The 72089-nt window shown below is 36.7% G+C and overlaps 2 protein-coding genes across 3 annotated transcripts; both read right to left on the bottom strand.

The window, feature by feature from the left end:
• Positions 1-1468: 1468 nt before the first annotated feature.
• On the bottom strand, positions 1469-38547 carry slco4a1 (solute carrier organic anion transporter family, member 4A1). Of its 2 annotated transcripts, none has more exons than XM_079801785.1 (12): positions 38283-38547; positions 15381-15973; positions 13968-14340; positions 13034-13124; positions 11389-11510; positions 11178-11289; positions 8462-8616; positions 8088-8340; positions 5898-6060; positions 5405-5580; positions 4506-4719; positions 1469-3436 (listed from the first exon to the last, which is right to left on the bottom strand). In XM_079801785.1, the coding sequence occupies exons 2-12, from the start codon at positions 15786-15788 to the stop codon at positions 3257-3259; spliced, it is 2247 nt and encodes a 748-aa protein (XP_079657911.1). In that variant the 5' UTR covers positions 15789-15973; positions 38283-38547; the 3' UTR covers positions 1469-3256. The 2 variants fall into 2 exon arrangements, with proteins under 2 accessions (XP_079657911.1, XP_079657912.1); XM_079801786.1 differs by lacking the exon at positions 38283-38547 and adding an exon at positions 18544-18612.
• A 12354-nt stretch (positions 38548-50901) lies between these two features.
• LOC307117398 (uncharacterized protein) lies at positions 50902-54910 on the bottom strand. The gene is made up of 11 exons (XM_079802220.1): positions 54609-54910; positions 53816-53987; positions 53458-53698; positions 53098-53371; positions 52810-52987; positions 52619-52695; positions 52342-52522; positions 51998-52246; positions 51675-51846; positions 51460-51608; positions 50902-51303 (listed from the first exon to the last, which is right to left on the bottom strand). The coding sequence occupies exons 1-11, from the start codon at positions 54882-54884 to the stop codon at positions 51014-51016; spliced, it is 2259 nt and encodes a 752-aa protein (XP_079658346.1). The 5' UTR covers positions 54885-54910; the 3' UTR covers positions 50902-51013.
• Between the last annotated feature and the right edge of the window lie 17179 nt (positions 54911-72089).

The raw sequence follows: 72089 nt of genomic DNA on the forward strand, positions 1-72089 counted from the left end.
ACACTGTTTATTTGTGAATAAAAGCCTAAATTCAATCTGTTCATCATACAAAGCGATTGTGACTAAACAGCTCAATTCATATGGATTGGTTTTACTATCTCGTTATGAACTTTTTGAAGTGTCAAAGTGGTAGCGTTGCTGTCAATGGAGGGAGAGAAATCGCTGAATTTTTTTAATAATTTGTTCCGAAGATGAATGAAAGTCTTACGGTAAAGGATGATCTTTTTTTTTTTTTTTGGATGAACTAACCGAATCTGTCTTATTTGTGAATGAATCATTCACGTCATGTTTTGTGTAGACCTACCAGTTCAATTGATTAATTGACTCATAATATGCGTATATTGATATATTCAAAATAAGTACAGGATGTGACACCCCTTCTACAAAAGGTCTCGGTGTTTGGCATTTTGGCTTTTGTTTGATTTCTCATGATCTCTAGTGTGTGCTTTATCTTTAACATTTTGATTTATGTTTTATAACTCAAATTAAGATATAAATTGTAGATTTGCTAATCTAATAAGATAATTCCAGACACATCCTGTGACCTTTCAAAATGACATTTTCCTGCAGAAATCCTTTCGTTTTGAACATAACTTAAAGAGTATAATATTAAAGTGTCTTTATCAGTGTGTTCAGACACTGCATGCCGCTGAACTAACCATATCTTGTATTATCTCTTTTTTTTTCTTCTAAGAATAGCCTCTGTCATTTCAGTTGGCGAGACAAATTTACAACAATGTATAGCCAGTGACATCTAGTGGCACCAACAAATAATACAATGAACAGACGCTCAAGTGATTTTTGCTGTTTGTTTAAAATTAGCAAAAACAACACAATTCTTGAGCATTTTGTATTTTCATTATGTTCAAGCCACTTTATGTAAACTTTTCAAATGTATCAATTTGAGTTGGGACAACATGAATCATTTTTATTATCATACCTCCACAGCTTTTACTAGCCTACGTTTTCATACCGAATAGGGAGAGTAAATATTAAAAAGCTGTAGGAATCAAATTAAAATTTCTTTGTTTTTCTTCAGATTTTAAAAACAGTATTTTAAAGCATTTGTTTTGGGATTTTTAAAACAAAGGTTATGATGATTGAGCATTTTAGGTCACTAGTGAAATAAGCACATTTGTGTCAGTGAATGAGACTCTTTGCATAGAAAGTGTGCGTGTGTGTACATGTTTTGCTATCCCAGTGGGGACTTCAACCTGAATGCACACAGACTTATGGGGACTTGTGTCACCGTGGGGATCTAAATTGAGGTCCCCATGAGGAAACAAGCTTATAAATCATACAGAATTAGTTTTTTTGTGTGAAAAAATGTAAAAATGCAGAAAGTTTTGTGATGGATAGAATATACAGTTTGTACAGTATAAAAACCATTACGTCTATGGAGAGTCCCCACAAAGATGTGTGTGTGTGTGTACATAGAGGTATAGACAGGAAGAAAACATGACAGTTTGGGTTACTCAAAACTTTTATCGAAACTTCAGCATAAAAAATTACTTGACAAAGAAAGTACCAAAACTAATTACATTGCAAGTGATTAGAAACACAGTGGTAAAAAAATCACTAATAAATATCAATGAAGACAAAAACAGGCCCACTCACAAACTCCTTTTGTGACACAAGACATGCTTCTTTCTGTCGTTGGGATAAAAAATACATAAACCAACATAAATTCAATACAAACATCATGTTACTCTTTGTTGTTGCATGTCTAGTTTCATTGTGCAAATCTTCAATTTCTGAGTGCATCGTTGTCATTCAGGGTTTGCCATCAGAGAGTCGATGTAATCCATCAAAATCCATCACATCAGGGAAAAACATAATAATAATACAAATAATAATAGAATTTGAGAGTTCTGATAAAACATGATAAATTAGTCCTACAAATGCATTTAATAATAAATAAAAACCTCAACGTAAAGTATCATTGGTGAGATGTCTTTAATAGCACTTGATATATGCAAATTAGGTTTATGAAGTAGATATTAGTTAGGCTTCTTATATTTGGATTTAAGCAGATTGTGGTACTTCAATGTTCAACCAGAAAAAACAAACAAACTCCTGCTTGACACAAAAAGAAAAAAGAAAGGGGGTGAAAATGCTGCTTGCTGTTATTTTATGAACAAGAAATTGTCTTGACAATATGTCAGCCTAAATGTAGCTGAAAATCAGTGCAAGAATAATTGTCAGTGTAATCTCAAAGTGAAGTGCTTTTCAGGAATATCTCATCTCGGGTGGTATTTCGCAACATTGCATATACATTTGCGAAAGGTTCATTTTGTAAACCTGCTCCCTCTTCATCTCTCACTTGCATCTCTACGCGACCTCACACCTTGAAGCCTCCCTGTCTTGAGCTTCAGTACTTTTGGGCACATTTTTAAATGTTAAAAAGAATCAGAATTTATGAATACAAGAATCACAAGTCTTACATGCTTTAGATGGTATCAGACTGTGGACTAGAACGGCGTAATATGGCATTGCATGACAAAACTTGGCTTAATGGCACATAGTTCACGAATATAAATGGTCTGCATGTATATTTCCATCAGTGAAATGAGTTTTAAAGTGCAATTTAGAGAGATTTAAGGGTTTGTGAGAAGGATATTTCAATGGATGTTGTTTTTTTTCTGCAATATCTCTTTCTAACTGTGCTGAATTATGCAAAACTCTTTAAAGGCACAGTTTGTAACTAATTGTCAGTTTTTCTTTATGTATAACTGAGCAGCATTTGAATACACTTTTCTTTAATACATATAAAAGCTTAACACTTTGTCATAATTTCTCCACAGTTATATTACTGTATTTCTCTCTTACCATTACATTTATATTTAGTGCTCTTTTTATATATCGTCTATGGCTTTTTCCTTGCAAGAAAGCTCTAATTTTAACATTTAAATTATATGTTTCAGTTTTTATGCATAATCTATTCTCAATTTAAGATTATGTTTGCTTTTGGTAGGTTTTGTTTATGGAACTCATAGTGTATGTTCTGATTTCACCTCTGACCTTTGGTCGTTCATTGTAACATAGATGCTTTCAGTTCTCGGGGGTTTTAGGCTGGTGGGCAATGAGAGTATATGAGGATATATCACAGATGCATGTTGGGAACAATGTACAGCCGGAGGGATGGGGCACAGTGATGGTGTAGACCTTATACACACACACATACACACACACACACACACACAGACGCATACACGCACCATTTGAGGTGAGGTGTCAGCGTATTTGTAGACTGAGGTCACAATTTGGCGTGCGGGTTGGAGATGATCTCAGGTGGGAGATCTTTGATTGGCAGGTTTTTCTTCTCCCCCCTACTGTTATGCCCTCCCACATCTGTGCTCTCACAGCTGCTCTGAGGAGACTCAGGGGGCGGCTTGTAGAGCATGGTGGCCAGTAAGAAGAATAGAGTCCCTAAAACCTGAGAAAGAAAGAGAGAGAAATTAGATAACTGAAACAAAATTGAAGGAAATTGCCCTCAGTTTATGTGGTTGATGTGAACGTGATCTGAAAGTGAACTGCTATTGATTTTAAACAAACGGGCTTCAAAAGTGTGGTTTAAACAGGGCAATAAAAATATTGATGCAACATTTATAATGACACAAAGATTTCTATTTCAAATAAATTCTGTTCTTTTGAAGTTTCTATTCATCAAAGAACCCTGAAAAAAATGTATCTCGTTTTCACAATTGTTTTCAACATTGATGACAATCAGAAATGCTTCTTGAGCAGCAAATCAGCATATTAGAATGATTTCCAAAGGATCATGTGACACTCTGAAGACTGGAGTAATGATGTTGAAAATTGAGCTTTGACCTCACAGGAATAAATTGCATTTTTTTTTATTTAAATTGTAATAAATGTATTTATTTTGCTGTATGTTTGATTAAATAAATGCACTGGTGAGAATAAGACACTTTGTTCAAAAAAAAAATTTAAAAATCCCCAAACTTTTGAACAGTAGTTTACTGCATATATATTTTATATTATTAAAAAATTATTATTATTTTTTTTTAGATCACTTCCATGTCAAAAATGGTGACAAATCAAATAAAGACATTATGGCATTTATGTTAATTTGTCAATTCAACCTTCCACTCAAACTGTTAAGATGATAATATAAATTGTAACGATTTAAAAACTTGAGAAAAATGCAAAATGGAAGCATTTTCACTAGTGGTCTCAGACTATATGGCCTCCGGTGGTACATTGAAGAGACCAAGAGATTTGTACAAACTAAAAGTATAACGCATCAAGTGGGGACCACCTGATGTGTTATACTTTAGCTTTTATAAAACTATTTGTCTTGTCAATGTACCACTGGTGGCCATTTAGTGCTGCAAAATAAATGGCCTCTGGTACACTGAAAGGTCAGTTTCAAGAGTTGCATACAAACTAAAGTGTATTTAATGTGGAATGAGTCAGTATTGGTGTCTCAGGAAACCTTATTTGAATCATTTCCACATATTTTTAAATGTGTCTTTCTCTACCTTGTAGATGATGCCTGCAATGAGCGAGTACTGGCTCATGGCTGAGTTGTGGTACAGGTAACAGGAGCCGTATTCCCCGCACTGCTCCTCCCACAGCAGACAGGAGATGTCAATCACTGAGCCGAACGCTATGGGGCCTGGGATCCCTCCGAGAGTCCTTACTACGATCCACTGGATTCCAAGTCCAAACGATCTCTGACTGTCAGGAACACACCTGCAGGAGAAGGATGGTTACTTTAGGCTATAATGACAAACATCTGGATAATAAGGTATCCTAAGAGATCCTACTGTCTATTTGGAATGAAATACTAGCTTACTACTAACTAGGTATTACTTATAATTTTTTTTTTTCAAAGAGTAGGTATTATTGCACAATACATTTGAAACAGTAGTATGCTGCATTGTCACATGACCAATTATGCAGTTTTAATCTATACTACCATTCAGAAATTTGCGGCCCAATAGAATTCATATATTTGAAAAGTTTATGCTCACCAAGGTAGCATTTATTTGATCAAAAATAAGGTAAAAACAGTAATATTCTGAAATATTATTACATTTCAATATAACTGTTTGTATGTGAATATACTTTAAAATCTAATTTATTCATGTGATGGCAAAGCTGTTTTCAGCATCATTACTCCAGTCTTCAGAGTCACATGATCCTTCAGAAATCATTCTAATATGCTGCTCAAGAAACATTTCTTATTATTAGCAATGTTGAAAACATTCGTAGTTGTGATTCTTAATATTTTTGTAGCTATCTTTTTTCAGGATTGTTTGATGAATAGAAATATAAATATTTTGTAAACATTCAAAGGAACCTTGCTGAATATTTCTCACAAAAAATCTTGCTGACCCCAAACATTTGAACAGTAGTATATATGCAGTGGTCATACCTGAGTGTGGCAGTAAGTGCAGGGATGCTGCAGAGGAAAGTGAAGAAGATGATGACGAAGAGGAAGGTGAGGAAGGCTGGCATGTGATTGCAGGATGACACGCATCTCCCTTCTTCAGCAAAACCTTGTTCTCCCCATGATATATTCCCTACCACACAGCTGCAGCTGGAGAACACCTATAAATGTGTAAACGCATAAATTCATAATCAAGAAAAATACTTTAAGTGAACATTTTTGTGCTAGTTAACATGACAAATTTTTACTCATGAGTAAAAAAACATTTTTGCAGCTTAGTTTTATTACTTCAATTTCGAATTATGTTCTGAAACTTACAGTATGCCTTCATAGTATAAAGTCATATTTGGGAGTATATGACAGCTTTAATACAATTACCTGACAAAATGTATGCAGTTATGTCGTGTTAATTGACTGATCGCATTGTTAAATGCATGTACGTGACACAGAGAGAGTGTAGAACGTGAGGTTTGTGTACCTGTCTGCCTCTGGGACTGTACGTGTGGTTGATGGAACTGCAACCAGCGTGGCAGGGAGAGAAATACATCACTCCATTCGCACCACACACAGGGTTAAACAACTCCTTAACACAGTGACATCCAATGTTACAGCTTGCGGTGAGATTGCCCAGATCTGAGAAGCTGAAGGGAGAGAGAATATTTTAGCTTTAAATTCGGTTTCACCTCAACCAATCAATAAAACACTGCCAGCCAATCCCCTTGTTCCTGCTCTGGATATTAATTTAGACCATTATCTGTGTAATAAATCACTCTCGCGACATATCAAGACTTGATTGGATAAGATTAATCCCTACAGACAGGACTGCATGATAATAGTAAAACTGACAATCATGATTATTGTCATTGTAGACATTTAGAAGATTTTTGCACTCACATTAGCACAAATCAAGAGAATGTCCCTTGGCATAGTTGATTTTAGCTTATCTAGTTTCATATTGTATTATATTTTTCATATAATTAACACTCTTTACTGTACATTAATAAAAACCGGTAGAACAAGAAGCTTTTCTCAAAAGCTAATCCAGTGAAATTCCTAATACTAACTGTTCGATTATTCAATGATTTATTACAGTTAATTACTGAGGTTTGATCACAGATTTAAATCACAGCAAACAGCACAAACGACCATGTTTCTTGGTCGACTGAGAAAGCAGACTGGCTGTGTTACACTTTCATTTGAGCAAAATATCATCCCTTTCAGAAGGAGGGACTTTTGCCGCCATACTGCACGTTGCACTTTCTCCTATTCATAGTAAGATGAGTGCAAATTCTTGGAATATCTTAAGTCTTTAAGCTTTATTGCCAATGCAAGATCATGCAAATTTCAACGTCTTCAGGAAAAATAACCAGTGTATATCACAGATGATTATGCTTAATTAATCTAGAGATGCAGAAATCGTAAATCACGATTAAAATATGATTTATCATGCAGCCCTACCTATAGGTGACTAAAAAGTAAATTAATTTTCAATTGTTTAGTCATTATTAATATATTTTTAGTATTATTAATCTGACATTTACAGACTTGAGTCAACAAATCAAAATCTGTCAAGCCCCTTTATCTTTATTGTTAAAAACTGAATAAATCATGACAAAAACCTCCTGAAGAGAAAAGGTAGGTCTCTGTAGCATTTCCCGATATTGAGGGAGAAAAAAATAAAATAAAACATGTTTATTCACATTAGTTCATTAATTTATTTTTCCCCTCTTCCCTTTTAAGGACAGTAGACCGCAAACAGGAAAGCAGGACTAAGGAGGAACAGGACAGGGTGCACTTTTATATTAAATAATAAACATGCAAAATTAGCATGAAGTCGTTTTGTTGACGCATTTCTTTTAAAGCTACACTATGTAACTTTTCCGTCCACTAGAGGTCGCCTGTTCAAAACAAAGGCGTAGTTTGATGACGCCACGTTTGAGCGCAGAATCTCGGGACATGTGGTCTTCAGCTCACAGCCGGTGGGAAACAGTCAGGATAGGACTCGGGCAGAAATCATGTTCATGAATGCGATTATTAACATTACTGTAGTCTGAAGCAGAGCAGGGCCGAGTGTTGTGGAGCTGAGCAAGGCCGCAGGAGCAATTGAAGAGCGGGACTGTTATTATGGCATAGTCGCTGGCGGGACTTTTATTATGACACGGTTGCCTGCGCCACTTCCTCTTCTCCAGTGCTGAGTGTGAGGTAACGCAGCTCTGTTTATGGTATTAGATATATCTGAGTGTGTTGAAAAGGAAGTTATGACGTTCGCTCGGCGGCTGCTATGACACTTGTTCACACTGCAGTGAGAGTAAAGTGTTTCACTGAATAAAACCGGAGACCGAGGGTGACGCAGATATGACGCAATCGACAGGCGACTCCCTCACACGCATAGCTCACACGTCCCGGCTCCTTGGTTAAAATAGCAATTTTCTCACGATTTACAAATAGTTGAAAACATTTGGGATATTCTAAGTACTCAACTGAACAAAATATATAACACTGGCCTAGTGGTTTCTGGATGTTTTACTGCAAAAATCCTACTTAGTTCACCTTTAAATCAATAATCTCAAACTGATGAGGAATGGTTTTGACCTCTTGCTGTAATGAATACAAATATTGAGGGTCTTTAAGTTTTTTATTGCAGTTTATATTGTTTGCAGTTCAGTACCTGCTGTTGTGGATTTCTCTCTGCAGGTAGGGGGCGCTGTAGTGTTTATGTGTGAAGTTGCTGTAGTATGGGGCAGTTACTCCTGCCATTGGCACATTTGGACAGTGTACCAAAAATATAAAGATAGCCATTAAGCTGACCAGCGCACACAGCGTGCAGAAACGGATGATCCCACGGCAACGAAGGTTCAGCTTCTTTACAATGAAGCCACCCAGGAAGGTGCCACCTCCACCAGCTGGTACCACCATATATCCTGGAATGAGAATTTGGAGTTAAACACAACTCAATGTACTGTGTGTAGTTGTTTGTTATATTCTAAGAGTAATTTGAGCAAGAGGGTATAGCATTGAGTTTGATTGACATGCGGTTTTTACCAAACCAGGTTGCTGCCTCTGAAGCACTCAGACTAAACTGAGACTCTAGAAATTTTGGGCCAAACGTGGACATCCCAGCTATGAGCGTGGCCTCTGTGGCACCAGCAAGACACAGAAAGATGAAGGTAGGGTTCTTCAAAAGAAGCAGCATTGACCTATACACAAAAGAGAGAAAAATTACTCCTCTACTCAGTTTGCCAGTTACCATGGTATTACAATGCTCTCTACTCTTTATAAATGGATTTTATAGGTAGAGCAAAGGGGAATGGGATAGAAACGTGGCACAAGTGGACATCAGAGAGACGAATATTGAAATCCCCAAAAGATTTTTGTGTTGTCTGCATAACATTGAAAAGAGATGCTGTGTTTCTTATAAATAGACCCTCAAGGAAGCACACAAAAGGAGAATAAAATTGGAGCAAGACCAGAGCATTGAGGAGCTGCACCCAAAGAGAATTCATCAATACTAACAGACTGAAACCATTTAAGAGAATTCCCCTTAATGACCACACTATTCTCCAAACATGAGATAAGAACAGCGTTGTCAACGGTGTCAAATGCTGCACTCAAATCTAACAGCACTAGCACATTAGACTTGCCAGAATCAACGGTCAATAGTATGACGTTTGAAACTTTTGCCAATGCTGATTCCGTGGAGTGGTATTTTCTAAAACCTGATTGGAAAACTTTGAAAAACCTTGTTTTCGTTCAGAAAGCTCTGTAGTTGATAAAACACTATTTTCTCCAAAATCTTGGACAAAAAAGAAAGGCTGGAAACTGCCCTAAAGTTTGACAGAACGGTAACGTGCAATTAGGTGTCTAAAATATTATACTTAAGTGCAAACTGAATGTAATGTTTTCAAAGTATATTATTTCCATAATAAGTACCCTATTATTTTTAAAGTATGCTGAAGTGTACTTTTTCATTAGGGACCAAAGCTGGCCAAAAATTAATTGTTTTACATAGTTTGCTTTGCTGTGGACCCTATGTAAAACATGCATTTTTAATTATTCTATCTAGCATTTTATAGTTACAGGGTTTCTGCAGGTTTTATGAAGGTGAATTGAAGACCTTTTTAAGACCAATTAAAGAAAATTTTAAGAATAATTTGAAGGGAACAACACATCAATATGTTCTCTAAATGTAAATGTCTAAGCATACAATGAGTTGTATTAGTGACACTTCAAAGTTTGAAAATACAATTACCAACAAATCTCCAAAACCTTTTTATAAATTTTACAGTTTAATACTAAAAGTTTGAAATAAATCTTGTGAAAGTGATTTTATGATTAAAACAAGAACAAATATCTGCCAATGGTTTCCTAAAAATCAACTCAATTCCAATGAAAGTAATTTTCATACCCAATGATTTTTGATCTTGTTTTAAGCATAAATTCACTTAAAAGTCGTTCAGTTTATGCCTTTTTACATGTCAAGTAAATGCATCTTGATTTAAGGATGTTTTGAATTTGTAATGGAAAACAAAAATCCTGAGGAACATATTCATTTTTTGCAGTACATGAAATATATTTTTGCAATTAAATGTAGGGCCCTATGAAATCTGTTTTACTTATTTCTTTTTGTTTTATAGTTTATTCTGCTTAATTTTTTATGGACTCTACTTTACATTTTATTGACTTTCATTCATCTTCACAACACAAATTAAGAAATTTTTAATGAAATCTGAGAGATTTCTGTCCCTCCATTAACAGTCCAAGCAACTACCACTTTGATGCTTCAAAAAAGTTCATAAAGAGATCCAAAAACGAATCCATTTGAATCATGCGGTTTATGCCATCAGACTCAATCACTTTATATGATGAACGAAAGTCATACGGCTTTGGAACGACATTAGTAATCTGTAATTAGTGAGTAAATGACAGAATGTTCATTTTTGGGTGAACTAAGCCTTTAAGTGTACTGACCCGTCCTACTTTTGATTTATTCATCCAAAATTTGAAAAATTCTGTGACATTCTGCATTATACAGTACATTCCATTTTTATGAATGGATTTTGCAGAAAACATGGACAGAATTGCATTGCAGAAATCTTTGGGCCCTGATTTAATGCCATGATATCGAATTGAAGACATTCTTAAATTGTGAAAGGTCAAATTAAGACTAAAACTTTTTTAAGACCAGCGAAACCTGTGTTAAAATGTCACAATGTGCATGAAGTTCAGATGACATCTCTTGGTCATATAATATTACATAATTTCAAATATATGGATGACCATTTATGGATAACATACAACAGCGTCAATTGACAGCATCGATTTGTGCTTTTTTCTTTCAATGGCCCTTGAAAACTGGATGGAGGAAGGAAAAAAACTGAAGGCGGGTGTAATGATATCTAGTGGAAACTTGTGGCCAAGTAAAAACTAGCAAACCAAGTGAAAAACATCAACCCAATAACTTGTCTGTGGCAGTTTGTTGGATCTTTAAGAGTAAAGTGACAGTGAAAAGTGCTAATTTCAACAATCAATCTTAAGAAAATTATCTAGGGACCCATCGCCCATCTGAATTCGCTGAACTCGGCAAACTAGAAAACTACAGCCTCAGCTCCTTCCCATCAACCGCGTTTCTAAATATAAACATGGCAGTATGTGCATGTTAAAAGGTGGTGGAATTTGGTATGGCTTTCAATACGATTGAAAAACCACCAGGGGAAACCACTTTTTAGCTCACTTCCTCTTTCTGGTCATATGTTCATACCTGGGCATGTCCTTTACTGTTTTTCCAAACTGAGGATCAGTTGCAGTGACCTGACTGCCATCCTTAAGCTGGTGGGCCTCTGAGACACGCATGGCCACATATCGCTGAGAGCCTGCAAGATAAAGAAAGTGAGACAGTTATCCACATTAATACTATACTGTACTGTACTGGAGTCAATTGACTTCTTTTGAATTACGCTTGTGGGTAGCACCTGGTAACTGCCGTGGGTAACCCAGTATAGGCAGAGCGATAACCAGAGCTGCCGCCCCTCCTGCCAAGAAACCAATCCACCAAGCTCCCACCCACAGTGGGTTTTCAGGAGTCAGCTCTGTCCTAAGGGAGAGAGAGAGAGAGAGAGAGAGAGAGAGAGAGAGAGAGAGAGAGAGAGAGAGAGAGAGAGAGAGATTTTAAAATTTGAAAGTTTTACTGCTAATGAAACTGTTGGGAAATAGTAGTTTTTAAATCAAAATATCAAATTTTGTTATTTTCATGCCAGATTTCAGTCATCATGGAAGTCATAGGGTCCAAATCAATCTTAGGGCGTTTTCACACCTGAAAGTCCGCACCAAGGTCCGAACCGAAGTTCATGTTTTGATACATTCTATACATTTGGTTAGTTTTGGTTTGGTTTCACATTGCAATTATGCGAGCACACTAAAGAACTTTATATGACACACTTGCGTCCACTCGTCATCCTCTATGTGGACTGCATCTGGACATTGATTGATTTGTAAACGGACGTGCGTCTGACGTCAGCGTCTTTGACAAGAATGAATGAACGGACGCATATCGTTGCCACTATTGAACAGTGCGCATTGCTTGACTATTTTCTTTTCGTTACGTTTAAAAGTGGACATTTCAAGCTTTATATAGGCTACACATATTTCTCATGTTTGTGAGGCAAGTAGCCTGCTGAGCTTCGGTTTATTTGAGACACGCTCCAGTTCATGTACAAAGCATGTGATCGCTCAAGCGATTATGGTCTGCTATAGATTATTTGCTTCTTATTTATTAAATCCAGGCAATTATCTGATTAAACGTTGATTAAAACTAAGATACAATTTATACAAAACGAAATTAACATTAAAGAAAGGCTTTCTAAGCAAAATCATACAAAATTTATTTCAAAATAATTTCTGACCTTCTGTCTTCTGACATATTGCGCATTTTTTCACTTTTCGTAATCAATGTAGCCTAGATGAAATTTAAAAGTAACATTATAATATTTAAACACAAACAGGAACTTCTGGTCTGAAAGTACGAACCATTCAGAAAATACTTTCACACTAGAAACGAACCGAACCTTTGTTCAGTTTGATCCGGACCGAGACTACCTCTTTTCGTCGGACCAAATTTCGTCTGTTTGGTCCGGACCGTGGTCCGGGGGAGGTTTCACATCTGTAATTTTGATTCGGACCAAACTGAAAAGTCTGAAAATCCGGGTACCATATAAGTTGATAGTATATATTTTTTTTATATAGCGTATTACTCAATATTGAATATATATTTACTTGTTCAAGCTCATTTTTGATTATTTTTACATTTAGATTACCTTTGCAAAATGAATATCCAATTTTTATACACTACACTTACATTATAAATTTGTGATGCCTAAATTCACTTTCAAAATGTAGCATTCAAAATGATTAATTTTAGTTTTTAGCTTTTTATTATGTATAGTATACAATTTTACTATTGAACAGTCACAGCCATGGCATGAAAATTAACCAAAAAAAAAGCCACAAAAAAAAAGTGCATCCCTACATCGAATTGATTATAATTCACTGTTAATTCTACTAGAAAGTCATGAGGATGAGTAAACTACAAATTTATTTTCTGGGTAAACTTAAACTTACGTTTGGTCGATCTCTGTGTAAATGTTGAGAAAGAATCCACCCAGCAAGTATCCGGCCGCAGGTCCTACAATGGCAGCTGTGTAGAAGATCCCTGAGAAAAGAAAAACAGCACCAAGTCAGATAAAAGCTGGTCTGGGTTCACACTGATTCATGCTTTGTTTTCAATCAAAAGGCGCAATAAGATGCAATTTCCAGTGCCTATGTCTGGAGTCGGGGCAAGCAGGGCAGCGATTGTCCTCGATGGCCTTTGATAACGGGACGGTGGGGAGAAAAACAATGGAAGGAGGTTTTTATTGATGTCTGAGGTGGAAACTAGTGGGGCTCACTGATAACGACAAAAGAAAAATGACTAGGTGTGTCAAAGCCTGAATGGGACAAATTTACAGGGTTCAGTGAGGGCAAATATCAGTTCTTGAGCGTTTTCCATATAAACTATAAGACAATTGTTTTATTTTATTTTTTTAAGAATATTGATCTGAGTGCTTGAATACTTTTAAGACACCCTCTGAATCATGTTCAATCAATTAATGGGCATATACCCTATGAAATCTATTATACATTTTTTTTATTAACTGTACAGACCTTCTTTTGATTTATTAATCCATATTTTCCCAAATTTCATTTTAATCATATAGATCATATTTAAATCATAGGACCCTACAGTAATAAAATGCTGCACTATACGGTCTAAATAAATGGAAAAATACTGAAAACTAAAATGAATAGGTTTAAATGCTACAAGTAAATTTAGGCATCACAGCATTATCATGTACAGTATGAAAATGTATATATCTTTGGAGATTTGCTAAAGATTACATTTAACAGTGTTGAAATATTAGTGTTTTAATAATTTGCTATAAGTGAAATGGGCAAACAGAATATTTCATATCAGCCTGTATACAGTATATATTTTTCATGGTGTCATCACACTCACCTATGTATACAGGTGCGTAGTTTGACTTGACGTTCTCATCTAGGTAGGTGACCCCGAGGGTGTACAAAGGGGTTGCCCCGATCCCATGAAGAAACTGGCCCAGCATAAAGACGTAGCGATACGCTGACAGCCCACCTTCCTCGCTGACACATGTCTCTGTGTGATTGGCCGAGCACAATCCCATGCGCTCCGGTACTCTCACCTGATAGGGTGGTGTGGTGAAATGGGGCAGGGAAAAGACCAGAGACCCCAGTGCCATGATGAGCACACCCCAGCCCAGCCATCGAGGCTTATGACCCGTACCACCAAAGTAGCTCACGAATGTCAGGCACACACAAGCAGCAATGTCGTAGGAGCTCGCGATGAGTCCCGCCTGTAATGGCAAAACCAATAACATATTGTGTTAATAATGCTGCGATGAACACTTTCAAGCTACCAAGGCTGAATCCCAATTTGAATACTATCTATTCTACAATGTGTCTTTTTGGGGCCATGCATACTTTTTGAACTATTATTACCTACAACCCATTGCGATATGCAAGATGATTGGTTTGTGATGCTTGTATGATTTAGTATGACATTTTAAGAGTACATGAACTACCGTTTAAAAGTTTGGGGTTCGTAATATTTAAAGAAAGAAAGAAAGAATGAATGAAGTACTTTTATTCAGCGAGGATGCACTAAATTAATCAAAAGTGACCATAAAGACTTGTATTATTCTATTTAAAATAAATGCTGTTCTTTTAAAATTTCTATTAATTAAAACATTTCTACAAAATATTAAGCAAACTGTTTTCAAAAATTATAATAATAATAATAAGAAGAAGAAGAAGAAGAAGAAGAAGAAGAAGAAGAAGAAAAGTTTCTTGAGCACCAAATCATCATATTAGAATGATTTCTAAATGATCATGTGACACTGAAGACTGGAGTAATGATGCTGAAAATTCAGCTTTGCCATCACAGGAATAAATTACATTTTAAAATAGATTCAAATAGAAAACAGTTATTTTAAACTGAAATACTGTTTCACCATATTACTGTTTTTACTGTATTTTGCAAATAAATGCAAGTGAGAATAAGAGACTTCCGATCCCAAATTTTTGAACGCTAGTTAATTACAAACATTAGCACAATACACACTTAGTAGAAGTATGAAATTGGGATTTGACCTAAGGTTAAGCAATGTTTTTTTCCATATAGAAAGTAGTACTATACCACAAAAGTGTTGCATGTCAAATTAATATTTTCAAATTTTGACTGAACATCCTTAAAATCAGTGAATGGCCAAAAGAACAGTAACATTTTATAGTTGGTAAATCAATTAAAAAAAAAAATCTCCAATGCTTGTAAGCAATATGGTCCCAATATTTTAAGCTACGCTAACTTAACATTTACATTTACAAACAAATTGACCTGGTAGCTGCGTAGATCAAAACGTCTCTCGATGGAGGTAATGACGGTGTTGATGAAACCGTTGATGATCATGCCCTGGAGGAACGAGGCCACGCAGAGGAAGAAGAGAACCCAGCGGGGGGTGTTGAAGGTCTGGATACACCGTGGGGTCAGTGCTCCCCATCCACACAGATTCCCAGTGTCCGTTGGGACAAACTTCACCCCAATGGGTGGCTCTGTGAGCTCAAGCCCCAGTTTGCCTGTATTGTGGAACACAGTGAGTGCATCTCCAGACGGGCTGCCAGGCCCAGAGTCCTGGGACTCCACAGGGCTGGGAGTGTCTGGATCAGGTCCCAGTGGACTGTCATGTAGGACCAGAAGCTCTTGCTTGGAGCTGAAGGAAGTGTCATTGTTTAACAGGTGGGGCATGACCCCAAAAAGGGGGCGCTGTGACAGACTTTGTGAAGGATAAGAAAACAAAACTTTTCCACAGGAAACGCTGATTCTATGTGTAGTTTTGCAGAGGAATTCGAAGACAGTCTTTGGACAAGAATCCCTTTACAGAGCTTCGTAGAGTTTAAACTGAAGTCTTCCAGATCTTGGAAAAATTAATTCTGCAAAGAAGGAGAAAGAGACACTCAATAAGTTTGTCGCAAACTTCAGTAAATCCTCAGTAACTTATTACGCTCCAAAAACAAACCAAAATATTTTTTTCTTTATTCAGTAAAGTGAAGTGTGACATCCTAACAATTTGGATAGAAAATTGTTATATTAGGACAGGACTTGAAGAACATGTCCTGGGAAAACAAGACGTTTTGTCACCCTAATCCTAACAGATCCCAAAAGAAACTGTAATGAGCTTGGATTAGTTCTGCATGCCATCCATGGTCCACAAAACACTCTTGTTGGCACAAACACCTGAAATGCCAGACTCACACTGCCTTTTTTTTTTCTGTGGCAGAGGCTTTTTGTTACCTTCTCTAGAGGGCAATGACCTACAGTAGCCCACGGGATTTTGAATATTCCTTATTCAGACTTGAGTTGAGAAGACAACTATGCAAACTAGAGAAATAAAGCAAAGCATTTAGAGTGAAACTGACACAATTGACACTGTTCTCATGCCACACGTCCATATTCTCACGCAGTGAAAAAACATTGCGGCTCAAAGGGGCCAAACAACACACTGACAATCAAGATAGCAGGTAACTTTTGATATAAAACAACATCTCCGCTTTCAAATTCCATCAATTTTATGATGAAGTTCAAAAATATAAACCGCAGACAGCTGTAGCCAGCACCTCAGTTTAAAGGGATAGTTCACCCAAAAATGAAATTTCTGTCATCACTTACTCACCCTCAAGTTGTTCCAAACCTGTATGAGTTTCTTTGTTCTGTTGAACACAAAAGATGATATTTTGAAGAAAGTTTGTAACAAAGCAGATAAGCAACCATTGACTATCATAGTAGGGAAATAAATATTATGGTAGTCAATGGTTGCTCTATCTGCTTTGTTACAAACATTCTTTAAAATATCTTCTTTTGTGTTCAGCAGAACAAAGAAACTCATACAGGTTTGGAACAACTTGAGGGTGAGTAAATGACGACAGAATTTTCATTTTTGGGTGAACTATCCCTTTAAGGAGCACGTGAACCTATCATCTCTTTCTCTTTACTACCAGTTATAGCACGAAACAAACATGAATGAACATCATAAGGTATGTTGAAAGTACTTTATGAAAACTTAATGAAATGTACTGTATCATTTCTCATGTAATCGCTCAGTGTTTCGACCGTGAAAAGGCATTCTTAAAATATAAACCTGTGCCCCCGATTGTGTGATATTAAATACTCATAGATGTTTAAAGTTGTTGAATAATTATTCAAACAATTTATAATATCTTAATATTTTATATTTAACAATTTTATTCATAATAAATTACATTTCCTGCCTTTAAATTTTTCAGAATTTTGGTAAGTTTATTTATATACTTGTTTATATTTGTTCTCAGTACAGTTTTGCCATGTCTGTTTATTACATTGCGTTTTTAAGTGTCGCACTGGCTTGACTATTATCCACAACAATGATGCTTGACACAGATGAACGGTGAAATAACATTTAATAAACACTAGGAACCAAACAAAGATACATACAAGCACGGAACATTAACACAAGACAAAGAACAGAAGACAACTGAGGGTTTTCAGTTTTGTGCAAATGAGAGGTAGAAAATGCTAGATGTGAAGGAGTTAGCATTTTTCAATCTGAGAACCATGTATATGACATAAAACCTTTACATGTGATAAAATATGTGGAAGGACACCACAAGCTTGTTGTCTTTAAGAGCCACACTCAAAGTTCAAATTAAAGAATTACAATCTCAAGTGATCAAGTGTTACATTTAATTTAAAATAAACAACCTCCAGAATGCAATGGAGCCATTAAAAAGTGCAGGCATACAAACGTAAGGTGTGCTATTTTAGGCAAGTTTTACCTGCGTAAAACCATTAAGAGACTTTCAATCTTCTTCGTCTTTAACCCTAAGCTCAATTTAAGTTAATTATCTCAGCCTGTTTCTAAAAGACTTTAAATTCACGCAAACATGAATGTCAGTATATTATTTTACAATGAATTTAATTTTCACTTATTCCACACTTTAGTCAAAATAGATCTAAATTTAGATCTAGATTTGCCTTTGTGTTCGCTATAGTATAGGCTATGTAGTATTCGATTTTAGCCTATATTGTATTGTATCATTATATATAACAGGTGTATCAAATTTCATATTGTAGTATGTTGACATTTAATTTTACCTAGATAACGAAACAAAGGTTCCTGTAAGTGCAAATGAACCTGTCCAGTCAAGATTCAGATTTGATATAATTACATAAATTACCTAAAGCTTTGTGTTCAAGCACTGACATTGTAAAATGATTTACGAGCATTACTTGCACAAAGATCACAATAGAATTGCATCTAAGCAAAAAAAAGAAGAAGAGAGAAATGCAAACTTGGCAGACGCTTTTATCCAAAGTCCATTCCAATGCAATACAATAAAGTTATACATTTTAACAATACATGCATTCCCTGGAAAACATGAGATGTCCATAAATGTATCACATATTACAGCCCAGAACTGCATTACAATTGTCTGAAAGAATAACAAAAAAAAGTCACTTTGCCTACCTCGGTGCCTTAGATCATACTTCATTGGTCTAAAAGGGTCTGAGATTTTGATTGTGCAAGAAAGAAGAAAAGAGAGGAGAACAAGAAGCGTAAGAGACTAGGAGCAAGACAGTCCCAAAAGGGCGTTACTTCAGCCTCTCACTCCTTCACATCTATCACCGAAGCAGCACTGACACAGCCCTGTCCACCGCATCTACCTGACATGATGATCAGCACCTCAAGCATCACAGATGTCTCTTCTTAACTCATCACACTTCATTAACACTGCATGAATGTGTTTGTCCAGCATGGCATGGTAAAAGATAAGGACCAGTATGCCCGGTCAGATTGTACTTGCACTAACACTATAACTTACTCTACCACAAATATAATAAAAAATAAATAAATCAAATGTGCTAAATAAATAAATTATCAAAATAAAAAAATATTTTTTTGTTTTTAATTTGCAATAATATTGTGAAATTATCCATAGATTAGGCATAACATTATGACCACCTACTTAATATTGTGTTGGTTCCCCTGTTGCTGCCAAAACAGCCCTGACCCATCGAGGCATGGACTCCACTAGACCCCTGAAGGTGTGCTGTGGTGTGCTCCTTTAAGTCCTGTAAGTTGCGAGGTGGCTTGTCCTTATCCCATAGTGCCATGTGTTCCCCAGGTAAGCGATGCACACACACCCGGCCATCCACGTATTTTAAAAGAAAGCGTGATTCATCAAACCAGGCTACCTTCTTCCATTGCTCCGTGGCATAACACGTGGTTCTGATGCTCACGTGCCCACTGTTGGTGCTTTCGGTGGTGGACAGGGGTCAGCATTGGCACCCTGACTGGTCTGCAGCTATGCAGCCCCATACGCAACAAACTGCGATGCACTGTTTATTCGGACACCTTTCTATCAGAACCATGTAACCCCTCCTGTTCGAACCACCCGCTCCAAGCGGGACTCGAACACGGGTCCGCTGGCATGAGAGTCGGACGCTATAACAAGGAGGCTAAAGGCTGCAACCTCTAGCACCAGTCACTAGAGCACCTCTTGAGATCAGAGGAGTGAGGTTTACTCACACAGCAACTACTAGCTGGCCTCCGTTACAACCAGCATTAACTTCTTGAGCAATTTGAGCTGCAGTAGCACGGGCAAGCCTTTGCTCCCCACGTGCATCAATAAGCCTTGGCCGTCCATGACCCTGTCGCTGGTTCTCCACTGTTCCTTCCTTAGACCACTTTTGACAAATTCTAACCACTGCAGACCGGGAACACCCCACAAGAGCTGCAGTTTTGGAGATGCTCTGACCCAGTCGTCTAGTCATCACAATTTGGCCTTTGTCAAACTCGCTCAAATCCTTACGCTTGCCCATTTTTTCTGCTTCTAACACATCAACTTTGAGGACAATGTTCACTTGCTGCCTAATATATCCCACCCACTAACAGGTGCCACGATGAAGAGATAATCAGTGTTATTCACTTCACCTGTCAGGTCATAATGCTATGCCTGATCGGTGTACAACTATAATGTAATTGCATGAATGTAAATGATTCAAGCTTTTTTGTTTTGAAAGGATGGCAATGTGGCAAAACACAGTAGCTCAAACAGTAGAGCTTTGTGCTAGAAATGCCAATATTAAGAAAGCAAGAACAAGCTCAAAAGAGCTCTGTGGTTCATGCTTCGTTACAATGAGATTAATAAAAAAAAAAGCCTAATTATTTGTTATTGTGTTCTATGAACTCTTTCATTTCTAATTTTAAATGTGTGATCAAACAGAGGGAAGGATAACATCAGCGAGAGCTTAGAGTCTCAGGGTGGGAACATGTGTTTGTTGTGGAGTGCAGGTTCCTTCCCTTTTCTTTGAACCATGCTAGATAGTCATATGGTGAGATATGAATTACAGAGAGAAAAAAACAAGGAAACAAAGCAAGACCACGAGAACGCCACTTTCACTAAGGATTCATGGGAAGGAAGCGGTATCTGTAAAGCATTCACACAAACGTCTATTTTTAAAAGTTGTGTAATGGGTGTAATTCAAGTGCTGGTTGTAAGGGTTATGTTTAGTTTCATTGTGCTTCGGTTCTGTTTTCCCTGTTCTTGTTTGCATGTGTTCCTATGTTGTCTGGTTGTTAATTTAGTACCACACCTGTTCTGTTTTCTCTTGCTTGCTCCCTCGTGTATATAAGCCTTCAGTTAATTCAGTTCTTGATCTGGTATCGTCTGTGTTTGTGTCTATTAGGGCTGCAACAATACAGTTAGTCCACGGTTCAATACATACCTCGGTTTTCTTTATTTTACTTAAAATAATTGAAAAACCTTACTTAAACTTAAAACTTGACTTTAAAAAAAAACCCTTGTACACATTCCTAGTGTATTGTATAATATAAATTAAATGTATATAAAGATTTAGACTGGCAGCTCAGAGCTGTACAGCAGCATTTAAGTATGAAATTGAATGAATAAATGTAAAAATAAAAGACCACATAGACTTCACTATAAAATATACATTGATTCTTATTAAAGCTATACTGTATTAGTTCTTCAGTCAAGAGCAGTGAGTGATTTTCTCTTTGTCTTTTGTTGTTGTATTAACATTAAAGGGATAATTCACTCAAAAATGAAAATTCTGTCATCGAGAAATTAATAACATTAGAGTGAGTAAATAATGACATCATTTTAGAGGTGAACTGTCCCTTTAAGGACAGCGTGTTCACTAGGCTGCTGCTGTCAATTTAAGACCTGCGTGCATCTAATATACAGACACGCCGATTTTACTTTCACTTTAGACATAAACGACTGTGTTTATGTAAACCTTGGGTGTATTTGACAGTATTAGCGCAGTAAGACGACTACTTAGTCCAGTAATCACGTGTTTGACAGGCGTTTAGTGCGCGCGCTCGGAGAAGCTCATGTTAAAACGAATGAAGGCTTTAAAACGAATGCAAATAATGAACTTTCGTGATTGTGAATAATAACTATAATGTCCCGTGAGTATAACTCTACCACTAACGTGTGATGTGAATGTATGTTGCGTTGTTCAGTATTGGGATGGAGGGAAATGATAGAATTTGTAGAAAAATAATTAATTAAATGCAAAACCGAAAAAAAAAGGAAAAAAAACGCAATTCACAAGCGCGTATTGAACCGTGAATGCCGTACCGAACGGTTCAATATTATATTGAGAATTGTGGCATCCCTAGTGTCTATGTTATATGTGGTTGTGTTTATTTCCCCCAGCGATTACCTGTTGGATTTAATAAAGACTGTTTATTATATTCTCCGATCGGTGTGCGCTTTATTGCAGCCACTCTACCGTGACACTGGGTGCATATGAAATGGTTCCTCTGGGATGCATTTCTTACAAAATGTAAGAAACTCTACTTTCTTCAACCACAGTCCCTTTCCATTTCATTTATGCATATGGCAGATGCTTTTATCCCAAAACATTTTATTCAAAGTTCATTCAAACATTCCCTGGGAATCAAGCCCATGACTTTGATGTTGACGGCAGTAGGCTACTGTGTGATCAACAGTACAGGAACAAGTGGGAGCACATTTGATATACATTTTTAAAAATATTTGAAGCATATTATAGCTGTAAATTTAATGCGTTATTTAAAAAAATTATGCAATTTGTAGTGAGTAAAAAGTCTTATGTTTAGTAATATGTTAATTATATAAAAAATGCTTTTATTTTCACATTAATGTATGTCTATCATGGGTTTTTTCTTTGCAAAAAATGTATATTAATTAATACAAGTTATCGTACTAACTAATGATGCTATTAATTATTAATCTGCATAGCATGTAATTATTTTTAGTCAATTGATAAATCTCTCTCGCTCTATATATGATTTATGTATATATAATTTAATGTTACTCTGACTACTATGGATCAGAATTATATTTTTATTTATTTATAAATCAACAGATTCATCAAGGTTGCTTTAAATTAACAGCAGCAAAATGAACCCTATAGTACACAGTACAGAAGTGCAAGAAAACTCTGATTTAAACTCATGTTAAACTTGATCGCCTCATACAACATTTTTGAAAACAGTGAAGTATGAATAATATGATAATCACAAACCTGATAACTGAAAGTGCAAGTAAGTTTTCTCCAGTGAATAAAGCGCCATACAACAGGTTCATCTATCTGAAATTATGGCAAAGCAGGTTGTTGCGGTTATCCTGCACCATCTCTGGCTGGAAAGCTATAAATAACAGGCTCAATACAAAACTCAATATCAGTTGGGATATGGCAGTTAAACAGCTTGCAGATACTAGGAAAAAACAAGTGGTTTTGTGAGCCCAGCACCTTAAATCGAAAATGTAGTATTTTAGAAGTCAGCCACCAAGTCAGCATGCCCCTTTTTCTTTTTCCACAATCGTTCTAGCTTTCACTGAGCCCTGCATTCAGGGTTTTGCTGCATGGCTTTGTGGGATGAAATGATGTGATGGGACCAGACAGGGGAAATCTCTGACCCATCAGAGACTGCTGATCACCTGATCTCACTACATCCTGTATAGATAAGGAAACCATTTAATTCATGCATTGACTACACAGGAAGACACACACATGCAAACAGACTAAACATGCAAATATAAAATGCAAACCAGGAAACCATGTTAAATTATCAGCTAAAGTCCTTTATACTATATCACATACACATTTCATTTACTACACGAGTTTGAGTTAAACTTTATTGTCCTTAGAGGCAATTCTTTGTGTAGACAGCAGTGTAGCAACACAATACACATTAAATAATAATTGTATAATAGATCATTTAAAAACATAATAGTAGCAGGTATGAAGGAATTTTTGTATCGATTAGATTTACACAAAGGGAGTTTGAGTCTCCGACCCAATGGAAGCAGTTGAAATTCAGAACACAATGGGTGGGTAACGTCAGAAAGGACTAGCTGGCCCTTCCTAGTCACCCTATGTTCATAGATTTGTGTAGTGGTCCTTAAATCAGTTCCAACAATCTTGCTGCACATTTTTACAATACTAGTCAACTTACTCCTATTCCTGACAATTAAATTACCATACCAGCAAATAATAGAGAAACTTAAGACAGGTTCAATAAAACACTCATAAAATAAACATCCATATTAAAAGTTCTAAGTTTTCTCAAAAAATACATACGCTGAAGAGCATTTCCTCTAATAATATCAGTATTTGCTTCAAATTTTGTCATCAAGTACAGTCCCTAAATATTTATACTGTTGTTTAACTCCCTTTATGACAACAGGTAGCACAGGTACAGAGTTCTTCTTGCGGAAATCAATGGACATCTCTTTTGTTTTAGAAGCATTAATGTTTAAAAAACAATCCTCAAGCCATTGAATAAAATGATCAACCACTGGACCATGATTCCCATCTGACTCAGTGAGGAGAGACACAATCACAGAGTCGTCTGCGAATTTAACAATGTGTCTTCCTTCAAAAACACTCCGACAAAGACAATCATCAATTTATAAGGAAAACAAAAGAGGGGGATAAAACAACCCTGAGATGTACCATTAACACACGGAAATCCAAGTCTAAATGAAAATGTTCAATAAGTTTCTTAGCCAAAATATGGGGCTCAACACAATTAAAAGCAGAGGAAAAAAAGAAGAAGAAAAAAAAAAAAATCAACAAATAGCAAACGTACATGATTTTTTGTGACTTCCAAATGTTTTAAAATCATATTTAGTAGGGTACAAGTGGCATATTCCACTCCTCTACCTGATCTAAACTGCATAGGATCAAGGGCTGACTGAGTTAAAGATGCAATTTCCTCCCTTACGAATATTTCAAAAGATTTCATAACAAAGGAAGTGCGTGCAATCGGCCTATAATCGTTAAGAGAAAGAGGATTTTTCTTTTTTTGTGCAATTGGCACTACTAAAGAGCTTTTCCAAAAGACAAGGGACTTGTTGCAAGGATTTATTAAAAATAAATGAATAAATCCCTAAAAGCTGCTCAGCACACGGCCTCAACATACATTCTGCCCCAAATGTGATCAGTACCTGGATTCTTCTTAACCTAAACCTGGCCAAAACAACTACGTACGTCAGCTTCACTAATTTGAAATGTAACATTATCTACAGTCTCTGGATTTCCACAATAATCATACAGTTCAGAGGTAAAATCATGAGTAACAAAACGTGTATAAAATGAGTTAAAATTCTCCACTAGTTCATAATCGAGTTTCCCATGTAAAGTAATATTTTTTGTCTTCTGTTTAGTTCCAATTATAGACTTCACTCCATCCCAAGCTACATGAGTGAGTTATATGTTGTTCTCTTATGAGTGCAGCAGACTAAATGTCCCATATCTCCAGGGTCTTGTCTCATCATTCAGCTGTAAACCTATAGGTGTAACCAAGTGGAATGAATGACCTATAGTAGCAGCCAATCAGCTTCTCTGCACTCAAGGTTTCGCCTCTGGCACTGGGCAATGTGGGTTAACAGAATGTCATAACAAGACAGTAACAACTAGATTTGCTTAGATTGCCATGTGACCACAGCACATTCCATTCCAGCCTTTCTAGCAGTGACTGTATGATTTTGAGATCCATCTTTTCACACTCAGGATGGTTGAGGGACTCAAACACAACTATTAAAAAAGGTTAAAACATTCACTGATGCTCCAGAAGGAAACACAATGCATTAAGAGCACACACACACACACACACAATTAGTATATCATCAAAAAGTTTATTTATTTCATTAATTCCATTCAAAAAGTGAAACTTGTATATTATATTCATTCATTACACAGACTGATATATTTCAAATGCTTATTTATTTTCATTTTGATGATTATAACTGACAACTAAGGAAAATCCCAAATTCAGTATCTCAGAAAATTTGAATATTGTGAAAAGGTTCAATATTGAAGACACCTGGTGCCACACTCTAATCAGCTAATTAACTCAAAACACCTGCAAAGGCCTTTAAATGGTCTCTCAGTCTAGTTCTGTAGGCTGCACAATCATGGGGAAGACTGCTTACTTGACAGTTGTCCAAAAGACGACCATTGACACCTTGCACAAGGAGGGCAAGACACAAAAGGTCATTGCAAAAGAGGCCGGCTGTTCACAGAGCTCTGTGTCCAAGCACATTAATAGAGAGGCGAAGGGAAGGAAAAGATGTGGTAGAAAAAAAGTGTACAAGCAATAGGGATAACCGCACCCTGGAGAGGATTGTGAAACAAACCCCATTCAAAAATGTGGGGGAGATTCACAAAGAGTGGACTGCAGCTGGAGTCGGTGCTTCAAGAACCACTACGCACAGTCGTAAGACATGGGTTTCAGCTGTCGCATTCCTTGTTTCGAGCCACTCTTGAACAACAGACAGCGTCAGAAGCGTCTCGCCCGGGCTAAAGGACTGGACTGCTGCTGAGAGGTCCAAAGTTATGTTCTCTGATGAAAGTAAATTTTGCATTTCCTTTGGAAATCAGGGTCCCAGAGTCTGGAGGAAGAGAGGAGAGGCACACAATCCACGTTGCTTGAGGTCCAGTGTAAAGTTTCCACAGTCAGTGATGGTTTGGGGTGCCATGTCATCTGCTGGTGTTGGCCCACTGTGTTTTCTGAGGTCCAAGGTCAACGCAGCCGTATACCAGCTCGTTTTAGAGCACTTCATGCTTCCTGCTGTTGACCAACTTTATGGAGATGCAGATTTAATTTTCCAACAGGACTTGGCACCTGCACACAGTGCCAAAGCAACCAGTACCTGGTTTAAGGACCATGCTATCCCTGTTCTAAATTGGCCAGCAAACTTGCCTGACCTTAAAGAAAATCTATGGGGTATTGTGAAGAGGAAAATGCGATATGCCAGACCCAACAATGCAGAAGAGCTGAAGGCCACTATCAGAGCAACCTGGGCTCTCATAACACCTGAGCAGTGCCACAGACTGATCGACTCCATGCCACGCTGCATTGCAGCAGTAATTCAGGCAAAAGGAGCCCCAACTAAGTATTGAGTGCTGTACATGCTCATACTTTTCAGTTGGCCAAGATTTAAAAAAATCCTTTTTTTGTTTTGGTCTTAAGTAATATTCTAATTTTCTAAGATACTGAATTTGGGATTTTCCTTAGTTGTCAGTTATAATCATCAAAATGAAAAGAAATAAACATTTGAAATATATCAGTCTGTGTGTAATTAATGAATATAATATACAATTTTCACTTTTTGAATGGAATTAGTGAAATAAATCAACTTTTTGATGATATTCTAATTCTATGACCAGCATGTATATATATATATATATATATATATATATATATATATATATATATACACCTATATTCATTTAGTACTGCCCTTCGAACCTAAAGTGACAGCCCTACTTTGTATGATCCCTCTTATTTTGTTGTATAGGGGTGTGTAAACTTTTGAGCAAGACTGTAAATATATATATATATATATATATATATTAGGGATGCAACAATACAGTTAGTCCATGGTTCAATACATACCTCGGTTTTTAACCACGGTTTTCGGTTCGGTTCGGTTTTTTGCTATTCTATTCTTAGGCGACAGGAACAGCAAGAGGTTAAGGAGAAAAAAGACTATTTTTTATTGCAATACTCTTTCTTTATTTTACTTAAAATAATTGAAAAACCTTACTTAAACTTTAATTAAAAAAAAAACCTTGTACACATTCCTAGTGTATTGTATAATATAAAACAAATATATATATATATATATATATATATATATATATATATATATATAAAGATTTACACTGGCAGCTCAGAGCTGTACAGCAGCATTTAAGTATGAAATTAAAAGAATGAATAAATGTAAAAATAAAACACTACATTGACTTCACTATAAAATATACATTGATTCTTATTAAAGCTACTGTATTAGTTTCAGTCAAGAGCAGTGAGTGATTTTCTCTTTGTCTTTTGTTGTTGTATTAACATTAAAGGGATAGTTCGTTCAAAAATGAAAATTCTGTCATCGAGAAATGAATACAGGTTTGGAACAATATTAGAGTGAGTAAATAATGACATATTTTAGAGGTGAACTGTCCCTTTAAGGACAGCATGTTCACTAGGCTGCCTGCTGTCAATGTAAGACCTCCGTGCATCTAATAGACACGCGATTTTACTTTCACTTTAGACATAACCGACTGTGTTTATGTTAACCTTGTGTGTATTTGACAGTATTAGCTCAATTAGACGACTACTTAGTTCAGTAATCACATGTTTGACAGGCGTTTAGTGCACGCGCTCGGAAAAGCGCATGTTAAAACCGCGCACGCGAATGAAACGGCAAGGCTTTAAAACGCATGCAAAGAATGAACTTTCGTGATTGTGAATATCTATAGTGTTCCGTGAGTATAACTCTACCACTAACGTGTGATGTGAATGTAGGTCGCGTTGTTCAGTATTGGGATGGAGGAAAATGATAGAATTTGCAGAAAAATAATTAATTCAATGCAAAACCGAAAAACCGCAATTCACAAGCGCGTATTGAACCGTGAATGCCGTACTGAACGGTTCAATATTATATTGAGAATTGTGGCATCCCTAATATATATATAAATATATAAATTATTTATTTATTAGTAATATAGTCTAGTATCTGTTTTTTCTATCTGTGTTTTGTAAGTAGGTTTCAAACAACCAGTTCAAAGGCTTTGGAATCATTTTTGTGAATTCTGTCCTACAAACTACTACTCCAGATGCATATTTCAATCATCATATTGTAAGATTACAAATGTATTAATGTTTGAAATATATTGTGGTACAGTTTAAGGTAAAGATTGACAACATTCTAACATGATTAAGTTAATCAGCCCATGGGTTGGAGACATTAAGTCTTTTGTCTTTATGCACTTCCTGACCATTTAGCATAAGCTCAGAACACAATATCGTTTGGCTGATTGGGATAAGGATTGGTGATACTCTGTCACAGCAGGTTTCCCAAAACCTGTATCTTCCCGGCCAGTTCCTGTTCTCTTCATTGTAAGTAAAATGAGCACCATTTGTCTTTAATGGCTCTTGGAGCCCTTGAGTGATTGGATTAGCATCTATGCATTTGAATGACACTGTTATGGTGATTGAATCTGGACGAGTGACACAGTTATGTAGGGTGTGTCCTTTTACCTATACAAAATTTGCATTGTATTGTTCAGAGTGTCTCCTCCCCTGCTGTATAATCCCTCCCCCTGAAATATAGATAAATTACAATGGACAACTCCTTTAGTTAGACTTGGAACCTCAGCCGAAGAACAGCACGATTCTCAATAAACGAGTAAAGTCTGCTTTAAAGATATCCCAACGTCTCCTGGTCTCTTCTTCAAACGAGGAAAAGGAAATTCACAACAATATCAAAGTGTTCTTAGGACAAATTTTTTCAGATTTCAGAAATGTGGCGAAAATGTATATAATTTAATATATTTTTATATATTTTAAATTAATATAGGTGTTGGCCAAGACTGTCAAATAATATTTTACACAGTTTCATGAAGTGTTCTGTTTAATAATCATTTTACAGTTCAAATGTAGCTAAAAAGATCATTTAATAACAGATTACATTGTAGCAACAAAAGACTATATCAGTTGCCAATAGAGAAACTGATCAATCTGGTTTGGTTTGTTGTCATTACTGACTAAAAAAAGCCTAAATATTATTCTATATTAGAATAATCTAGAATTATTTTATATTATTTGAAATAAGAGTAAATGACAGTGAGCTACAGTCGCGAAATTAGTATCAGGTGACATGCCAGTACAGCAAGGAGAAGGAAGTGGGTTTCCAGTTTAGGAGAAGCTGATGTGTCTTACAGTAGTAAGACCACAGACATGCAACTCCTTTCCATCATTCACAGTTCACACGTTATAAACGCAGTCATCATTACCAGTCCCTCACAAGAGGCAACAGACCTTTTCTATAGAAACAAGACCACACATCCTGACTTCCTCTCTGAAGTACAAAAATGAATGTTATAGGGAGATAATGATTTTATATAGATTTTTTTAATATAACACCAACAAATTATCATATCCTCATAGGAAGTGCAGCAATGCTTAAGCTCTTATCATATTTAATACCACGGTGATATCAATTAAATATCTGAAAAACGAAGTTGGCAAAATAACCGACCTATTTTCTATTTTTTCAGTTATTAATCTTAAAAATCTAGCATTTTTTATAGCTTAATTTTTTTTTTTTAAACTTGCATTTACAACACTATGCTAACTAACTTAACTAAATCTAGTTTATGATATACTGTGTATAATGTACTGTGTAGGTGTAATAAAAACAATGGCTGAGAGAGTGATACAATTTTCTCTCTTTCTTTCTTACTTTACGAAAAACTGCAGGGTTACCTGTTAACATGCAAGCAGCCTTTGACTATACATCATTAGAAAGGTCTAACGATTTATTCTAAATATTATATTATCATGAAAAAATCTGACAATAATTTCTTAATTTTTATCAGCAGGTTCATGCGTTTAATACACTCACCTAAAGGATTATTAGGAACACCATACTAATACTGTGTTTGACCCCCTTTCGCCTTCAGAACTGCCTTAATTCTACGTGGCATTGATTCAACAGGTGCTGAAAGCATTCTTTAGAAATGTTGGCTCATATTGATAGGATAGCATCTTGCAGTTGATGGAGATTTGTGGGATGCACATCCAGGGCACGAAGCTCCCGTTCCACCACATCCCAAAGATGCTCTATTGGGTTGAGATCTGGTGACTGTGGGGGCCATTTTAGTACAGTGAACTCATTGTCATGTTCAAGAAACCAATTTGAAATGATTCGAGCTTTGTGACATGGTGCATTATCCTGCTGGAAGTAACCATCAGAGGATGGGTACATGGTGGTCATAAAGGGATGGACATGGTCAGAAAAAATGCTCAGGTAGGCCGTGGCATTTAAACGATGCCCAATTGGCACTAAGGGGCCTAAAGTGTGCCAAGAAAACATCCCCCGCACCATTACACCACCACCACCAGCCTGCACAGTGGTAACAAGGCATGATGGATCCATGTTCTCATTCTGTTTACGCCAAATTCTGACTCTACCATCTGAATGTCTCAACAGAAATCGAGACTCATCGAACCAGGCAACATTTTTCCAGTCTTCAACTGTCCAATTTTGGTGAGCTTGTGCAAATTGTAGCCTCTTTTTCCTATTTGTAGTGGAGATGAGTGATACCAGGTGGGGTCTTTTGCTGTTGTAGCCCATCCGCCTCAAGGTTGTGCGTGTTGTGCACAACCTTGAGAACCTTCACAAATGCTTTGCTGCATACCTCGGTTGTAACGAGTGGTTATTGAAGTCAAAGTTGCTCTTCTATCAGCTTGAATCAGCCCATTCTCCTCTGACCTCTAGCATCAACAAGGCATTTTCGCCCACAGGACTGCCGCATACTGGATGTTTTTCCATTTTCACACCATTCTTTGTAAACCCTAGAAATGGTTGTGCGTGAAAATCCCAGTAACTGAGCAGATTGTGAAATACTCAGACCGGCCCGTCTGGCACCAACAACCATGCCACGCTCAAAATTGCTTAAATCACCTTTCTTTCCCATTCTGACATTCAGTTTGGAGTTCAGGAGATTGTCTTGACCAGGACCACACCCCTAAATGCATTGAAGCAACTTCCATGTGATTGGTTGATTAGATAATTGCATTAATGAGAAATTGAACAGGTGTTCCTAATTATCCTTTAGGTGAGTGTATAAAATCTTCTGTTTTGCATCCACTGTGGGGGAAAAAAATCTATTCTGTACACAGGAGAAAAACATTTTCATATAAATTTATTTTAGAGAGAAGTATTATTGTTCCTTTTTTTTCCACTTTCGTGACTTAACGCCGCTTTGACTGTTGGGAAGAAGTCTGCTGCGGAGCTCGCTTCAGTGCGGGCTCAGCAAAAGTGCGCATCGATGGCGCATATCAACTGCAAAGGGGGCGCTCGCGGGAACCCTTCTAAAACCTAAAATGATAAATTATGGGACACACTACGGTCTCATGGACACGCTGCAGCCATTGTAAGTCCACAAGACCAAAAGTGTATATTAAGTGTGCCATCTGGGACAGGGCCCATGATGTTCCAGGAAATCCCTAATGTGGACTAAGGCATCAAACTATCGCTGTGGCTTAATAAAAAGAAGATAAAAACGCTTTGTTTGCAAAATATGAAGACTAAGCACAAGACGTGCTTATTATATATGGTATACAATATATGGTGTATTTGAGTTCTTCAAGCCTTTTTGGGTATTTTCATAATAATGAAGCAGCATTTACACCGATCAGGCATAACATTGAATCACACTGATTATCTCTTCATCACGGCTCCTGTTAGTGGGTGGGATATATTAGGCAGCATGTGAACATTTTCAAATTTGATGTCATAGAAGCAGGAAAAATGGGCAAGTGTAAGGATTTGAGCGAGTTGGACAAAGGCCAAATTGTAATGACTAGACGACTGGGTCAGAGCATATCCAAAACTACAGCCCTTGCCATAACGTACCCTGCCACAAAGCAAAAATGGCTTAGGAATGGTTTGAGGAGCACAACAATGAGTTTGAGGTGTTGACTTAGCCTCCAAATTCCCCAGATCTCAGTCCAATCGAGCATCTGTGGAATGTGCGGAACAAACAAGTCCGATCCATGGAGGCCCCACCTTGCAACTTACACGACTTAAAGGATCTGCTGCTTACATTTTGGTGCCAGATACCACAGAACACCTTCAGGGGTCTAGTGGAGACCACGTGTAACCCCTCCAGTTCAAACTGTATATTAGGGCTGAACGATATGGACAAAATTTCATATCTCGATTTTCATGCCAGATATCTCGATATCGATACAATACGATATGACTACGTGTTCGGTGAAAACCAGAATCTGAATTAAAATGTGTTTGATTTAAGCCTACATTTCAAAAATTTGTGTCAGAAAATGTATTGTTTTTAAGCCTTTGGCACGTACGATCACACAGGTGTAATCAGTCTAGGCTGGTCCCTGGAGCGGATGATCAAGTGCATCACCTGATCAACAGAGACAGGCGCGCTCAGAGCTGTCATATATCACAACTTTTCAGTGTTTTCAACCACATACTGTTTATTTTAGGTTTCAAACATATAAATTCACATAAGTACTAAAAAACAAAACATTTAGAGTTTGTAAAATACACACTGATGTCTATGGAAGAGGTAATAATAATCCTTTCCATTATAATTCGACACGTTTTATTCATATCAGATAAACATTGTAAGTAACTTCAATGTTTGCTCTATTCTATTCCCAGTTCACCAGCCACTTACTTTTAAGTATTTGGGAGAACTGGATGAATTCACGTGTTGAAAACATAGAGGTTGTAAATCCAACAGATCCGATTCTCTGAACTGCGTCTGCGGCACAAACTAATGCTGCCTTCACGTGCTATCGGAAATTTGATGATTCCGACTTCTGAAATCGTGATTACGAGCGCATTGCATTCAAGTTTCAAAATGTGAGGGCGTTCATGTGCAATGTTTACCTAGGAAACTCGTATTTACGATAATTCCGAGAGCACATGAAGGCAGCATTACACGGCGGCGCCCATCGCGCATACAGCTCAACTAACACGATCGTTATAAAGGTGTTTAAACAACAATATACTTCCACTTGCATGTATTTGACAATCGGAATATCAGATATTTCATGCCATAGCTAACACATTTGTGAATATTCTGAATAAAAAAGGAAAAAAATGACAAAAGCAGATCATCATTCATTCAGAGCTGTTGCTGCTGCGGTGTCACGTGACAAGCAATGACGTGTCACCATGGAAACGCCGCCCCCCTCTCAAGTCCCTGTAGTGCGCGCGCGCTGGCTTTAGCGGTGCATTCAAGGGCTCGTAAAAATGATGTTTGTTGTGACTGCCAGAGTTGTATGCAGGGCGAGCGCGGAGAGGGGAAATCTATATCGTCTATATCGTTGCTTTTTTCAATAGTAATATCTTGAAAGTTCATATCTAGATATAGATACGATAACGATATATCGTTCAGCCCTACTGTATATTATAAAATATATTTTCTAAGAATCAGCTCTGGCAATGCAAGTAAAATACGAGCCAATGGCTAGTAAATTGTACTATTACAGTAGCATGTGAATACTGAATTGAGCTCTCTTCCATGTCTTTTTGGCACTCGAACAAATAACTTGACACAAAATTTTGTCAAAATGCCCATCTTGGAGAGTATCCTAGCAAACATAGGTTATGTTTTAAGTGAACGTAAACAGTCGAGAAATGAAATGCATGTGTAACAGTATCAGTATATTGGATCCATACATTATATCTTAAAGATGCCATAGCATGGAAAACTATATTTACCGTGGCATAGTTGAATAATAAGAGTTCGGTACATGGGACTGACATACCATGAGCCTCAAACACCATTGTTTCCTCCTACATATGTAAATAGTGTGCGTGCAAAAGACCACTAAAAAAACGGATATCATTAATATTTACACCTCCAAAATTTGCATATGCCAGCCCATGTTCAAGGCCAGGCAGAATTAACGTGGACCTGCACAACCGAATCATCAGAAGTTCTGACTGCAGGTATTGTCAAGAAGCAAGAAAGGACAATAGCGAAAATGGCAGATCATGGATAGGCTATAAATGTTATGTTCCAGGCTGTGCGCATTTTTCATTCCCTTCCCACAGAACAGAACTGTCAACAGGCATGGTTGATGTTTATCCATGACAGCGCGCCAATTAAATTCAAAGTTGTTAGTTTCCTCTGACTAGTGTTAATTTCGTAAAAGATTTCGAAAAGTTTCGAAAAATTTTAATTGACTATCTTTTTTCCATGATTAAGATGAGACGACATGACACAAACGTCCTTAAACGATAACTGTGACTATATAAACATGCAATATCGTTGACGAAAAAAGACGAGACTAAAATAAAAAAACTTGACCAAAATTCACTCTCAAGATGTCATTCAGGAGATCTGTGTTCTGTCACAACTCAAGCCTTGCTGTGAAACATTATTATTCATGACCCTTCCAAATAAGGTAATAACAGCCCATTTCATTCTAGGGACAAATCCTAGGGTTGTAAATGGACATGTAAAGCCGTATCTGGAGTATTTTTGCTCTTACCCAAGCGAAGCCACATACAATCTATGTAGATATCAGAGAACAATTTAAAATATTGAATCAATGCATTCTATGGCACCTTTAAAGTGACAGCAGCCTAATATTCCTGCTGTCTGTGTTTTTAATGTTAATCAAACAACAGACTAACTGCCAAAAAAAAAAAAAAAAAATCACCCAATGCTTTCGACTGATTAACTTTTGTAACTTTAATAAGGATTGATCTATATTTAATTTAGTGAAGCAGTGTTATTTTACATTCAATTTCTGTACCTAATCTATTTTTAACTACTGTTAGATCTACCTGAAAAGCACTGCTTATTTCATTTGTATCTTTGTTCTATTGTGTTCATTTGTGCTATTGCTTGTAGTTTCTTATTTTATTACAGACTGACTTGACTTTAATAGTGTTTGAAATGTATATTGATATTATATTTGCATTCTGTCTGGCGAATTAACCCCCTAGTTAATAGTGAATATGTGTTTCTTTCCTCATCTAAAGTTTCCATTCATCACCACTATAGAAATGTGCTATATGGCTCCATGGCAGTGTCTTTTTATAATGACTAAAAGGCTGAAAGGTAAAAAGCTGATTACCAGTGCTCACACATACAGTTTAAACTGGCTTACAGATTAGCAGAGGAGGTAGTATAGTGGGAGGATGTGGGGAATAATAGTCCATAGGGATTTCAAGTCCATTTAATCTCTTGCATCACATTCACAATATGTCAGGCGATTGATATTTCACTTAATCATTACTGTCTCTGGAGGAGAAGAGTGTGTTCAAGGCTTAGTCACAAGGAGTGAATGTGATAAAGGGTCACTCATCATACAGCTGACTATGAACTATTTTGATCAATGTCAAAATTCTGAATGTAGAAAGGGAAGTGCTGTAACATTTAATTATTTACAATTTTTTTTTAAACTTTGTATAATTAAACAAGAGTCACATTTCTGAAACTTCTAAACTATTTTCAAAACAATTAATGCAACGGCCATTTTGAACTTCGATAATGTACCAGCTAACAATTTGTAGTTCACATTCTGGGAGCATTCGTTTTTGGTTACAAAATAAACCTACAGAAAACATTCTTATTCTTAGCCCCCAAAAAATAGTCCGAAATTTTTGAGGTCAGAAATTTTTCGGACCTCAAAAGCAGAAATGTTAAAAAATAGTCCTGCACGCGATCCTTCCTATAATGGCAGTGAATAGCGACCAGGCTAAAACTAGGGGTGCACGATATATCGATTTAATATCGTTATCGCGATATCACGTTGCCCGATATTATATCGTAAGTCTCGCGATAATTATGCGATATTTCGTTTATGACAAATTGAGACGCGTTTCACTGTATATACATTCTTTATCGGATCTATTTTTTTTTCTCCTACTCGCTCCAAAGCTAACCGTCACTCTCTCACTTCTCTCTCGCTCTACACACACACACACACACTTGTCGGGCCGCTTCGACGCACACACCAGCGCACAACAAAACGAAGAGAAAGAAAAGAAAGGACCTAAAGAGAGAGCGAAGGGAGCAAGTGGAGCAAAATAAAGAACACAAAAGTAAGAAAATGAGTGTTGCTCAGGGAGAAGATGAAATAGTTAAGAACCACCACAAGCCTATTTTTATCTCTCTCCGTTTTAAATATTTCTTTCAGTTTATTTCGGCTCTCTTTGAGTGTGCCTTTCAGTCTACGCGCTGATATGAGCAGATATCCGATCACTATGCACAAGTTAGGGGTGTTTAGCCACGCTTGCAATGCTGGTGTCAGAGAGTTATACTCACGGAACACTATAGTTATGGCTATTACTTAACTATAAAATCAATTTATTATGAGCCAATTAAATATTTTGTACTATTTGAAAACACAAATATTAAATAAAGTTAATTAATTATTATTGATAATAATAATGATGATAAGTATATAATACAATATTACCTTGTAGCCTTTAAATATTTTGTAATTAAAGGGTAAGTTCACCCAAAAATGAAAATTCTGTCAATTAATTACTCACCCTCATGTCGTTCCAAAACCCATAAGATTTTATTTAATCTTCTGAACACAAATTAAGATATTTTTAAATAAAATATTATAACTTTCTGTCCCTCCATTGACAGTCCACGCAACTACTACTTTCAATCCCCAGAAAGGTAGTAAAAACATTTTTAAAGTTATCCATGACTCCATTTGTTTAACCTCTGTTTTATGAAGCATGCAAGTGGTTTGTTTACACACAATATTTTTTTTTAATTATTCTCTCCAACCCGTATTCAACATAACACACGTGTCATTTTGCTCTTGTGAACTCGCATTAGAGATCAATATTTTGTAAATAAAGTGGAAAATAACCAGTAGCTACTACCGGTACTGCAGAAAGACTGGTTATTGTAAAATTGTACATTTACAGTATCAACTTCAACTTCAGTATCAGTATCAAAAATGACCGGTACATTATTTGACAACAATCATAAAGCTTATACGTATATAAAAATGATTTGTTAGCAAGTTACAGAATTAATGTTAACAAGGTTTGGTAGCTGATTGACATTCGGTGCAAAGATTTGTTAACAAGCTAACTGTTGCAAGGGCCAACACGAGACTAAACATCATCATTTAAAATACTTCTCTCACATGTCAAAACTCAGTAATCCCTGAATAGAACTCTCTGCCACTTTATTTTTTTATTGTTTTAGGATGACAAACTAAAAGAAAACACGAACATTTCAAAAATACATTTTCCAGGGTAACAACAACATTTTGGCAGGTCATTTTACATATTCACTCATTTTCCATGCGTTTTCCAGGACTGGAAAATAACAAGTCATCAAGTTCCCAGGTTGCGTGGGAACCCTGTAAAAAGTCAACCGCGACTACACCTTCATTGATCCATGCAGAGCCACAGTCGCAGGTGGATTTGAGAATAATTAGGCTACTATAATGTCAATTCTACCAGTCATATTACACAGTAGGCTCGCATGCCGTTTTAATATAACAGACGAACAAATATAACCCATAACACGTTTTCACGTTACATCGTTGTTCGAGAACGTATGGGTAAACAGAATGGTTTTAGAGAATGGTGGGGAATTCCAGCTCATCTCAGCGAATCGATTCTTTCGAACGGTTCCGTTTCAAAAACGATTGAACGGTTCTAAACGTCACCATGTGGTCCAGTTCGACTTAAAAGAACGTTTTGTTCGTGATTCGGACAAAATGTTGTCCTCAAAATATCTGAGAAACGACTGGCGCGCTGAAGCTTGTTGGGGATCACGCTATCAATGATTAGACAATTTGCAATTCGTGACATAACACTGCACAAATCACCGCTGGTTGATAGCAGAAGGATACTGGACCCGCGGGTTGTGTTTATATGATCATGAGTCTCCGCACTGGCAATGTAAACAGGTGGAAGAAAATACGCAGTCCAGACTCATTTATGAGTCTTTGTCGTCTGCACTGCACTTCATGCCTGAGCGTTTAGTACAGCACGCAATAACCAGACATCAGTGAGCTTCCCATCAGCTATATGGCTCGGTGGTTTGGGATACTGTCTAGCCAGTGCTGATTTACTGTGTACCCAGTTATCATTACTCGCACACGTGTTGTTCATTCAACATGGAAATGGCATGAAAGCTACTCACGTTGTCACGCTACTGAGGGATTTAGAAGACTCCTCCATTTCAGACAGATATCTGTCATTGCATGTCACGTTCTCGTGCATTGTCTCTCCCTCCGTAAATCCATGAATAAACGCTTAGATTGTAGATGCTATAAAACGTACAGCTCTCGGATTAAGCAGCTTCACCCAATGAGAATCCGCCCCCCATGGCGTTATGCTGCTGGACCAATAGATGTCATCCGCCTAACGGCTGCGCGTGTGACAACTGTCTTTGCCGCCTTTATATAAGCAGCATCCTCAGCTAACCAGCAGGTTTGGTTTGACTGAAGCACGTACCGCAGGTTTAAATTAAGAAAGTTTAAACACTAAAAAATAAACAAGTAGAATATTTTTTAGAAGGAGAGAAAAATAATGACATTATAATGTATGGAGAAAAGTAGGCAAAATCATTAATTTACTATTTAGTGTATTATAATTTATTATAATTTTTATTTATTAATTCAACTTTATATTTAAGGTGTTTAATGTGTGACTTAAATTTTATATTTTAGTCAATATAGTCATATATATATAGGCTATAGCCTATTTGAACTATTCATCCATCTGCTGTACTTTATTATCTTGAAGCAACAATATGTAATTTTTCGCTGCTAGATGTTGTTTATTCTAAATAAAGGAGTAGCTTATCATATTAGATTACATTATTATTGTGTATTGAAATTTATGTTATAATGCTACTCCGTTCGTTTGGTGGATATGAGACACTTGTTGCACACTGCAGTTAGCTAGATCAATATTAGGTGTAAAACAAAATTGCAGTACATCAAGAAAACGAGATTTAAACAATAAGACTAACTGTGTTGAGCTATATAACAATGATTCGTTTTCTGTCAATGAATGTATGCAAGCAGTGGCTCACCTGTCTAATAAAATAAAAAATAAATCCGGAAATCGAGGGTAATGCAGGTACGATGTCATTGATAGGCGACGCACGGACACGCTCCGTGTCCTGGTTAAAATTGGATTTAAACATCCTTGGAAACATTTGGGATATTGTAAGTACACAAGTCAACAAAATATATAACATTGTTCAAGTGGTTTTTGGATATTTTAATCCAAAAATCATACATATTGTGCCTTTAATGCCTCAAAAAAAATGTGTTTCCTCATTTGAAAAGTATAGTATGCTAGTCTACACCATTTAATGATATCCAATATTAATTTATTACTTTGCAGTAGCAAATGTATTGCTTGTTAACATGGTCATTTGATCTAAGAGTATTATTATTTTCCACTTGTTTCACGTCGCTGGCCTCTGCTTCCTGTTAATTTGAATGTTGAATATTCAAGTTGCAACTCAAAAGGTTGTTGCTCACTTTCTGTGGTTCTGTGGAACCTGCATGACCTGTTTCTCTGTCTAAGAGACACGTCTGCACTCTACTGTGGTTTCTTCTGTCTCTAAATGTAGCTTTAGTCAGGAAGTAAGCTATTCTCAGTGTGTATATATGTATAACTTGATGCAAGCAGGTCAAGATTGGACTGGTTTCCAGTCAATATCTAATTTTCATTGCAGAGGGGAAAATAATGTGTGGTTTACAATGTAAAGGATTAGTGTGTTATTAGCAAATTAGCAATAGCAGCTTTGTACCACTGACAGGCAGGGGTGCAATATGCAAATACAGGATAGGCCTATGCAAATGATTAGCTGGAAGGTATATGGGTCCATGACCATTAGCATTAATGATATAATCAAACAAACTAAAACAACCAAAGAGCGTAGTGCACCCCTCGCTGATAGGACAACAAAAATAATGGGTTTGTATGCGGCTGAAAAAACAATAATACATTCACAGTATATGTTGACAAAAAGAGTTTCTATCAGCATGAAACACATAAGCTGTTTCCCAATTCAGAGGCTGCATTCTTCGAAGGGCGCATTTGAAGGCCAAATGTGTAACAGCAGTGCAACGTAGGCTGTCCCAGTTTGAAAGCTCCTTCAAATGCAGCCTGAAAATAGTGTCATTCGTTTCAAGGATAGTGTCAAGGATTTTTTGAATGACCATTTATGACCAATACAGGCAACCAATACAGGCAATTTACTATGGAAATATGTGTTTATTTCAGTTATAGCGCCACCTATGGTCAGATCTCCATAAAAGTGTGCATGCTTGTTTAGAATCATGTTGCATGTGTTCACCTGATTTAGTTTTTGTTTAGGATTATAGGCTTTTCGGTAAATTTTGCCACAACCATTTTTAAATGACTGTGTGATAGCTATCCAAAGAGTAAAGTTTTGCTAAAACAAAAAATTGTACTGCAGTGGTTTTATTGTCGTTGAGCGAAAAACCTAGGTTCGTTTTTAAAAAATAATCGCAAATATTTAACGAACAGGGGGTGGAGTTGGATCGAGATCCGGGGGGCGGAGCTTGAACCAGAACTCATCCCACTGCATTTTGATTGGTCGACAGATTCCACGTCGTAATTACTCGTGTTGTGTTGTTGTTTTAGCGTTTCCGCATTGAGTCGGTATTAAATAAAGCTATTCTTCTGACGGAAAAACAAACTTAATTTTAATAACGTCTAAAATGGTTTGTTACAAACACTGTAGTTTGTACATTGTGTGAATGTGCACCTATAATTACGTGGGGAATAACCAAGTACTTTATTACAATATTTTCATTTGTAGAAACGTTTGCTTTTATTGCAAACCATAAAAAAAGCTTACCCTTCACCTTCCCTGAAAAGCCTGTAGTTCCTTGTTACATGCGAGAATAAATATGTATTAAATAGATGTGTATTTTTTGATTGGCTGATCCTTTACCACTCTCAGTAGTCCACATACACCTTGACTTAAGTAGATTAATAAATAGTTCCCTTTCTACTTGAAGTAGAAAATGTTTGCTTTTTCCATCACTGATTAGGCATATTATAAAAATGTTTGTGACTAAAGTATTGCAGCAGTCTGGTTGTCCTCTGTAATTTTATACATAAATTACTTCACATGGGCATCTGACTTAATTTATATAATATAATAAGAGCCTCTCACTCACACAAATGCATGCAAAATTCATTAAAATAAACTTTATTAACACACAAGGTAAAACAGACACTGAATACAGTAGGGAAACATAACACAAAACATAAGGAGAGGAAAAACAAACAAACCCCCCAAAACAATAATACACTCATTCATCCTTTCATACTTTCAAATCTACCAGGGCATTACATCATGCACACACCACTCAAATAAGGTCAGCACAGATTTGGCAGAACTCGCTGCAGAAGTCCGGGTGGGGCGGGCATCTTCACAAATAATTTTAAAAAGTTCCCCCCTTCTTCCTCGGCCTACATATCCTACAGGTTAGCAAAGAAAGGAAATATTTAAAATGTTCATTCTTTTTTGTAATGTTTTAATTCATCATTGAAAGCAAAACACAACATGGGTCCGTTCTTCGTACGTCGCTAACTCAGTTAGCTGGATTTGATTGTTGACGATTTGACATGATCTTGGATTGTTTGGTTCTTCGACGCTCATCCTGGACTTACTGTCATAGCAACAGGTCCGTAAGATTAAACCTGTTCTGGAGCAGCTCATTTCATGTAAATGAGGCCAAGGATGCAGGTGTCCCATCTGAGGCCGTGGCTGCAGTTGTCCCATCTGAGGCCAAGGATGCAGGTGTCCTATCTGAGGTCATGGCTGCAGGTGTCCCATCTGAGGTCATGGCTGCAGGTGTCCCATCTGAGGCCGTGGCTGCAGGTGTCCCATCTGAGGCCATGGCTGCAGTTGTCCCATCTGAGGCCAAGGATGCAGGTGTCCCATCTGAGGCTGTGGCTGCAGGTGTCCCATCTGAGGCCGTGGCTGCAGGTGTCCCATCTGAGGCCGTGGCTGCAGTTGTCCCATCTGAGGCCAAGCATGCAGGTGTCCTATCTGAGGTCATGGCTGCAGGTGTCCCATCTGAGGCCAAGGATGCAGGTGTCCCATCTGAGGCCGTGGCTGCAGGTGTCCCATCTGAGGCCGTGGCTGCAGGTGTCCCATCTGAGGCTGTGGCTGCAGGTGTCCCATCTGAGGCCGTGGCTGCAGGTGTCCCATCTGAGGCCGTGGCTGAGGGTGTCCCATCTGAGGCCATGGCTGCGGGTGTCCCATCTGAGGTCGTGGCTGCAGGTATCCCATCTGAGGCCAAGGATGCAGGTGTCCCATCTGAGGTCGTGGCTGCAGGTGTCCCATCTGAGGTTGTGGCTGCAGGGGCAGCACCAATAAAACAAAAATTATACGAATGTAATATAAACGACAGGCACAAAGAGGTTTACACAAATTGTAGTTTAAAAAATAAATGTGAGTTATCCATCTTTATTTGGCCATTTTCATCTAAATGCAGCTGGGCATTCTGTGGTACAATCTTCCTGATGTCATCTTCTATCTTCTTGTTTCGTTTTGTGTTGTAATGCTGTAGTATATTTCGCATCAGGAAAATGTGTCCAGATGGAGTGTGTGTGTTGAGGAAGTAATTGTTTTTTTCTCATGTCAGAAAAAAGCTGTTCAGCACATTGACTGTTCACCCAGCCTGCCAATTCTGGGACTATCTGAATTTTACGCAGTGCATCTCGAGCATCTTTTGTGTTATTTTCATGAAACACGTCGTAAAGTGCATAATGTTTAGCTGAACCTGTAACAGGGTGGCAATCTGGGTCCATGTTGTCCTTCTTTTCCTTCAACCAAAAGAGGTTTACTTTCATTTGACCCTCAACGGCCAGCTCCATATTTTCTGGAGTGGGCTCTTTTAGTCGTCCCTCATAAGGTCTGAAAGGGATACATTCTGGCTCCCTAAGGTTAGTGTGTGTGGCTAAGCCCCTTGCAAAGTCATAGATACTGATATTTGGGAAATGTTAAAAAGACAACAGACAATCTGCGTAGTCACGCGGAGACTCTGCCCGAATAAGGAACTTCAGTGAATACACAACTCCACAGGGGCATGTGATGACTGCCCAACCCCCTAAAAAGAAAAGAAATATGTACTCCAAGTGGTCTTAAACTATACTATAATGAAAGCAATATCATTGAAAATTAAATCAGTTCCATACTGCATTGAACACAGCACCATTCACATTACATGGAGTAAAATACTTATCAAAAGTAAACCTACCTGAAGCCCCCCAAACCTTCTGGAAGACCTTGTCATAAGATGACCTGTTTCTCATCTCCTGTCTAAGTCTAACAACAAGATCCATTTTGGAACATGATGGATCCAGACCACACTGCTTGCAAAGGCGGCGCACCACATCCACCTGCACATACATGGTTGCAATAAAGAAATATCCAAAAGATTGATTTGTTTGTGTAAAATAATAAAAAAAATATTAACCTTAAGATTGGTCAGCACTTTTTCTAGCCTCTCTTCTGTAACGTGGAGTTCGGCATCTTCAGTAGCTGGTCTTGGGGCGTGCATCTTGGCATACTCAGTATTTAAAACGGTCTCTTCTCTTCTGGTATTGGGACAGATCCAAGGAGCCCAGTAGTGGTATGATGGTGACACCAAAAAAGGATTTTGACAGGCACCTGAAAAAATGTACTTCAATCAATAGGTAAAAACAGTGAAAACTTCAATATATATATATATATACATACAACCCCAAATCAGAAAAAGTTTGGACAGTATGCAAAACGCAAATAAATAAAAAAAGAAGTGATTTCTAAATTTACTTTGACTTGTATTTCATTGCAGACAATATGAACAAAAAATATTTCATGTTTTGTCTGGTCAACTTCATGTAATTTGTAAATATTCATCCTTTCCTGTCATTCAGACCTGCAACACATTTCAAAAAAGTTGGGACAGTAAAGCATTTACCACTTTGTAATGTTGCCATTCCTTTTCACAACACTTAAAAGACGTTTAGGGACTGAAGACACCAAGTGATGAAGTGTTTCAGGTGTAATTTTGTCCCATTCTTCCTGCAAACAAGTCTTAAGGTGGGCAACAGTATGGGGTCTTCGTTGTCGCATTTCGCGCTTCAAAATGCACCACACATTCTCTATTGGAGACAGGTCGGGACTGCAGGCAGGCCAGTCAAGTACCCGTACCCTCTTCCTCCGCAGCCAGGACTTTGTAATGTGTGCAGAATGTGGTTTTGCATTGTCTTGTTGAAATATGCATGGACGTCCCTGGAAAAGATGTCTTCTTGAAGGCTGCATATTATGCTCCAAAATCTCTATGTACTTTTCAGCATTAATGGTTCCTTCACAGAAGTGCAAGTTCCCTTTGCCAAGGGCACTGACACAACCCCATACCATGACAGACCCTGGCTTTTGGACTTGTTGCTGGTAACAGTCTGGATGATCCTTTTCTTCTTTGGTCCGGAGCACACGGCATCCATTCCTCCCAAAAAATACCTGAAATACTGATTAATCTGACCACAGTACACGTTTCCACTGTGTGATGGTCCATCCCAGATGCCTCCGAGCCCAGAAAAGTCGACAGCGTTTCTGGGCACTGTTAACATAGGGCTTCCTTTTGGCACAGTACAGTTTTAACTGGCATTTGTGGATGTAACTACGTATTGTGGTACTTGACAAAGGTTTGCGAAAGTAGTCCTGAGCCCATGTGGTGATATCGCTTATAGATGAATGACGATTCTTGATGCAGTGACGCCTGAGGGATCGGAGATCACGGTTGTTCAGCTTAGGCTTGCGCCCTTGTCCTTTACGCACTGAAATTCCTCCAGATTCCTTGAATCTTTTAATTATGTTATGCACTGTTGAATGTGAAATATCCAAATCTCTTCCTATCTTTCTTTGAGGAACATTGTTTTTAAACATTTCAATAATTTTCTCACGTATTTGTTGGCAAACTGGCGATCCTCGGCCCATCTTTGCTCCTAAAGGATTAGACCTTTCTTGGATGCTGCTTTTGTACCAAATCATAATTACAATCACCTGTTGACATCACCTGTTTCAAATCACATCATTATTTAACCATTTTACCTCATTACTAGCCCTAAATTGCTCCTGTCCCAACTTTTTTTTAAATGTGTTGCAGGTCTGAATGACAGGAAAGGATGCATATTTACAAATGACATGAAGTTGACCAGACAAAACATGAAATAGTTTGTGTTCATATTGTCTGCAATGAAATACAAGTCAAAGTCTTTTTTTTCTTTTTTTTTTGCGTTTTCCATACTGTCCCAACTTTTTCTGATTTGGGGTTATATATATATATATATATATATATATATATATATATATATATATATATATATATATATATATATATATATATATATATATATATATATATATATATATATATATATATACATACATACACACACATTTGGTTAGTAGCTTACTTTGCTCAATTTAGTCTAATGCAATTATTTTAAAATAATTGTAATTGTAGCTATGCATTATGCAACGCATGTCTAACTTTAACAAACAAAATAACTCCTTACTGCCCAACAGACCCCGGCAAACAATTTCGGCAGTCACGGATGTCCAAAAGTCTTTCATATCGACTCGACCGTCATACTCAGGTGGTGGATCAGGAATGTCACTCACTGTAATAAAAATTCTCAATGAAACAAAGGACATGAACTTTTAAAATTATTTAGTAACTCTAATTTTAATATTACCTAGCAGGCATATTAAATGCTGCCTTTTTGTGAAGATCCATCACAACAACTGCTGGATGGTAGCCGCACTTAACACAGGAGTATTTGTAGCCATGGTCTGTTAGTGCCTCAAAGTGCATGTACGCATGAAGGATTTTGTCTTTACTTAAAAAAAAAATTCAAATATTTAACGATCAATTCGCAGTGGTCCTACAGAGCCAAAGTTGTTCAGAGTTCTATCATATGTTATGGATATTGTGTACATATTAATATACAATCTTTTAAGGTGGCCAATTTCTTCCAAATTTGTCACAGGCCTCTAGGGCCATGAGTCAAACAGGCTCAACGAGTTTCATTTTGATCACATTATATCGCGGACATGAATCTAGATTATCTAAAATTATCTTTTTTTGATAATTATTGACAACTACTGAGGATCTTTCTGCGCTGGTTCAATTCCGATCGGGCAAAAACCTAGGACTAGTTCACAAAAGTCCAAATATACGGGTTCCTATTTTAGATCACTGTAGCGCCACCACCAGATCGATTGAGGCGAGCCTAGGTGATGTTGTAGATGGGGTGGATACTATAATAATAATATAATAATTTGTATAATATATAATATAATAATTTGTCTTTTCTAGGCACTCAAAGCGCTTTACATAGAAGGGGGAATCTCCTCAACCACCACCAATGTGCAGCATCCACCTGGATGATGCGACGGCAGCCATATTGTGCCAGAACACCCACCACACACCAGCTGATTGGTGGAGAGGAGACAGTGATGAAGCCAATCTGTATATGGGGATTATTAGGAGGCCATGATGGACAGAGGCCATGGGCAAATATGGCCAGGATGCCGGGGTTACACCCCTACTCTTTTTCGAAGGACATCCTGGGATTTTTAATGACCACAGAGAGTCAGGACCTCGGTTTAACGTCTCATCTGAAGGACGGTGCTTGTTACAGTATAGTGTCCCCATCACTATACTGGGGCGTTAGGACCCACACAGACCACAGGGTGAGCACCCCCTGCTGGCCTCACTAACACCTCTACCAGCAGCTACCTCGTTTTCCCAGTTGGTCTCCCATCCAGGTACTAACCAGGCTCAGCCCTGCTTAGCTTCAGTGGGAAACCAGTCTTGGGCTGCAGGGTGATATGGCTGCTGGTTAATACTGGATACTACCATCCCTCAAAGTTTCTACGACTCAAGGCCAAAGTATACTTCACTTTTTATGCCTGTGTACGCATACAAGCCAAAAGAAGTATAAACAACGTCGAACATACAGTATAAGTTTGACTGTGAGCAGACGCTTGCGTACTCTCACGTAGGCCTACCCCTAAACAAACAAGGTATACTTTCAGCTTTATGGTTTGGTCTGCCCGATCCCTCTTAAGGCAGAATGCTATTCTGTGAAAATCCTACCAATTACAATAGGGTTTCAGCATTATGCATGTAACACAGTTCGTTGTTATGGGAACAAGGAGGCTGGAACCGGTGAACATTCAACACTTTAATAAATAAACAAACTGAAATTAAAGCAGGGGAGTATTCCAGAAAACAGGTTATGTGACATACCTGGGTATCTTTAAGACTAATTAAGTGGATAACCTCAACTTTCGGTTCCAAAAATGGAGGTAACTTTCAAGGTATGTAAGTAGCCATAGCAACTCACTCTCTGAACATAACTTGCTCCAGAGTTATGTTCCTGGGTTACTTTGCTTAAGAGGTATTCAGATTGTTATGATCCTGGGCTTTTCTTTCTCTGTCTCCCTCTGGTGGTCATTCACGCACGCACTCACTCATCACGCTCATCCCTACTCATTATCTCTCAGAGCTGTTTCTCCTTCCCGATCGATTTCCTCACCTGTTATCTCTTTTTGTCTTGATTGTCTCAGCTTCTTAAGTCCCTCTCCGTCTTGGTCTAGTTGTCGGATTATTGTTTCTACAAATGAGAGACGTTGGTTTGTTCACCCGGTCTTGTCTTGTCCTGTCCAGTGTTTGTGCTCATATTGTGACTGTGTGCAGAGTACCTGTTCGGCGCCTGGCTGTTTCCCCCGTGGTCTTCTTACAAGGAATCATCCCTCTGTCCTCGTGGGATCCTGAGTTGTTTCAGCCTTGTGGCAGTCTCTGTTTTGGCTCTGTTTGCCTGACGTTTTGTTCAGTTTTTGCTATTTGAGAACTTTTTCCTTTTGTTCCATTAAAGACCGTGAACTGCATCCTCCCTGGTTTCTTCATCCTCCTTTCCATAACACAGATGTGTTTTATATTAATATAACTAAATTTGTTATATAGTTAGTTATATAATATACAATATTATATATTAATTCTAAAGCACTTTTATAACAACATAATGATTAAATATTAATTCAATTCAAATATATATATTATTTATTTTATTGTCATCTCACACATGCATTCAATTAATTAGCATCACACAAACAATATAATCCTTATTCTCAGTGAATAAAGATTACTTATTAAACGAAAAGATTGAAAAAATTATTGCACAACCATCAAAGGTGGAGATGTGCACTAAGTAGGCCTATGTTATGTAAACCGCTATTAAACAAAAGAACAAGAAGGATGTAGAATGGCATGCTTTTTCTTAGCGTCTGTTTCCATGGTGAATCATCGATTAGTTGCTCTGTTGAGAATGTCTTGTGTGTTAACCTGGAATATACTCTGGGTTGTCTGAATTTACTCCCGGACTCGTTTTTGGAACCAGCATACCTCGAGTAAGCAAGGTTTGGGTTAATCAACTGAGAGTTCAAGGTATATGTGGCGGTAAGTTAACCTTGCTTTCTGGACTACCCCCAGGCCTCTGAGTTGACTTACCCTGAGATGGGAAGTTTTTGGGTTTCAGAACTAATATTCATTTTCATGGTATCCCACGGGCAAAAAAGAAAAAAGACAACATTTGACATATTAAATAAATATCATTCAGTGTCTATTTCCTTATAGTCTAATGCTCTTTTCACATAATGTTCTCTAATCCAACCTGTTACATTTGTGAATTAGGGTAATGAAATTAACATTTGACTTCTATACTCACACCAACAGCAAGAAGGCAGAGGCTCGCAAAACACCAGCACCACTGACAGATGAAGAGGATATGTAGGAAAATTTTAAAATCCAGCAGGGAAAAGAAGAACTGTTGCTTTTGTATTTAGCAAATAAAGATTACCAAATAAATTGTGAACAATTTGTGTTTATTTAACACCTGTGGTGTATGGCATATATTTAAAGAGCACCTATTATGGCATTTAAAATGTTCCAAATATTGTTTTAGAAGTCCCCAACAACAGTTTTGCATGCATGCAATGACAAAAAAGACGTTTTCTTATAATATGCATTTATTTTTACCTGTTTTGACAGCGATTCTCAAATGATTCCTTTAGTGATTCACTTTTAAAAAACAAACTCAATCGCAAACACCACGACTGGAGCAGGATATTTCTCAATGGTAAGCATCAATGTAACGTTACCTTAGTTGTCACTTCAGGCCAATGGAGCACGCTTAATATGAGTATTAATGTTAAATAATTTTGCTGTCATTAAGTGTAACGTAAGTAACAGATGAATTAATTGGCGATTTATTTAGGTGCACGTGCGGAAAATGCATTAAAATGCCAAGCGAGACAGAAAATGTTTGCTGCAAAGAAATACGACAGGTAATGCTGATATATTGTTTATTCAATACTTGTGCTTTCGAAACTAGTACATGTAAACCTATAGATTAAAATCACAATCTTTACGTGAAGTGAACATATATATATATATAAAAATAAAGGAAGAATTGAAGTGCTCTAAATGTCCGGGAACTACACTACTGTGTGATTTCATGCAATATTTTAATTTTTTTTAGATTATAATATTGTGGTTTTCACAAGCTGTAAACCATAATCAAAAATTATAACAAATAAAGGCTTGAAATATCTCACTTTGCTTATAATGAGTCTATGATTTATTTTTAAATTTTAAGTTGAATTCATGAAATTAATTTGATAAACATATATATACACACAAACACAAATACATAGACTTATACTTGTTCTTTGATAAACCTTTTTTCAATATGGGTTGTAAAAAAAATGAACGAGGTTCCAGTCCCACCAACATGCATGCTGCATCATCTAGGCTTTGATCCGAATTGTCTGAATATACATGTACGTACAGTAGGCCTATGTACTATACTTACTCCTCTGTGGTTCTTCGCCTTAGACGGCCATAGTCACATCTGTATATGTTATAGATGTTCTGCAGTACATGATGTACTGCAGAACATCTATAACATATACAGATGTGACTATGGCCGTCTAAGGCGAAGAACCACAGATTCAAGATTCAAGATTCAAGAGTTTTATTTGTCACATACACAGTTATATACACAATATACAACTGGCAGTGAAATGTAAACAGGTCCGCTCCATGGACAGTGCAAATAACAGTTACAAGAAATTAAAATAGAAATAGAATAAAATTAGAATAAAAAGTATTAACATAAGTAGAATTATAAATAAATCAAGTAAAGATAAAAATAGGAAATAAGATAAAATAAAAATATAAAAAAATATGTGGATATGATAAGTGAGATAAACTGTAGACTTAAAAATAAGTGGTTAACATAAAATATATATATATGTATATATAAAGAAGTATAATGTGCAAGGTTTATTACAGGTTGTTACACAGTAACAATAGGAAAGTAAAGTGCAGTGCAATTGCAGTATGTGGATGTTAATGTTAAAAAACCGTATGTTTATGCGTGTGCGGGGTGAAGTGAAGTCACGTGACTGAGTTCAGGAGTCTGATGGCCTGGGGGAAGAAACTCCTCCTGAGTCTTTCAGTCTTTGCCATCAGGCTACGGAAGCGCTTACCAGATGGCAGCAGGGTGAAGTGAGAGTTTGCAGAGGAGGAGTAAGTATAGTTTGATATTACTACAAATAATCAAATCTACATAATAACATTCTTATATTTTTATTGTATAAGTTGAACACGTAAATGACGAAATAGAAATAATGTTTTTATTTTCATTAATCTTTATTTACAAAAAAACAATATGTAATCATCTTATTTGGTCACATAGAAAAAAATGTGTCTTTTATTTTTAGAAAGTTCCGCCATGTGGCATACCGCAGCTTTGTTAGCTGGTGCTGGGGCTACTTGGGTCGGAGTGTCCAGGTTGTCCTTCCGAGCGGTGTTGTGAACCGGATACGCCAGGAGTTTCCAGATCCGACTGGAGATTACACCGGCTTTCGACCTCCGCTTGACTGAATCTTGAAACATGGCTGGCAATTGCTTCCACCTTTGATGGTCTGACAAACTCTGCACAAAGTGGCTTTGGAATGGGGATTGATTTCAGTTCTTCCACAAATGTAGATGGGTCCATGACCACTTCTTCAAATACGAGCTTCAGTAGCTCATCAACATAAGCTGTAATAAAAACATTAAATTTTGTATTACTTATTTCATATTTAAAATATCTTTATTTTTTAGTTGGTGTTTGTAATTTAAATGTTACATTACTTATTACACATTTATAATATATTTCACAAATTTTTTTTTTTAATAAAATGTTTTGTTACTTACTATATGTTGACTCTTTTTTTAATGGCCGTGCTACGCATTGCCCTTTTTTTGATTTCGGGAACACCAATCGGTACACCACCTGTCCTGTCTTGGTTGTGGCTTGTTCTCTGTTGGCGTTTTCATTATGATGAAGCGCAGCAAGATACAGTCTGCAATAACAGAATAGACAGTAAAGGCCAATACGTTTCAATTTTTTTTGTTAATAGTCATATTACCTGCACAACATTCCGATGAAAGGGAACACTACATTTTTCGGTGCAAAACGTAGAATTAAGCTGTGGAAAGCCTCCAGGGAAGATGTCTGGAAACTGTGGCTGAGCTTCTCCACATCTTTGAGCACTCTTTTGTTGTAAAGTATTCGTTCGACTTTGTGGACAGCCAGCGATCCTGCATTATTAGAAAAGTGCCAGTAATACCCAAATGATAGTAATACATTACCATTCCATTAATTATTTCACAGTAATAAATAATTTTTGCAAATGTAACATTAAAAAAAAATGTATTAATAAAATATATCATAGACAATATTAAGACTTACCTTGTTGAAACCATTTCTTTTGATTATTTGAAGCTATGAGTGGATGTTCGCACTTGGGAAAGATAGGATTGTCATGTGTGTGCACATTCTGGAGGTGGTTGACCAGTGAAGTCCACTTAGCCACCTTCTCTGGTCCTGATGTCGAGGAAGTGGCGCACCAGTAAACATGATTTCTGATGCTACGCAGCCACGGCCTCAGCAATTCACAGTCCTTATTTTTTGACAGTTTATCTAATTTCTTAGACAAACCTGATATACAGAAATGAAAGTAAAAAAAAAAAAAAATATAGAATTTATTACATCAAAATTAAAATAAGTATATGGTTAATAAGTCATACACTAACCTTTCTCAAAGTGCCACACATCATAGAACTGTGTTATGTCACGCTCCCTGAGATACTTCTGGATCTGTGGATGACGGTCAGTGACGATGTAATCCACTTCTAAATCGTTAGACTCCAGCACGTCCAGACATCTCTTTAGGCCTTCCTTCTCCATGTGATAGCTACCACCAACCTCATTGCTCTAAGTAAGCATCATAACACATATTTTAACTAAAATTACTTATTTAATTTAATTTTAACAGTCAATCATGTACTCTATTGTAAAAAGGTTACACACCTGAACAAGTTGTAGGTCAACAATAGTATTGCTATGCATGTGCATAAGAGTATAGCTGCCATATTTAGCAGAATGTCCTACATAAATTAAAAATAAAACATAATTGTTTAAACATATGATTTAATGTTCACATATATACAATTTGTTAACTTAATTTTGAACTATTAATAAAAGACAAACTTATGGATTACCTGGGGAATCTGCACGCATATCTCCAGATAATGCAATCTTTCCTCCCTCTTGTAACTTCTTTATAATTTTTCGTTGTTCACTTCTCCACTTGTGTACAATTGCTGGTTCCAAAAAACTCCTGCAATGTCTCCTGAATGTGACGTACTGATGAATTTTTAATTCCATGGCCTTGAAAATCTATCATTTTGAAATAATCACAAATTACATTTGTAAATAATATTAACATTTATAATTTAACAAAAAAAAAAACATACGTTTCATTGTTGTAATACTGATTGCATGCCTACCTTTTGTAGTTGGATGAATGATCCCCCAGTAAAATAAGTTGCAGCTGATAACAGGAGGTTGCCCATTGGTGTACTTCCAATTATTGGTTGGCTCTGCCACTTACGGTTGTACAAACACTTGGGGCAAAGCTGCCTGATTGCAACATAAGTGCCTATTCGTTGTAGCTTCATATCAGACTGTGAATTGCAAATTGGACACGTGGAGAACAACTCACGCAAACATGTTTCAAACACAATGTATTTTGTGTCTGCATATGTGGAGCTTTGCCCAAACCTAATAAAAAAGTAAATATGTGTAAGTAAAATAAAAAATAAAAATGTATTAGTGACAAAGTGAACTTATAGATGTGCATTACTTACGACATTTCAGATTTTTGTGAAATTGTTGTGTCATGAGCGGGGTTAAAAGTTGAATCATGAGGTTCTGTTGGAATTTGTATGTCTGACTCTTCCTCCTCCTCTCCCCCCTCTTCTTCCAACAGCAGAGGTATTTTTGGTGGTCTGAAACCAGACTTTACTGGTGTTGATGCAAATGGTATATCATAGGTGGTTGATGTGGTTGTTGTGCCAACAATCACACAAGCAACTGTAGCCTGTGAACCTTAAAAATAACATACAATTACGTTACATTTTTTATATTAAAAAAATGACATTTAAAAAGTGATATTCAAATCTTTAAAAATAAATAAATAAAATAAAACATTTATGAAATGTATACCTGTACTCCGAATGTGAATGTTCTTCATTGTACTAGAGGACAGTAGGGTTCCAACAGATTTTTCCTGAAAATCATCTGTTTGCGTCATCACAGAAACAGTTTGTGGACAGTCAGTCTGACAAGCCACATCAGATTGTAAAACTCTACTTTGACTGCTCTGATATGATGTACTCTGAAAGAATAAAAGCAAATAATTTATTTGTTAACGAAATGTTGGTGCATAAAAAGGAATAAAAACACAATTTACGTAAAAATTACAAAATACAACACAAGTTTATTAAAACATTGGTGCACATATTGTATCCAATGTGTGTATAAGTAAAATGTTAGCAGTGTTTACAGAGATAATACTTATTGTTAAACACGGAGTACAATGATGCTTTTATCAATTAAATTGTGTTATAATGATAATAGTCCACTGCTTTGTAGTTTGCAGTAAAAAATTAAAAATAAGATAAGGAATTTAATGGTATGTTAGCGAGTATAGCCCAGAGTTCATATTGTAAAAGCACAATCAGTCTTTGTTTGCGTTAACTCGATGCATAAACATAACGTTTTTACAAAAAAAAAAAAAAAAAAAAAAAAAAAAAAAAAAAATGCAGTAACGTTATGTTACTACGAGGTATGACTATTCTTAAAGAAAACTCCGAAAACAACGACAAACAATTCACATATCTCAATACAATTGTCATTGAAGACCTAGAAGCTAAACGGTGCTTACACAACAAACCAAACAATTATTAAGCATGCTACATAAAACATAAAAGCAACAATAATTATTAATAACACTTACAGGTTGTGATACGGAGGAGGAAGCTGATGCAAATACACTTGGAACTGAACCTTCCTTCAATATCAGCCGGCTCGCGAATCCAAGTTTGATTGCATTTAAGTTGGTAAAGCAATCGTCTTCAAAATGGCGTGAACAAAGCACAAGGCTCGGACTATACTTCTGTGGTACAGTTGTATATATGAATTGTAGCCACTTAGTCTTCAAATGCTCATCCTTGGGCAGATGAAAAAAGTTTGCTTTTGAGTCACACTTCAGAACACAGCGTCTAGTCGCCATGATGTTTTCTAGTTTTCACTGGCGTCTTGGAGCGCAATAAGTGGGCGTATCGTATTCAAATAACTTGACAAGTTGATGTCATCTAGGAGAGGGGGTTCAGCGAAAAATCGGCAGCTGGCAGCAGGAAGTAGCTGCCGTTGACAGTCGGAAGTCCTGCCATATTAGGAGGGACCTGCTATTTCGTGGCAGCCAATCAGCATCGTCCAACGTAGTAACAACCAATCACATTTAACTGAAAGTTAAGCGACAGCAGCCAATATTGGCGCCGGTGAATCTTCAGTAATGGCCTCGGTAAGTTCGTAATTAGTATATTAATTATCAGATTAATTAATTATTGTTGCTCTGTAAGTTGGATTTTAACTTTTATGTTAGAGACAATGTATCTGTGACTACTTGAATTGGTTAATTTAATCATTTGTAGAAACGCAGCTTGTGCACATGTGGTCCTGGTTTGTAGTGATGGGCAGACCGAGGCTTCGTGAAGCACTGAAGCAGTTGAAGCAAATGTGTCATATTGTTTCGAAGCTTCGAATCAATCTGACACCCGTCTCTACGGCGCCATCTAGTGGTCATTTCCATGTGTTGATCTGAAATACCTTGACAATGATCCATGTAAAAAAAATTGTTTTTAACATCTGTCTGACAAGTACATGATCTTGGTTTTGTAACCTGTAGCCTCGTCATTGTAAAGAACTATATATATATTTGTTTGTTATACAAAATGAACATTAATAAAATAAATAAAGCCACAATGTGTCACATTTGTCACAAAACATTTTTATTCAAAAATATGAATTGCTCTGCTGTTGAAGGACTCAGCTGACTTCTTTTTTTACATATAATTTCTCCAGCCTTTGAAAAAATCCTCTCACAAGGGACACTTGTTGCTGGCATGCACAAATATTTTTGGATGATGTAAATACATGGATGATGTATTGTTGCAGAAGGCTAGCTGCCTATCACAATACACACATCTCACTTTATTTGGTGCTTCCAAATGGAAATGCTCCCACACCACAGATGTACGGCATCTCTTGCGTGCAGCCTCCATTTTTATATATTCAATTAATATATCTATCTATATATCACCTGAATCTATATCTATATAATTCTATATATCTAACTTATGCTGTGCTATCTATCTGTCACTATCTAACTTAGCCTATATGAATGTGTCACTATATCTATACTATATGTCACTGTCTATACCTATCAGTCAATATATCTAATTTAAATCTAGCCTAAATATAACTAACCAAAGCGCACTATAAATCTCACTGCTATCACAAAATCACTCTCCTCTCACAAAAACCCACGAGGTGAAGATGGATTTACTTCACTTTTAAACTGTGGTGAATTAGGTTTATACAGATGTGTGACTGTGTGGTTTGTTCCCGCCCCCTTTAATCAACGCAGTTTTGACAGGCGCCACCTGATGAAACACTCTGAAGCTTCATTTAGCCATAGTCACGTGACATGGGTGTTTCGAATCACAGTTCGGAGCGGTGTTTCGAAACATCTGCGCTTCGGGATCTCGGCAAAGCCCCGAAACGTCTGTTTCGCGTCTGCCATCCCTACTGGTTTGCCAAGGGGCGATCATTAACTTCAAATTACATTACCATTAAATATTAGCGTTTGTTAACACGTTGACTTAATCTATTGATTGGAATAAAGCTCATGCTGATTTATTGGAATTATTGACAAGCTCAGCCTTGATGATACACGTACAACACTAACCATGTCGTTTATTTGTGTGTGTATCTAATTTTTCAGGGGATTGTCTGATATCCAACCATTTATTGATTTTTTTTTTGTTTGTTTGTTTTTGTTTTATTGCTATTGCATTGTTTTTTTTGACAAAAAAGTTATTTTAAGAACTACCTTTCTTTCTCACTCTGTGTACACTCAGTTCTACACTTCTTGTGATTTAAATGTGGTTAAAATAGAAACATGTCTTCAATTATTCTTTTTAATCATGCTCATTTGTATGCTCCTCAAATTTAAATATTCTGGTGTAACAAATTGGAGAGAGAAGTCGGCGACATGTCAAGAATACTACCAGATGTACACTCTGCAATGAAATGTACAAGAACTGCTTACCAGGTGTATAAATTATGAATGTGATCATTGCTAGCTGCTTAATGACAATGCAATAAGAATAGTCTTTCATGTGGCTGCATCCATGTGTACTGTTAATAAGGTAATTTGGATGTTAATGTCACAACTTTTTATGTTGGAAGTTATGTTATGTTGGAAGAGGAAAACGAGGAGAAATGCAAGGCTTTTACTGGGAAAACACCCATCCAGGGTTTTGCAGTGATTGGTGCCAGCTAATGGAGAGTGAAAAGTCGTTCAATCAACCATTTCCAGTCTAAAAGCCTAGTTAATCTATCTAATCTTTCTTTTTCTTTTTCTTTTTCTTAACTTGCCTTTAACTTAACTTTTCTTTCTAATTCTTTTCTTTCTAACTTGTCTATCTTTCTAAAAGTTGCAGCTGTTTTATAAAACAAAGACAAGAATGTATTGAAATACTACAAATGTAAAACTGAACTTAAATGGTGGCAAAATATGATTTTAAATAAAGGTCATTGAGACAATGTTCTTTTTTTTCTCTCTCTTTTAGACAGGACTTTAATGAATGTTTATGTGCATTTAATAAATATATGTGTATGTATTTATTTAACAAACATGTACACTCATAAATTATATTTATACACATACAAATTCATAATTTCAAGTGTAGCTTAATTTTAGTTTTCTGTATTATGTCTATGATCTTCGTTAATTGATTTATTTGATAAACCTTTTTAAATCAAATACAAAATCACAAATGTAAGTAAGTACTAAAATGATATATTACTTGATTTGCTTTGCTAAAAGCGGCATCCTCCGACTTCTGGTTATTAGCGGCAGCTGACGTCAGCTGCCAGTGGCACCTACTTCCTGCTGCCAGCTGCTGATTTTTCGCTGAACCCCTACTGGAATCTAGTCAGAGAAAAAGCTTCGGTCTTCTAACGATTCTTAAAAATGACTCAGAGTCGACTCTTACTTTTGAAAGAAAATAACTATATATATGGTGCACTGTCATATTTAAAACTATGCAGGATGTTTTTGTTCACTTAGATCTATGTTACACACTACATGAAAGGTAAATTTCAAAATTCCATGATAGGTGCTCTTTAAGACTACAATTCCATCTGGTATTCTTCCATTTCATATAGTAATCTGTTTCATTTTCGGAAGGTGCGCTGATGGGAATATGCATATCAATGCATCCACAGTGGAAATCCTAAAGGAAATTCAAATTATTAGGTTACTTCCAGAGGTTGCAACAATATATCAAGTGAACATCATTTAACCTGATTTCTACACCACTGACCTGCAATCATGTGAAACTCCTCTTTGATGCTCTCATGGGTTTGTGCCCAGGAAACAACACAAACATAATTAGAAGAGCTCACATGAGAGTGAGGCAAACTATCTCTACCTCTGCTGGATACAACGGCCTTACTAATATGCTCTGCATCCTTAATATTAGTTAGACAATTGAATATTGGAAAAACATTGCCGGCTGATGAAAAAATACTATAGGCTACTATATGATTGTAAAGTTACAGTAAAATTACTCTAGTAAATACTATAGTGTTTTTGAACCATACTATAGTAAAGATACTACAGTAAATTGTAGTATATTGTAGTATATTATTGTATTTACTACACTTTGTTAATTTACTGTAGTATATTTACTATAGTACGGTTCAAAAACACTATTTAGTAGAGTAATTTTACTATAATATACTATAGTATTTTTTCATGTGGGGAGTCTCAATTTCTGCGACATTCAGATGGTAGGGTTAGAATTTGACGTACATGAAAGCATGGATTCATTCTGCCTTGGATCAACAGTTCAGGCTGAATAAAAACGATTGTCAGCTTTAGGAAATGTGTTCATTTTTATTTTTTAGATACATTTTTATGTATTTACTTTTTTGAAAAAATTGTTGTCCACCGTTTTGTCGTACTAACTATGACCTTTTGGAGAATTATTATTATTTATTTTTTTATATAACCGCGTTAAGGTCCCCATTTTATGACATCATCGTCAATCAAACCGCGCCAACTCTGCTGCTTGGCGCAAACAACCTATATCACCAACAAACGGTAAGATTTCATTGTAAAACATCTATTAAACTTTCTCATTTGGTGCACACAAAACTTTTGTAAATGAAAAAAATACTCTACTGTCTACTGTTTTGTTTCTTTTTATGGAGCTTTAGGCCAGTGGTTCCCAACCACGTTCCTGGAGGACCCCCAACAGTGCACATTTTGTATGTCTCCTCAATCAAACACACCTGATTCAGGTCATCAGCTCATTAGTAGCTACTCCAAGACCTGGGCTGCGTCCCAATTCGCCTACTTATACTACGTCCTAAAAGTATGTACTCTTTTTGTGAAGAAAAAGTACATACTTTTGAGTGTGTAGCAGAAGAGTATGCAAGCTTTGGGACATACTACTTCATCATCTTTAACGGACTCTTTTACGTGCGTCCCGTCACCGTTTAAACTGCCCTGTCAATCATCATCACAGTTCAAATCCCCCACTTTCAATTTAATTTCCTACCGTATTGGAGAGAAATGTAGTCGCTCGTTGATCTGCCTTTCGTGGGTCTTTAATGCAGAGACTCCTCTCAAGTGTTAGCAAAGTTAATGGCCAAACGCATCATTACAAAAGTTCTCAATGCTGCTGAAGGAGAAATATAATGTGGATAATATTGAATAAATATCTTTTCGTCCGGTTAAATACTGATAATTGCTCACTCAAACCACTTTATCTAATCCTCTCCACTTAACCGTCAGACTCGCGTAACCGTCATGTTTGTAGTTTTTAAACACTTTTTATCCGCGTTTGTAGTTCTAATCGAATCCTCGTCCATCTCGCAATGGGTTGTGGGCAATATCAGCCGTTAGAGTGCGCATCGATCTGCACTTCGGATTCTGACCGGAAATAGTAAACCATCCGGGAATCTTTGGAATACTTTTTTCAACATACTAAGATTTGGGACATACTAATTCTTTTTTCGAATACTATTTAGTACGGATAGTATGCGAATTGGGACGCAGCACTGATGTGGGTGTGTCAGACAAAGGAGACATGCAAAATGTGCACTGTTGGGGGTCCTCCAGGAACGTGGTTGGGAACCACTGCTTTAGGCTACTGTCATTGGTTGTCGTTTTGTTGATCTCATTTCGTGAAAGACGTGTCGACGTTTACAGGATTAAATAAGGTCGAGCTCATGTATAGTCAGCTGAATTTAACTGTAAGTCCTCAGTTAAATGTAAAACTATAAAAAAACCCGCAATGTTAAAGCCTGTTTTTTAGATGAGTGTGATTGATGCTTGAGTTTTAGATGGCGTGAGATTGCGCTTTACCTATTCACCACTAGAGGGTGTTATCAGCTCGGGATTGTTGGTAGTGCCTAATGTTCTTGAGTTCTGGAATCGCTTATGCTTATTAATTAATGTGTATTACTTGTACTGAAAACGATTCTGGAGTTAAAAGTGAATAGAGAGCTAGATATGAATTTAGGAGTATATAATTAGGACTGGTCGTCCACATTAACCCTAAAAAGGTATCCTGGGGGATTCAAACATTTGAGAGGCTGTGAAAGTGTTGGTCACATATTTCTTGGATTCATGTTGAAAGGGTGTTTGTTGTGAATATTTAGATCTGCTAACTTTGTTCATACATTCTTTGTTTAGCTCACGGGCAGCATGGCCAGCTTTAGTGGAAAATCTACTCATCTTCAGATAAAAGTTTATATAGGCTAGTTCACATATTTACAATATTTGGAGGGGACTTGCATGCTTAAATTGTTGTTCGTGTTAGCTTATTATGTTAATGTTGAAATTTTATGAATTCATTTTTTAATGTTTCATAATCTGTAATATGTGCATGTTTGTATGTCAGGGGATACGCTCTCCTTGTAAAATAGACTATAGGTATAATATGTGGTCTAAAGACTTTACTGCCCTGCTTTAGAAAATCAGTTCAATGCTTAATACTTTTAAATGGGAGTTTGTATTCAATTCTTTAGTCATTTAATCGTTTAGTTAGCTATATTGAATTCAGTTTTAGGTCAACAGACAGATGTTTTTCAGGCAATTTCTGTCAACACTTTCTATGGCAGAAGGAAGGGACGGTGTCAGGCAGTAGTTTTTCTAACTGGGGCTTTAGGCCCCCCTCCTCGGACCCCCCTCCAGTTTAGCTACGGGCCCTCCAACATATATATATATTTTTAACATATATATATATATATATATATATATATATATATATATATATATATATATATATATATATATATATATATATATATAAAACATGCATATATAATAAACACACACACACACACACACACACACACACACACAAAGTGCAAAGTTCCCAGAAAGTGTGTGTTTGAGTATAATTTCTTACATCAGGCTTTTATGGCACATCTATGCAGTTTTCATTGCGATTTAATTTTGACAAGATTGTCAATATATATATTTTATATAATTTTAAATATAATTTGATAAATTCATGACATATATCACTTCATTCTATAAAACCTATTTAGTTTGAATTAATTTTGTACATTTAAATAACGCATATTATTTTATGTTTAGTTATCTTAAACCCCCAAAATATCAGGTGGTGCAACTGTCCGAACAGATGAAACAAGATCTAAAATGTAAAACGAAATACTATGGCATCATTTTAGGTTTGAAACCTTTCATACAAACAAATTTTATAAATATCAGTAGTTTTAAAACGGTAGAGTATTGACGAATGAAATTAGCTACTTATTTATCGTGGCAATACACGCATGCATTTAAACCGACTCGTCAGGTTGAGGGTGTCTATATTCCGCCATGTAAATAGCGAATCCGCCATGGTGCAAGCGCAACTGGCTTTTAAAGGGAATGGGAGATGAGATTCTGATTGGTTTATTACATGTTACGCCCAAAACACACCCATGACTCATTAAGAGACTAGGTACAACCCTTTTGGACCATGTGCCTGGCAAGCCGACCGTTTTTTTTCCCCTCGTTAAACTTGCAAAAGTGGATTCAGACACGCCCTAAATTTGCGCCATGCGCTTCAGACCATGCGCTCAGATCGTTAAAATAGGGCCTATTTAACAACTGAAACTTGTTTAAAAACACATTGTTCATGACTCAAAAATATGCTTTACATCAGTTTTGAAAAGATTGTGTTAGGATTGCATTGCCTGTGCTCAGCTCGGCTGTTGTATTTGCCTGTCTGTCGCTTTCTCGTTTACAGACTATAGGCGTGTGTGCTAGAAGCATACATTGTCCTCTCCCAGGCCAGACGCTGTACAGGCTGTTAAAGGCAGACATTGATCCAGAGCTCTGCTGCAGTCTTTTAAACTGATAGGCCCTCAGTGCCACATATTCAGATTGAGAGAACTGTGTTTGCTTTTACATCAGAATTTATGTCCTTGCCTGTAGAAGTGCATGTTGACCTGTGTGTGTGTGTGTGTGTGTGAGACACAGTGTCTTTGCATGGATAAATTTGATTGTTTCTCTTTGAAGCATGTGTTACCCTTGTTTATGTAAAGTGTGTTAGTGACTTGTGAGTTAATTTGTCTTGTCCCTCTGTCGCTCTCTCTCTTTCACTCTCTCTGTCTTTTTCGGTCTCTCTGCGCTGAAGGAAGGAGGTTATCCTTAAACTTATTAGTGCAGGTGCAGTGCATTGAAAATCCATTCAGTGCTGCTGTCACAGCAATTCTGTTCCATTGAATTAAGTGGGGTCAATCCAGCAAATCAAAAGATTACACTGGGCTCTATAAAGAGCAGGATGACACAAACATACTCACACATGCAAACACTAAACACTCTCAAATACATTGACAGACAAAGTGAATAATGAATTTTGGTGGTTAGTGTATAGCATTTGGTAGTGTACCAGTAGTCAATTTATGTGGAACACCATTGTTCAGTAGAGTGACCTTGAGCATAAATCATAAGCGCAGCTGTCTAAAAAGAAACAGAATAATTAGACAAAAGCTTTATATTTTTTTGCATTTTGGATAGTCCACCAAAAAACTGAATGTTCTATTATTTTGTTTTACCCATTCTCATGGTGTTCTTTTATATCCTCGTCATTATTCACTGATAATCTTGAACACAGTCCCTACATGGGAAGCTTACATTTTGATGCCTAGAATAAAAAAGCAATACATGAATGCTAAATAATATTTATCAGTATTGCTAATCATTAATAAAAAATGTTTTAAATTATTAAATATATTTTGCTATTATTTTTTGTGCTATTGTATTAATATTTATTAGCCTATTTAATGTTTTTGAAAGAAGTCTTGTGCTCACTAAGGCTGCATTTATTTGATACAAAATACAGTGAAAAAAGACCTGTAATACTGTGAAATATTATTTGTTTAAAATGTTCTTTTTTAATATTTTGAAATGTAATTTATTCCTTCTGTGATGTCAAAGCTGAATTTTCAGCATCATTACTCCAGTCTTCAGTGTCACATGATCCTTCAGAAATCATTCTAATATGATGATTTGATGGTCAAGAAACATTTCTTATTATTATTATCATCACTAGCTAGTTTCCCATTGCTCTTCAAATTGCGAATTGAAAATAATTTCGCAAAAACTCCCATATATATCGCAAAAATTCTTTGTTTTATATATATATATATATATCACACACACACACACACAAAACTGCAATGGAAATTTTTTTTTCAGTCTTGTACAAAAGTCCAATAGACAAGTTGATATTAAGTAACAACGTTTTTCCCACAATACTGTTTATTTCGTGAATCTTCAAGCGATTCGATCGAATGAATCTGCGTTTGAACGACTGAATCAATGACTCCCACATAGACTTGACGCCACCTACTGGCTGTTTTATTTTCATATTTATACTTTGCATGGACTATATAAATATTTTAACTAAGTTTAAGTTTAACTTGTACATAGTCTATTTCTAAATTCAAAAACTTATATTTAAAACATTTATACAACATTATTTACCCATGAGCTGCATGTAAATGTAGCCTATCTAAACACCATTTCAGATAGAGCTTCTGTGCCACTTCTACTTTTGATGCTGATTTAATTTGATTGGTAACAGTCTGGTTGTGTCTTTTTGCTCTAACTGAATTTATTGTTTAAATTAACATTTAAAAAAAAAACTTTTCTATTTTAAATGAAGAAATTGACAAAAGATGATGCATACATTTAATAAGATTAGAAAACATTGCTCTTATAATGGTAAAAATGCCCCTGGACATTAATTTAAAGGGACAAAGATCATCCAATGGGAAAGTTATAATTGGAATACGTGTTATTGATCAGAAAGTGCTCCTAAATTTTTGACTGTGCTCCTAATTTTTTTTAATTAGGAGCACAAGTGCTCCTCAAGAAAAATGTTAGCGTAGAGCCCTGCTAGGGCTGTCAAAAGATTAATCGCGATTAATCTCATCCAAAATAAAAGTTTGTGTTTACATAATATATGTGTATGTACTGTGTATAACTATTATTTATATATATAAAAACACACACAAGCATGTATATATTTAAGAAAAATGTATTATATTTATATATAAAATATATATATTTATATATAATATAAATTATATAAATGTATATACAGTATATACATGCAAATATTTCTTAAATGTATACATGAATGTGTTTGTATTTATATATATATATATAAATATAATAATAATAATTATTATACACAAAAATATAATTATTACACACAAATATATTATGTAAACACAAACTTTTATTTTGGATGCGATTAATCTTTTGACAGCCCATATATATATATATATATTATATATTATATATATATATACATACATACATAGATAGATAGATAGATAGATAGATAGATAGAGACATAGAGACATAGAGACATAGAGACATAGAGACATAGAGACATAGAGACATAGATAGAGACATAGATAGAGACATAGATAGATGATGGGTGGGTGGGTGGGTGGATGTATGGATGGATGGATAGATAGATGGATGGGTAGATGGGTAGGTGGTTGGGTGGATGGATGGATAGGTTGGAAGGATGGATAGGTTGGGTGGATAGATAGATAGATAGATAGATAGATAGATAGATAGATAGATAGATAGATAGATAGATAGATAGATAGATAGATAGATAGATAGATAGATAGATAGATAGATAGATAGATAGATAGATAGATAGATAGATAGATAGATAGATAGCCCCCACAGGTAGGTGTGATAGATAGATAGATAGATAGATAGATAGATAGATAGATAGATAGATAGATAGATAGATAGATAGATAGATAGATAGATAGATAGATAGATAGATAGATAGATAGATAGATAGATAGATAGATAGATAGATAGATAGATAGATAGATAGATAGATAGATTGATTAGAGAGACAACTTTAAAATGTAAAAATGTATTAGTAAATGTTGAAATAAACAGTGAACAATACTTTTTTAACCATAATGTTTCAAATGTTACCATTTTATATAACAGTCATGTGGCCATATTTAAATACCTACACAAACACCATTGGATTGAAATTAAACATTAGATTGTATGTATATATTGTGTACTCTAACACTTTATTTGCTTCTATTTTAAGAACACTTGATTATCTAAACAAAATAAACAATATGTCTGACAGTCAGTGATGATAAAAGAAGAACTGAAATCATATGCATTTCTGATTTATGTTTCTGTCGGCTGCATGACGATACAGTTTGCTTTCTCATGTCACTAGCTTTAAATATGCAACTTCGCTGCATAATGAATGCATAAAAGTGGCCAGCTGGATATAAACGAATGCAAATAGATTGTAAGTAACAATCGTGACGTTAAACATTTGGGTTTGGTATACGTGTTTTTGTCACATTGTTTTAATCGCTTTGGGTACTACTAAAGTTAGCAGTAGCATCTGCTCATCCTGGACGGCAAAGATACTGCTATTCTCCACTAATGCAGCATCTATTTAACAAATAATTTACTTTATAATAATATGAAAACATGTACGGTAATGTACTGTAGTGTATACATACCTCTTCATTGTGTTTTGAATCCGCATCTAAAGTGTCCCTCTCGGGGCAGGACACGGTCTCACGTGTCAAAACAAACACCAGGGGGCATCAGTGATATTTTATTTTGCCTCTAGAGGCTGCTCTCGTACTGTATAATGACAGCGGACCCTTCTCAGCCGCTCCAGCAATGGGCGCAAACCGGAAAAACTCAAAAACCTTTTTTTTGCCCACCTGTAGTCTTTACTGCCGCTTTTGATTAATTTGTGTTCTTGTTAAATAAAAGTATTAATCTCTTTAAAAAAAATGTTTTTTTTACAGACATTAAACAATTAATCTGCAGAGTAACAATCATTAGTACAGCTGTTGGTTGTTTACAGTGTTTATGCAGATTGCAGCATCTTGGAACATTAATCTAGAATTCATATGCAGCCAGTCGCAGGTGTGTGTGTGTGTGTGTGTGTGTGTGCTGCTGTTTCAATGGCTCTGAACATGGCTCACACATTTTTGGTTGAAAATATTAGTTTTATAAATTAACAAAGGTAGTTGACTGTTGTTTAAATACTTCTCTCTGTAGAGTCAAAAGCGTGGCGATGTTATCTAGCTCTAACAGCATGTTGATTAGTCTGAATGTGTGTGTACACTGTGACCTTTAGGACCGCGTCGTCAGCACAAACGTTCACCTGTCTGATTATTGCCGCTGTCATTTCCTAAAACTAATGTGTTACACTCCGAAAGCTGTTTGAAGGACGCTGTGTAGCATGTGCGTTTGTCTTGTAATTCTATAACTGTCCATGTATTTGTGTATAAATCAGGTGTGTGTGTGGGAATGAGCTGGTTTAATTAATTCCGTGTCTTGGCTCATTGATCCTGTGCTAATTCAAGTCTGTTCTCACATATTTATGTGCCTGCCGATAGTGCAAGTGAAACAATTATTACTAAATGATTTTATTACAGATTCTACTTTCTCTGTGTTGTGTGTGTGTGTGTGTGTGTGTGTGTGTGTGTGTGTGTGTGTGTGTGTGTGTGAGCTGAAAAATGATATTTAGTCATAATATAGCCTATATATCGTAGTGTTTTAGCTTAGAAATCTAGACACACCCTAGCGGCAGCAAATCTAATTTGCAGCCAGGGTAGTCTTGCTACTCTCCATAGACTTGCGATCTAGAAAAAACAAACTCTGGTCTGGCCAATCACATTGTGTACAGAGTCGGTGGGCGGGCTTGACATAATGACGGCAGAGTTGCGGCGGTTCCGCGTGCTACTTGTAAACAAAGAAGCTGGCATAAGGCGGTCTTTCGAATCGGCTTTGGCCGCGACTCTGGAAGACTTGGAGTTAAGCTTTTCTTTGAGAAAAGAACAAAGAACGGCACTGAAGTCATTCTTAAGAAAGGAAGATGTGTTCTGAGTTTTGCCGACCGGATAAGGTGAAAGTTTAATCTATCAACTAGCTCCGCTTCACCTTCTTCGTTGCTCTGGTTGTAGCACTATCCTATTGCGTGCAGAGGGAATTTGAAAGACAACCGTTTATCTCGCCCCTCGGATTGAGCCCTGCCAAGGGTGAGTTCCCAGACCCAACATCTTGATGTGGGTCTGGCTTGTCAGGCTAATAGTGTTTGGTTTAGGGTTTAAAAAGTAACAGTGACTTTGTATCATTAATACGTCCTGCAAGTCCCATAGCTTAAAATTTCACGAGTGATTTTATTTGGTGCTTTTTGTGCATGTGTTAGAAACGAATTCGCGCCTGACGCCCGAGTTGAAAAATCTGAACTTTGGAGTCTGTTCGCGCCGCGTTAACCAATCAGGAGCCTGCTTGCTGCTGTCACGTGGTGATGTGATAAACTAATGGCAAGTCAATAGCGGATGAGAAACCTTGCGTAATGTAAAAATATACTGTTTTTATTGTGTCACAAAATGTAGTTTTAAGACTTTTTCAGGCGAGAATGTAGCTCAAATCTGTGGTTTATTTATAATGAGAGCGCCTATTTGAAAATTTGATCTGCTGTTTTCGGAGTAGTGAGATCCAGTCGATCAGTGGGTGCTCGTTAACCCCGACAAGAGCAGCCTTACTTCGGCTAGTCCTTCTGACGTTTGCTGCTGGCTCTGTTGTCTCTGAAGTGGTTAAACATGAGATATAATTCATCTTGTGTAGCTTTAACGTGCGATCTTTGGCTTCATGAATCTATGGTTTGTTGCCTGCCAAATCATTTTGATTCAGGGCAAAGTGAAGTTTCATAACCTTATCTTTTTTTTAGGCTATTTAGCTTTACCGTTGTAGCTTCTTATACCTTTTTCTTATACTTTTATAATGGCTATTATTGATCACACAAACTGACATTAAACAAAAAGAGACTGGGTTGTGTGTTATGTCATATTTCGTTTTATTACAGTGATAATCATATGCACATTTATTGTCTGAACAACATATTCATGTGTTTAATATTTATTTTTTTAAATGTAAACGAAAAGATGCATGGTTGTTTTATATTTTGTTTGTTATAAATATAAATGCAGTGAAGGTAATCAAGGTATGCGTTGCATGAACCACATTTGTGTGGCTATTAATGTTTAATATTTTTTCAAATGAAAATGAAAAGAGGCAGAGTGGTGTTTTATGACATATTTCGTTTTATTGTAGCCTAAAATATACATACAGGAGTGAGAACGAGCTGAATGACGCTATCAAGAACGCTGCTGTTCCATTAGCAGAGTACTGGACTTGTGTCCTCGGGAGTTCGTTCTCCTGAGTCGAACTTGGCAAGTCTGAACCAAGCGGCAACCTCCTGTCGTTTCTCTTGAAGCCAATACGGAAGTGACTTAAACTGCAATTCATCGACTGGCCGCTAGGGACAGGCTCCAGAAGGGAGCAGAATCTCATTGAGCTCCATGTTAAAATGCCCAACTTTACAACAGATAAAAAACATGTTTACAGCCTGGTACAAATTGTGGTTTTGGTCTATACGGCTAATTTTGCCCTTCATGACAACTGTGAGGGGTGTGAATTTTTTTTATAACTCATTCGTTTACATTATATAAAGTTCTGCATAATTAAAGGCGTGGCCACTTTGAGTAACAGGTGGATAGGCACTTTTCTGTCTGTTAGTCATTGCGTCACCTCAGCTCCACCCACGTCCCGCTTCTTTGCCCATTTTCTGTTATCCGGGAGTGACGCGCGATGACACCGGCCAGCTCGTCCCTACTTTACACTTCAAAACTGCTCTTCAGAATCCTATGGGTGACGTCAAAGACACGACGTCCATATATTTTTTTTTTGTACAGTTTATGGTCTGAACTTGGGCCCGCGGTACAAGCGGAAGTACCGCCGAAAGTGGCCGTCATCCAGGCGCAGCTCCCGGAGCACTGATTTATCTGCTTTTTAAAATGCTCCTGTTCATATAGCTTTTTAGATGGATGGTGAGGGTTTTTGGGTCTGGTAGATTGCAATCTCTGACCTAGTTCATTTGATGTCTTGTATGGCTCGGGGTGTGGAAATACTATTTGGGTAAATTGGCAGTGGGCGGGACACAGACTTAAATAAAAAAAAAAACAGACATTCCAACATTTGGAACACACATTTCAAAGTAGAATAACAGGCTGTAGCGTTGAAGGAAAGTGAATGTTTCCTAAATCTCTGCAAACATATTATGGTATTTTTGTGCTTTAGTACAGTCAAAAAATGACATACAGCACCTTTAACAAATAAAACCTAAGTTTTACCATGATCTTTTACTGTTTTGAAATTGTCTTTCTTTTCTTTGTAACATTTGTATATAATATGAACTGGACTGGTCCCACCTCAAAAGAAAACTAAACGAAGTGGTGTTTTTTTCTAATCAAAAGAATTTGCGTTATTAAACCTCTAATATTATGTGCTTACACATTTTCATCATTGTAAACCTTTTTAACGGGTTTTAAGATTTGAAATGTAATATTCTGTGTGCTTCAATTTGTATTTAGCACAGAATATTTCTTTGTTTCTGTGGAAGAAAGAGAGAAAATGGTTAAAGAATGGAGGAGAGAAATAGAACACTTTGACGTCTTGTTGGCAGAGGTTTTGTGAGTTTGGATCAGTGCCTAGTGACGTTACCATCAAGTGTTTCTAAAATTAGCCTCTCACACTGAATGCTCCATCCAGTTGACTTTTTTCCCTTTCCTTTTTTAACTTTTCTTTCTATCTTTGACGTTCAGTCAGTAAATCACTGTGAATGAATTATGCTCACGGACTGTTGTTTATTTGTGATGTCTCTGTTGCTTCAGCACCCGATTCACTAAAATAATTACACAAATATGTTTGCATTACCAAAATCTGAATTAAATTTGCACTGCACAATTTATCTTGTAAGTTCTGAGCAGACTGCCATGAAGATGTACTGTACAACTCTCCCAGTAATTCACAAGAAACTGACAATGTTCTGAAATGATGGTTATGTTCTAATTAGAGAAGTGTACCTGCTGCAGAAGAACTGCTTTCAATCCCACAGTCCCCTTCTTAATGTATGCTTAGCTCCCATAGAGAATGAATTGGAAAACCCTGCTCACTTTGTTCTAATGGACACTTTAACCTTTTTAAGAAGTAGTTTGGATTCCAAAATAAAAGAGGCCCAGTGTAACAGTCCTTTTGAAATGGCACGATTGATGTGACATTCCTCTCAGCATCAATAGAAAGCTTCACAAACATGAAGTTGATCCTGTTCATGAGACTTTATAAAAAAACACAAATACAGCAACATTGCTGTCGGGATTCAAATCATATTTTGTTAAATAAACTGAATATATTTGCAGATTTTTAGCTGTATTTATAATTTTTTTGTTTTTATAATGAGTTGCAAATTAAATAACTCTTTTCCTTTTTCTTTTTAGTTCTTCTTGTCCTCAGCCTGAACTAATAGGCAGTTGGCCACAATCTCTCCACGATCAGTCTCCCGGATGGATGAGTGGAAGTGGCTGCTCTCAAACATGGCATCGAGGGAAAATAGGGGTAAGATGTGTCCAAACTTTTACCAAAGTTGTCCTACAGGCAAAATTAAGTAAATCAACACACAATTGATTTGCGTAATTTTTTTTGTACAATATGCTGATGGTTGGTTTTAGGGATGGACCTTTGTTTACTCTAAAAATCGTACCATTTCATATGAATCTACTCAAATTCATATGAATTCATCACCAATTTGCTAAAATGAAAAATGGTTCAATTTTCTCTCGATATTGGGTTGAGTTTACTCAGATACTGCCCTCTGTGCAAACAAATAACAATTGCAACTGTATTCTCATAACTGCAACTTAAAGGGGACATATACCCCTTTTCACAAGATGTAATATAAATCTCTGGTGTCCCCAAAATGTGACTGTGGAGTTTCAGAGAGCTCAGAATACCACCCAGATCACTTATTATAGCTTTTCAAATTTGCCCCTATTTGGGTATGAGCAAAAACGTGCCGTTTTTGTGTATGTCCCTTTAAATGCAAATGAGCTGCTAATCCCTGCCCCCTTCCAGCGGCTCCTTTACATGAGCTCTGGATACAACGTCAACAACAAAACAAATCTCACCTCAACCTCAGAGTGTAGCCTTACATGTTTGAACCGGAGTCGGACATGGATGGAGAGACTCAGGAAGAGGTTGGAACCTTTAGACATTTATGAATGGTTAGTGGATGTTATGTTCATTCAACTCATCGACTAGCATGTACCATCATCTTCATCTTTAAATTGTTGTATAGGTGCTCGTGTGGGAAGTGGGAACGTAACACGTCAATCTCCTTACTATACAATGCATAATAAATATTTGTTTATGAATTACGCTGACGGTGAGCGTTTTCGGGTTAAAAGTGTTGGTATTATCCCATCTTTCAGAAACAACTTTTATACCAAATCCAGTGTTGTACTGACCCTCATTGGTGAAGCAGTCATGCGTAAAATGATTTATGCAAATATATAACATTTTACAGACAAAAAATGAAATTCATCCACAGTGTCCTCAGCGGCTGCCCGTATGGATCACGGATCAACTACGATCCCTATACTTCACATCGCACATCCTGCAATGTGCACTGTAACAAATAGAATTAGGTACTGCTCCTTTAAGGCAGAACACACTCTCTTACTCCCTCACTGA

The sequence above is a fragment of the Gobio gobio genome (genome assembly GCF_949357685.1).
Source record: "Gobio gobio genome assembly, chromosome: 21".
Taxonomy (NCBI): domain Eukaryota; kingdom Metazoa; phylum Chordata; class Actinopteri; order Cypriniformes; family Gobionidae; genus Gobio; species Gobio gobio.

Coding starts and splice junctions, on each gene's coding strand:
- slco4a1 (XM_079801785.1), bottom strand. CDS start 15,788: ATGCCCCACCTGTTAAACAATGACACTTCCTTCAGCTCCAAGCAAGAG. Junction 13,125..13,967: donor CTACGCACCTGTATACATAG/GTGAGTGTGATG, acceptor TTCTTTTCTCAG/GGATCTTCTACACAGCTGCC. Junction 3,437..4,505: donor TTGCAGGCATCATCTACAAG/GTAGAGAAAGAC, acceptor TTTCTTTCTCAG/GTTTTAGGGACTCTATTCTT.
- LOC307117398 (XM_079802220.1), bottom strand. CDS start 54,884: ATGGCGACTAGACGCTGTGTTCTGAAGTGTGACTCAAAAGCAAACTTT. Junction 52,523..52,618: donor TTGACCTACAACTTGTTCAG/GTGTGTAACCTT, acceptor ATGCTTACTTAG/AGCAATGAGGTTGGTGGTAG. Junction 51,609..51,674: donor TTCATCGGAATGTTGTGCAG/GTAATATGACTA, acceptor CTGTTATTGCAG/ACTGTATCTTGCTGCGCTTC.